We start from the raw sequence: 72,089 nt of genomic DNA on the forward strand, positions 1-72,089 counted from the left end.
CCATTCATCCTGACAGCCAGTTTCTTTTCGGATTTTGTTTAAATGGAAGGAGCTATATGTTTACACGCGCTCCTCAAGGTTTCACAGAAAGTCCTAGTATTTACAGTCAAGCACTCAAGAGACAACTAGACAACATTCACATGCCAACTGACACTGCCCTGCTCCAATATGTCGATGATCTACTGATCACGGCCCGTTCTGAACGTGCTTGCGAGCGAGCATCCCTTACAGTCTTGTATTTCCTAGCCGAGATGGGGCACAAGGTGTCCCCTTCTAAGCTTCAATTCTGTGTCCAGCAAGTGGTCTACTTAGGACACTTACTGTCCAAGAGGGGTAGGCAGTTGACACCAGACCGTATTCAGTTAATAGCGAGTCTTCCTCAGCCCAAGACCCAGAAGGAGGTACGTGCTTTTATCGGCCTTACTTCTTATTGCAGACAATGGATTCCTCAGTATGCATTTCTAGCTAAGCCACTGATACAGTTAACGACACAGGAGGCAGCCGTATCGACTGTTCTCCCTTGGACATCTGAGCATACACTTAGTTTCAATGAGTTAAAGAAAGCTTTATGCCAAGCTCCAGTTCTAGCTACACCGAACTACAGTAAGCCTTTTACACTTTTCGTCACTGAACGTGAAGGTACAGCATTATCCGTCCTCACACAAGATCAAGCAGGACAATACAAGCCTTGTGCTTATTTCTCGAGCACATTAGATCCTGTAGCCCAGGCTCTGCCTGCGTGCCTCAAGTCAGTTGCAGCCACAGCACTAGCTATCAGACAAAGTGATTCCATAGTATTAGGACACTCCCTGACAGTACAAGTTCCACACTCCGTGGAAGTTCTTTTAAACCGAACACAAACTCAGCACTTGACAATTGCACGTTTAACAGGTTATGAATTGACACTATTCCAGCCACACATAGAAATCAGACGCTGCAACGTCCTTAATCCTGCTACACTGTTACCATCAGTTAATTCAAATCCTGCCACACATGACTGCGTGGAAGTAGTCAACATTACGACAAAGCCAAGACAAGATCTGACAGATATTCCATTACCAGATCCCGACCTGACACTTTATGTGGATGGTTCATGCATGAGAACTAGTACAGGAGAACTAGTCGCCGCGTATGCAGTGACTACTGACACCGAAGTTATAGAGACACACCGCATTGACACTCTGTCCGCTCAAGCAGTAGAGCTAGTTGCTCTGACACAAGCCTGCATACACGCCAAGAACTTGAAAGTTAATGTTTACACAGATTCACGCTACGCATTTGGAGTCGTACACGACTTTGGAGTGCTCTGGCAGGAGAGAGGTTTCATGACTTCTCATGGAACCAAGATTCAGCATGGTCTCCTTATTCAAGCTCTGTTAGACGCAATACATTTACCGATATCCATCGCTATCATGAAATGCAAAGCACATACGAAAGTTACTGACACTATTTCTCAAGGTAACGATCTAGCAGATCGCACAGCCAAGCTTACAGCACAGACTCCAGACATTCCAGTTAATCCGACACAGACACATACTCCAGATCCGACTACATGTATGACAGTTAAGGACCCTACACAAGATGTCATAGACATACAGTTACATGCTACTGCTGAAGAAATCAAGAAATGGTCCGAACAAGGAGGGGTCCAGACAGATCAGGGATGGTTAACGAAAGGTAGAGCCACATGGTTTCTCCCCGACTCTATGGTTCAAGTCATTATTAATACCGCACATAGTCCAGCACATTTAGGGGAAAAAGCTATGTTAGACAGTATCCAGAACATTTGGTTCAACAAGCATTTACGAGCTGCAGCCAAGCAGAAAGTCCGTACCTGTATGATATGTTGCCAGTTTAATCCAGGTAAAAGTGTCCCGGTGGAACAAGGTGGATTCCAGCCCCCTGACCACCCTTTTGAAGTCCTCCAAATGGATTATATTCAGATGGAGCGATGTCGAGGTTTTAAGTATGTCCTTGTAGTTGTATGCGCTTTGTCCAGGTGGACAGAAGCATATCCAGTTCCAGATTACACAGCCGCGACCACTGCCAAGCAGTTGGTTCGTGAGTTCTTCCCCCGTTATGGACTCCCTAGAGTCGTATATTCTGACAACGGCCAGCCATTCTCATCTGAACTCATGAAGCATGTTTCCCTATTGTTAGGATACCAGTGGAAGTTCCATTGTGTACGCCATCCTGAAGCAGCCGGTCTCGTAGAGAGACATAATCAGACCCTGAAAATTCGAATCGCAAAAGTTTGTCAAGAGAAAGGTGTAGACTGGCTAGTAGCTCTGCCAGTTGCTTTGTTTTACATGCGTATGGTCGCACATTCCAGATCAGGTCTGTCCCCGTATGAGGTCGTATTCGGCCGCCCCCCTAACATGTGGGGTACTCCTAGACCCCGAAGTATTACTGATGTTTCAAGTAATATGCTGACAGATTACCTAGCTTCCTTGATGTCTGCCCTCAACTCTTGTCGTTCACAGGTTGCCGCCGCATTTCCAGACAATACCGAGGTGGCACCGCATGAAATCGTTCCCGGATCCATGGTCTTAGTGAGAAATTTCGACCGATCAAGTCCGCTGGAGCCTCGCTGGAAGGAGCCCCGACAGGTCCTCCTCGCCACCCGTACAGCCGTGAAGTTGGAAGGTCGCAAAGGCTGGGTGCACCTTTCGCATATAAAGAAGTTTTATGGACTGAAACCGGTCTCAAAGAACATTTCCCAGGATTTGAAGGATTGCCAAAGTACTGTTCTTAAGGACTGTCCCGCAAAGAACAATGTTACTGAACCCCCCCTGTTAGAGAAAACTCCGCAACAGGAGTATAAGTTAAAACTCCGGTCTAGTAAAATAAGTCAGCCAGTTTGATTGTCTAAGTCCTCCCCTAGGTGAAACGGTTAGACTGTTTCTGACATGTATAAAATAGACCCCCATAGTGAGAGAGTTAGTCAAAACTCAATCCGATGTATCGTTTTCCTAAGTTTCATTTTATTTCTCAGCATTATGATTTCCTGCACCAGTTATGCATTCTATCTGTATCTTCCAGTTTCCCATGAAAATAAGTCTTCTAATGTTACAGTAGAGCACACGTTTAGTGATCTGCCTCCCCATGAACTCTCTTACCGCCTCGCTATGCGAAATAATTCTTTCATCCGCATGTTACATTACTCACACCAGACCAGCAATGCCACTAATTGTTGGGTGTGTGGTCGACTCCCCCCTTTCCAGACACCGAAGGGAGTTCTGCCACTCTTTCCTTATCCTTTTTCACATAATGGTTCGTGTGGAGCATGGTCCACGTTAACGTCATCCTCAACAGATATGTCTTTTCTTAACAGTACATGTTTTTCAGACAAGCAAGGTCTCCCCCACAGAACAGGGTTAGATCTAGAAAATGAAGTGTATAATTTAGGTAACTATTCTTCGAATTTCATGGTCCTGAATGTTCAGTCTGATACCACTCCAGACTTACCTGCTATTTCAGTACTACCAGTCAAAGGCGAATTATGTGTCCGAAATAATGGTTCCGTACATGTAGGACATAGTGATTGTACTACTATTGTCAAGTATAGTGACAGTGGGAAATCTATTTTCAAAGCTTCACGTCATTCTTATTTTATTTGTGGTCAAACTGCATATGTTCGTCTGCCCCTCGATTGGGAGGGAACTTGTTACATTGCCTTCCTACTGCCACCAGTTTTCCTAGCCCCATCTGATTATCACAGAAACACACATCTAGTACACATTAGACATAGAAGGGAGATCGAGTCCCCAATTGTCGATTATACTGAAACTGCTCTAGAACAGTATACAGATTTCAATAGAGGTTTCTTCTTCTTTATAGGACCTATCCAGAATAGTAAGCTAATCCGTAGGTTAACAAGAACCCTTGAAGCTGTAGTGAATGAGACTGCCTCTGCTCTAGGTAACTTAACCGAAGAGCAATCTGCTATGAGATTTGTAGTTTTGCAAAATCGTCTCGTCCTTGACGTCATACTGGCCGATAGGGGCGGGGCCTGTAGAGTCATCGGATCTAGTTGCTGCATTTTCATTCCAAATAACGCGCCGTCTGTTTATTCAGCTATAACCAGACTCCATAAAATTGCCCATCTGTTACACCAAGATCCAGGCACCTGGACATGGTCCGGTTGGTTCTGGAATATAATTTCCGCCTGGGGATGGAAAGTATTGTCCTTTCTAGGTATTGCAGTAGCGATCATATTCAGCTGCTGCCTCTGTATACAATGTGGCCCTGCGATTTGCGGCATTTGTGCTACCTCTTGTATTCCTAGTCCCAAGCCCCGTTCTAAATCCCGTTCCAAGACAATTCGAGACGAGCAAATGATACTGTATGAAATGATAGATGGTATCATGAATATTGATGTTTCCTGATGGAAACGTAGTGACAAGGAGGGAATGTGGAAAAGTAAATTCTGCCATGTTCTGTGTCCCTACGCGTCCTCCATCATATGTTATGTGTGCATGATTAATATGCATATGTATTCCCCATGTCTGATTAAAGACGCAATTATAGTTGTGTCCATCTCTAGTATGCCAGTTCCCAGTCCTCGTGAATACTACGAGTATTAGGCCTATGTAAAGCTACGTTGCCACGTTTCTCAGTGTGCACGTTATTTCATTGTAAAGTCCCCGTTTCTAGGCCTTAAAAAGGGCCCGGACACCAGATTCAGCTCCTGTCTCCTGAGCTCTCGCTGAGGAGCGATACAGCCCCCACCTGTATCCTCGACCTTTCACTTACTTCCTGCCTTGCAGTGCCCGGTTCAGCCCGGCTCTGCCTCTGAGTCTGCCAAGAGTATGTTATAGTTCCAGTTATCAGTTCAGTCCTCCTTCTCTGCATTCCTGAGCTACTGAACCGCATCAATAGTTTCCGTCATTGTCTAGCCTTCACGTCTCCATGTAAGAGAAATACTGCATTTAATGGTCATTTAATATTCTTCATCACGCACTACATGTAGAATAATGTATGCTCCAGTCTTAGTGTCTGTTAGCCTTTCCCCTCCTGATTTCTAGTTTATATCAACATGTTCTCTAAACATCAGATACTAGATACTGCTTAGGTACATGTCGCTCTGACTCTCCAGACTTCAGTCTCTGCTCCTAGCACAGAGTTCATAGCCCCCAGCTTCTCCTAGTAACACGTCATTGCTAGTTTGCGCGCACCATCAGGTTAGAGGTCCCGGCTCCTTAGGTAGCCCCCTCCATGGGTCCCACCCCATTCATGACATATTCTGTTACGTTTGCATCACATGTCTATGTATACGCCCTGTTACACCCATTTTCACCCTTATCTTTCGCGACTGCTACGCGTCATGCCCTTTGCTCCACCCACTGCTGCGCCTATTGCAATGTAATGCTATGTGTTTGCGTTATGTATATATGCTTGTGTACTGTTATTAAAAGCTAGCCTTCCTTCCTTAGCACGCCGATCCTGATTCTGCCCCCGGCAGCGCTGCCATCCTATTCCTGTGCAGGTTGTCCTGTTCCTGTCCTTTATGCTGTATTAAAACCTGCAAAACTCCTACTACCTCGAATCTTGACTCTTATTTATTGAGCTATCTGTTATTCATTTATGCATTCAAAAATAGGGTATTATTTATTTATGTACCACACTGACGCGCTGAGAACGAGACGCTGCTTTCTCCTGCCGAGAAATCCAGCTCCGGCGCTTCCGGGTAGCCCTCGCAGGCAGCCTGGAATATCGAGACCAGAGACGAGAGATACCATCCCTCATTCATCCTAGATTCCAGGTACAGAACTGAATAACCCCTTGCAGAGAATTCTTTAGTCAGTCACTTGGCAAAACAAACTTAACTTAAACTGCTACTTTCTATTCCCGCCCACGTATTAGGCTTAGGTCAGGTACATCTGGGGTAGGCGTAGTTAGAAACACCAGTTGAGTACGATTAGTCAAATGTATATGTGTATGTATCTATTTTATCCATTTTAAACCATCATATGGCTTAGAAACCATATCAATGTTTTTACAGTATTATTTTATACTTCTGCTTTTAATGTATGCACTTTACTTAACCATAAGTATTGCAATAATATCGATCCATTTCTCTTGTATGAGAAAAGAGACTGATCAATAAATAACATCTTTTATTGAACACGCCCGTCTCTTCATTTTCTCTACAATCTGGTGAGACTAAGAATGCACGTACTGACTGAGTAAAATAAGTCGTCTTTTGTTTTCACACTACTCTAGAGATACACTCTTGATTAGGGGAGAGCAAAGTTGTCATGTTCTATGGTTGTCAGAAACTAAATCCCTTCTTGTCTATCCAGGGAGGTTCAACTCCTCCTTGCCTATTTGAGAAAGTTTCTAGTGAACTCTGAGCTAGCTGGCAAACACAAAACTTTAAGTCTAATATCGACAGTAGTAGACCTAGTTAACGTCTGGTCTAGGCCTATACTATTGAAGGTATTATTCCAATGCGCAGAGCCTATTGGGATAATAGGAACTACACTACAGTGCCACCAGTACGTCACCTTTTGTGTCGTATTGGTGGTGCATTGTATTGCTCCGTATCTACAGGGACAGGAAAAGCCACACTGCGTGACTTTTCCTGTCCTTGTAAATATGGCCCCTTTACAAGTAAAACTTTGCGTGAAAGGGGCATTCCATGGGTGTTGCTGTGGGTGTTCTCACGGAACACCCATGGAACGAAACACATTTCCAGATTTACGAGAAATCGTACATCTGGAAATGCGTGTGCATGCTACGCCTCCCAAGAAGAGGCGTAGGGAGGCACAACGAGGAGAAATGTATTAATTTCTCCTCATTTCATCCTCTTTTAATGTGTGCTACATTCTACAGCACAGATTGAAAGAGGAAATGCCTGTAGTGATTTTTTTTGTACAGGAAGGTGTCCCTTAATGCACAAAAACAATCTCCTCGTGACACAGGCATCCTTGCACCATGGTGCAAGGCTGCCTGCACCGGTGTATGGCTGCAGCTTGTGTGCCCGCGCAGGTGGAAGCACAGAGATGTGTCATATTCTTGTAAATATGTTGCATCCCTGTGCTTTGAGAGTGACTCAGTGTGGTGCTGCCAAATGGCTTGCGGAATGCATTGAGTCATTTTCATTGTAAATCTGCCCCTATGCCTAGAAACACTTCACAGCTTTTCCTACTTTGAATGTGTGCTGCACAGTGTAGTATACATGCAAAGTCGGAAAATAAAATAGAAATGAAAGCATTTCTCCTTTTTACGCCTGCTTTCCAGCTGCGTTATTTTTGGCGCAAAACACGGTTTACTAATGCTAGTAGATAGGGTTTAGCATCAAAAAGCATGGGTGGTAGCATGGAAATGCCCATGTGACACCCATGTAACGCAACCCCTTGACGCAATTTAATCTAAAGCAGCGATTCGTGCTGCTGTGCATTACTGAACTAAACAAACCAACAAGACTACCAATTAGAGTTGTTGTATTGTTCATTCCCAAATATACAAAAGTAAGGCTAACCCGACACTGAAACTTTGTGAATCTGGCCCTAAATCTCACCCTCACCAAAATCTGTTTTATATTATGTTTTATTTCTGAAACAGTAGGAAACGCAATTATGGTTTGTAACTCTTTCCCGACACGCGGTAAGGGACTTGTCGAGTTCCCTTAGAAAGTATCCTGAGTTACACTAGCCTTTTCAGGTTCTTAGTCCTAACGCAAGCTGGACGGATTCTTTTTGTCTGAAATAGTTCACAGTACAGGATTCGCGCTGCTGTTGTTTCTCTCGGGCTATGCACTGCCCTGCCAATAAAAAGCGGTAAAACTTTGCTAATGAGCAAGCTCGCGTCAGCGAGAAGAAGCAGGAAATGTCATACTTTGCACACGCAGTTGCTCTTTTCATACTTTCCGCATTCTGACAAATTAGCAGCCAACAAAAGCAACACAAGACGCCCCTTCCAGGCTGCCGCATCGCTCAAGGTTGCCTAATTGACCTTTGCGAAGAAAGATCAGCGCAGACAGGTTGGTTGCAGAATCTGCCGTGTGCGGTCCGGCTTCCCTTCTGGGACTTCAGAGCTGCCTAATTACCATAGCTCCGGGGGTCAAGTTGTGGTTAATGAATCTTTAGTACGGCTAATGAGCCCTAATAGAGCATCTACGTGTCCCGTGCAACATAAAACGGCGCCCCGTTCCGCTGCATCTGCCAAATTGGGTCCTGGTTCGGGGTCCGATTACTGCCGGCTCAGCCAGAAGCCGTATATTTGTGGTAGCAGGGCTGCGAGGCGGGAATATCGGGTGCTGTAATATGGACATTCCTCGCGGGTGCGCCCTGCAATAGTCTCTGATTGCTTATTCCATTTATCCGAGAGATGGGCAGACTGCCAACCGCTCCATACCCTGGGCTGCGGCGCTAGGCGACCAGCCCCACACGGGCTTGGAAGACGGGATCACTTTTCCAGGGGCTGACCTGTGAGCAGTTGTTTTGGGGGTTGAGTGGGGCGGCTGAAGGGTTCCACATGAACTTTTACTAGAATATACGGTCCAGGCTCGCATCTCCAAGTACATACCACACACCATGCAACACTGAGGCCTCGATTATATGTAAGGAGGAGAGTCACTAGCGCATATTTTAATGTGTTTACTTTGCCCCACCTGATCATGAGTTCTGAGGTTTTGACATGCCCGGGGTTTCCGACTGGTAATTCAAGCTGGAAATATCGCATGAGACTTTGACGGCGGCAAAAGCTTAACATCTTCCGTGTTTACAATGAAAAAAAAATGTGCCCTTCTGGCTAGGGTGACCTGGCGTCCCCGTTTTGCCAGGACGTCCCAGTTTTTAACCAGTTGTTCCAGCAAATTTCAAGAAATGTAGCTCATGTCCCGTTTTTTTTATTTTTTTATTAAAGAGGGTCGGCTGAAAACGGTGGGAGGTGTTTTTTATGTTTTACAAAGCAGGGATAGTTAGCAGTTGTTTCAAGAAAGCAATTTAATTAACAGGAAAGCTACTAGGTTTAAAAAGTGCATTTTATGTATGTTCTTACTGCCTGTTCTGTAATTCTCTGCTGAGGAGTGCTATCATTTCTTGAAGTAAAAGTGTAGTCCTTCTTCTATTTTTATGAAATGTCCCGGTTTTTGGATTTAAAATTCTGGTCTCCCTACTTCTGGCCCTTGCTCCGACCACCACCTCCAACACTCTTCACTCTATCTGCACACACAGACCGACACATACATTTACCTGCCACCTGCTGAGCAGGTGATACAAAGGTGTGCAATATAAGGCCATGGAATGGCACATTCAGTGTGATTATCACTCGAAAAATCGGCCCCAGGAGTACTGGGGCCTCTTTACCAGGCACTAACAGTAAAATCTCATGCAATTTATCGTGGCCCCATTAATGTGCAACTCATTACGAGGGTCTAAGACCCAAATTGAGTTCAGCAGAGCAGAAGTCCCTTGTAGTTTTCTCCTCAGCTAAATCATGAGTGGACAGTTGTTCCAACATTTGTAAATCTGGTTTTATGAGCCTAACATCAATCCTTTACAATCAGCTCGGTAAATGGCTAAATTGCAGCTTGGACCTGTTCCCTGACTTCCCCGAACTTCAGACAAGGCACCAGGGTGGGCATTTCATGGTCTCCTGTAAGAAAAAAAAACATTCTCCTATCCCTTCCACACCCTCCAAAAGCCCCGTCTTACACATGCCCCATTTGCACACGTTTACCACCTGACCAGAGCAGGTCATACATGTGTGTGTTAGACCCTGCAGATAAAGGAATAGTGTTGAATATTGCCTGGTAAATCTGCTTCCACATAGCTATTCTCCATAGCATGGAGTTTAACTTGTGATTGCATAGTACAGTAGAGTGTTTCTGCACTGCACTGATAATTATGGGCGTGGCGTCTGCTGCACCACCCCCACTAGTACTGTGCAACTTGTAATCGGCCTAGTTGTTCACATGTATATCTAAACAGCTGTGGTTCAGTAGAACTGTGCAAGTATGTATCTTCAGCCTGTAGGATGGACAGCAGCAAATACCTCCCCATAAATCTTCCTCGCCACGAGATTAACAAAGTGAGCTTCAGCTCCACACCAGAACCCTCCAAAGCAAAAGTTAGCCTCCCATTTCTTCCCAACATGGCCGCCCCATATCACCCCTGACCTCTATAAGAGGGTCAGCCCAACCCCAGCCTGTTTTTTTGGTTCTGCGCTGACTCTCCAGATGCGCTGTCATGTAAGTGGTTCCTGCTGTAGCTGGAACATGAGTCCCTAGTTGGTGACCCTGCTCCAGCGGGCACTTGGGCTTTAGGACCCTTCCCCTTCCTTCCCCCATTGTCCTCTCCGTAGGGGCGGTTAGGTGTAGTATTGTGTTACTTATAGAATGTTTATTACTTGAGAATTCCCTGTGGAATGCTCCTTGTTCATTCTATGTAGATTGTTCCTTGTACTGTGTTCTCTGCATGACTTGTATTTCTTTGAATGTGTTTGTTTTCTTACATATTGAAGATCAGCCAGTTGTGAGTTACATTGCTGATGTTCAGAAAGGTGGATGCTCTATTAAACACCTCTTAACTCAATCCTGGATCTTCTGGATTTTATTCTTTATTGATGCATTACTACATATTGGCGATGTTTTGGGATTTTTTCCTTTTGATTTGAGCATCCACAGATCGATTTTTGGGAAATGTATTGAATTTTTGTCTTCATCTAAGGAACATTTGGCAAGAAAGATTGGATTTATTTCTTTGATTTTATTTTTGTGAGTAATGAATTTCCCTGCGATGTACTCTGTATTTGGCACAATTTTACGGAATTGCTTTGTGAAGAATTTGGAGACAATTACATTATTTTAGTCTCTTCGTTAGAAAGATTGACATTTCCACGTGAGAGATATTTTTCCAGCTTCAGTTTCTTTTGCCGGCTGTCTAAATTTTCAAGCGCAGATCGACTATGGAAAATTTCTTCGGTGTTGCTGTTTCATTGCTGGCGAACTGACCTTGCAGTGAGTGTGAAGCTGTTTTTCATTGCTAATAAACTAACTTTGCGGTGAGTGGTGCAACACTACAGTGACTCTAACTTTATTATTATCAGCGAGCTTGACAACTGTTACTTGTTGGAAACCGCATGTCATTACAAAGAGGCAGCCATCGTTATATCTGCAAAGTGAGGTTGTACCTGTTTATTTTCGAACGAGGATCTTACCTTTCATCCTCGAATCCTGCCGCATAAGGACATTTCTTCGTATCAACAGTTCCACGTTGATGTTTCAGCGCGTTCGGTGACGCGCACACCTTCAATACTTCGTGACGCGCAACGCGTACTGCATCATCACGTTGTTAGCATCATTATGTTTTGTCACGTATTTGCGGTCATTTTGTGCAGCTTTTAGTTACCTTGGTAACTCTTTCACGAACTTTGATTTCTCTCTTCGCAGACAATTTAAAGGTATATTGCTTCAATTTTGGTAACTATTTTGTTTGTTATTTTTACACGGTTAAACATTGAGAGTAATTAATCGCTTTGGGGTAACTGCTCATTATTACTATTAGTGAGTATTTTCATACTTATGTAATTTGTGTTTTATTTTTTATTTTAACACCATGAGTACTGTTTGTGGCACACCACCACCTCCTTTTTATTCAGGACCTAATCAGCCCAGTATGAAATGGGAGAAATGGTATAGGTTATTTGACCATTATCTTTTAGCTATTGATGGGGGCAGTTTTAGTGCTTCAAGAAAACTGGCTATTTTATTAAACACTTTAGGTGGTCTTGCTGAGGATGTGTTAATAGATTTACCACCATCTCCTACTCCTTCTGGAATGGACCATGGTGATTATGATTGTTTCTCTGAAGCCATTGATAGGTTAAAAAAGAGATTCACCGAGCAACCTCATATAGTTATGGAAAGGTATAATTTTTACACTAGACATCAATTACTTAATGAACCTGTTGATACATATGTTGAATGTCTTAGAGTTTTGGCTGCTGCATGTGAGTTTGGGGACCAAGTTGATAAATATATTCGTGATCAATTGATTATTCGTTATTCCAATAAAAAGATTCAAGAGCAGTTACTGAGACAACGTAATCCATCTCTAGAAGAGACTGTACGAATTGCCAAAAGTGTTGAACGATCTATTACATCTTTCAATACTATTAATGTTGACAAAATTACCACTGGTGTTGCTGCTGTCAATGTGAAGGATTCCAATTCAAAATCTCAATTTGTTCCTAAGAGTAAAAATGTTTTTAAGGTACCTACTACTCAAGGTTATGTAAGACCACAAACTAATTTTAGGAAGCTATTTTGCAATCGTTGTGGTTCAAGATCACATTCTTTTCAATTCAAACAGCGCCCAGCTAGAGGTAAGGAATGCTTTAAGTGTAAAAAGATAGGTCATTTTGGAACCTATTGTCTATCCAATAGGAGGGTAGAAGTCCTTTCTGATTTGGAGGCTCAAGAAGAAGCACCTACATAACTTTCTTTTGAGAATGAAATTCTTGCTGTTACAGAAGTTCACAGATTAGGTCAAGTTGTTAATAATGATGATGATATTGACTCTGAACCATATATTCCCCCTATGTGTACCATTTCAGTAGAAGGTAAGGATATTGAAGTTATGGCTGACTCCTGGTCTCCTTATACAATTATTTCTGACTCTTTCGTTTTTAAGTCTTGGGATAACAAACCGTTGAATCCCAATGATATTCGCGTTTTTGAATTTGGTGGTAAAGAAATTCAAATGTTGGGTTATTTTATTTCTGACATTTCTTTCAAGCAAAAGACCATTCACGGCAAGGTTTATGTTGCTGTCGATAGTTTACAAGTACTAGGTTGGAAACACCAAGGAAAGTTTGATATTACATTACACCCCAATGCAAAAATACAAGTATGGGTTGTTGAAGATTTGCATGTCAGTAGTGTTGAACACAAAGAAAAGGATAGCCTTGTTTCAGACATTATTAACAAACATAATAATGTGTTTAAGAAAGAGCTTGGAAAGGTTAAAGGATTTTCACACAAGATTGTGTTAAAAAAAATGCAGTACCTTCCAAACATAAGTTAAGAAATGTTTCATTGTCTGTTAGGGGTGAGTTATCGGAAATGATAAAAAAATTATGTAAGGAAGGTGTTATTGAACCTGTAAATGCATCTGAATGGGTTTCTCCCATAGTTTTAGTTAAAAAAAATGGCGAGCTTAGGATGTGCACAGATTTAAGGTCTGTAAAAAAACAAATTGTCATGGAGTGTCATCCTCTATCTAAAATACAAGATTTATTGGCTGAGTTAGATGGGGCAAACATTTTCAGTACTATAGATCTTAAGTCTGCATACCATCAAGTAGAACTGACTGAAGATTCTAGAGACATCACTACTGATGATACGTTCAGATATATTAGGATGCCCTTTGGACTATCATCTGCAGCCTCAGTGTTTCAAAAGCTGATGAATTCATTATTTAAAAACCCTGAAAAGGTAATTGCATTTCAGGATGACATTTTGGTGTTCTCGGATTCTGTGGAAAAACACTGAGAAACTCTTGACAAAGTATTATCTATTTTAGATGGTAGAGGTATGACCATTCGACTTGATAAATGCAAGTTCTTTGCTTCTGAAGTTGAGTATCTAGGACACATGATCAATTCACAAGGTATTTTTCCGAAGAAAGATCTTCTTTCTTCCATCAAACATATGAATGAGCTTAAAGACAAAGATCAACTTAAATCCTTTTTAGGTTTGTGCGAATATTATTCTAGGTTTGTTCAAACATTTTCTGATATTGTTTCACCTTTAAGATTGCTTCTTCAAAAGGGATGTAAGTTTGTCTGGACCAATGAACATTCTAGATCTGTGTCTGCTATGAAATCTGCCATAGTTGATTGTAAACCTCTTTCTCCTTTTTCGCCTACTGCATCAAATGTGATTACTGTAGATGCAAGTGCTACTGGACTTGGTGCAGTTTTAAGTCAAGTTAAGGGTAGTAAAGAAGTAACTATTGCTTTTGCGTCAAAGCCATTGTCAACAGCTGAATCTAAATATTCCACGATTGAAAGGGAGGCGTTAGGTTGTTCCTGGGCAGTGAACATTTTAAGACCTATTTATGGGGAAAATCTTTTAAAATAAAGACGGATCATAAGCCTTTAATTTCTTTGTTGTCCAACAATGGTGTTGGAAAAGCATCTGCGAGGTTGGTGCTCATTCTCGCCAAGCTTTATGAATATAATTTTGAGATTATTTACATTCCTGGTTCACAAAATACAAGAGCTGAAATTTTTGTCCAGAATATTGCCTGATGTGAATTTTGTTAATTGATGAATGTGTGGTAACATCGGTGGATGATGTTGTTCTTTCTATGTCGGATTTAATTACAAAAGATGAGTGGTCCAAAGCTATGAATTCAGATGAAGATCTTATTTTGGTGCGTAAATACATGTGGAGGGTTGGCCAGTTGAGAAAAACCTTTCACAAGAACTTGCTGTCTTTTGGAAAGTAAGGGATGATTTGGTTTGTAATGATAGTTTAGTTTTAAAAGGTGATTGTTTTGTTCCTCCGATTTCTATTAGACAAAATATTATTTCTATTGCTCATTTAGGTCATTTAGGTCAATCCAGCACTATTAAAAAAGTAAGGGACATATTTTGGTGGCCTTATATGGATGATCACATCATTCATTTTGTAAAGAAGTGTTCTCTGTGTGCTAATTCGGATAAAGTTTTGAAACCCCTACACTCGGATTTAGTGATATTTTGGGTCCTTATGAAGGTATTCAGTCACACAAAGTATATATTATTGTTGCTATTAATTATTTTTCTAAATGGGTAGAGTATAAATGGTTATCACAAATTGATTATATTGCTGTAATTGAATTTCTTAAAGAAATATTTAGAAGAGAAGGTTTGCCTTCAACTAATGTGTCTGATAATGGAACACAATTCTCTTCACATTTGTTTGATATTTTTATTAAAAAAACGAACATTAAGCATATTAAAACTGCTTTATATTCTCCCAATATGAATGGTCTTGTAGAAAGGTTTAATAAGATTTTAGTTGAGGGTATACAATTAGCTTTGTAATCTCACATTGATGTTAAAGCTCATGTAGCGAATTTAGTTTGGTCTTATTTGTGTACACCTCATTCTTCTACAAAATTTTCGCCTTTTTTGTTGCTTAAAGGCAGAAATCCTCAGCAAGAAATGTTTCTTTCTTGGGCAGAAAAAGTTACCTCAAAGACTGACATGAGTACCATTTATATAAGGGCTAAACAAAATGCTTGTTCTTCAAATAATGTTGTTTCTTCAACAATTAAGCCACAATTACATGTAGGTGATAAGGTTAAAATTAAATTACCTATTTTTGTTAAGAAAGGTCAGTCCAAATTTTCAGATATTTTTGTTATATGTAAGATTGGTAAAACGTCTGTTCTTTTGGATAACGGATCCTGGTGGAATATTTCAAAAATTGCTAAAGTTGATCCTTCTCTTTTTAAACATCACACGTTTTCAGATCCTGATTTTTCAAGTGATACTGTTGTTTCAGAAAAAGGAACACGTTCTGAGATAAGTGATCTTAAAGTTACTGATTCTATTGTTGCTTCTTCTTCATTTTCACAACAATGTTTTGATTCTGGTGATGTTCGATTTTTTTCTAAAAGACAGAAACGCATACCTAAGAAATTTGATGATTTTGTGTTGTATAGTTAAGTTTTATTTACTTATTTTCTTTTATTTTATTTTATAAAGGGAGGGGATGTGTAGTATTGTGTTATTCATAACATGTTTATTACTTGAGAATTCCCTGTGGAATTCTCCTTGTTGATTCTATGTAGAATGTTCCTTGTACTGTGTTCTCTGCATGACTTGTATTTCTTTAAATGTGTTTATTTTCTTACATATTGAAGATCAGCCAGTTGTCAGTTACATTGCTGATCTTCAGAAAGGTGGATGCTCTATTAAACACCTCTTAACTCAATCCTGGATCTTCTGGATTGTATTCTTTATTGATGCATTACTATATTAGGCTCTGCCTTAGCCAGCCAAGGGTTAACAGGGGGGCGGCCAAGGAGGTCTGGGGCGCTGCCTATCAGCCCCTTCTGACCCCTCGTCCGCGTAGGCAGTTTTTTTTTGCAGGGTGATGGCTTGCCCGGGGTCCCCCAGTCTGTTGCGCCTTGATTTGGGCTGCCATTGGCTGCTTCCCGGCTCCCAGATTCTCCCGGTCCGAGTGGGACTGCATTCACCGAGTCCCTGCTGGATGTGGCTTGGGCTAGTGTGGTGGGCGGGACGTTCTCCGGCCCCGGGCATGCATCCGCGACTTGGTCTTCAGCTGCGGGGCCCATGGGGACCTCGCTGCAGCCTGCGCGATGTCAGTCCCGGGTGGCTGGCGGTCAGCGCGATTTATGGCGGGCCCGCTTGTCTTTTTTGAGCTCCTCGAAGCTCAGGGGCTTACCTGCTTTGGCATCCGGGACAGGCACAGTTTCCAGCACCAGCTTCGTTCCTGCCAGCCTCTTCCGCCCGCGCTCGTGGCTCTGCACGGGCGGTTTTTGCGGTCCTCTGCGAGTCAGCCTACGGGGGGCACATTCTTCCGCATTTGTGATGACCGGTGTTCGGCTTCCCGTCTAGCTGGTTACTGTGCTACAGGTGCAACTGATCTTGCTACTCACTGGATGGTTCGTAGCAGCGTTTTTTTGGCTATTTGAAAGTCAGGTTCCTGTTGCTCATTCTGTCGGTGGCTGTGCACCTGGCAACTGACGTCTTTTCTCCCCTGTTTGGGTTTCCTGAGATTTTCGCTCATGGAGCAGGGGGCAGATTCTTCTGTGGTGGCTGGCTCGAGCTCCCAGGTCCCGGCTGAGGCCATGACTTTACAGTCCATCCAGGCTATGATCCAGGCTGCGGTGACGGCAGCCTTTGATGAGCACAAAGGGGGGCAAGGTCCATCCTCCCCCAAATGTCCATGCCTGGACCCCCCTCCGATATCAGATGTCGATGGGGAGGACTAGGTCCTATGGTTCGGTATGTCCAGGGATAGGAACTGCGGGATGTACTCCAGCACATCAAGGACAACATGGCATTTCCTTCTCCTTCGGTTGATGAGCTTTCGGAGGATTTCTTCTTTCAGTACCAATGCAAGGAGCCTGAATCCCTTCCTCTCCATTCCTCCATCAAGAAGGTGATTGAAAATGAGTGGTTAGAGGTCGATAAACAAGCCTTCCCTAGGTACCTGGCCAAGTGATACGCCATTCAGGACTTGGCCAAGGAGTTCCCTCCCTCCGTGAAGGTGGACTCTCTCGTGGCTGGGCTGGCCACTCCAGGATCCATCATTTCCGAGGACGCCTCTGCTTCGGACCTGGTTGACAAGCGGATTAAGGCCGTGGCCAAACGGGCCTTTGCAGCGGCTAACTTTTCCATCCGCGCTTATACTAACTTGTCTTACACGGTCCAGACCTTGTTGAAGGACTTCCAGGCTTTAATGGAGCTGCTGGACCAGGGGGCTGATGTGGGTCCTACCTTGGCACTGACGGAGCAACAAACTCGCCTCCTCTCTGACATCTCGTTTGATACATTGGGGGCCACGGCTGGTGGCGTTGATATTCAAACTCAGCGTCAGGTCTGGCTTCGCCACTGGAAGACAGATGCAACCCAGAAGACAATCCTGATGAAGATACCCTTTTCGAGGTCTAAACTATTTGGGGCATAGTTGGAGGACATGGTGAAGAAATCGCCGGAGGCCATGAAGCTGTTGGCTCAAATCAGATCTTCCAGGGGCCATTTCTTTGGGCCCAAGAGGGCGTTTTCTTCCACGTCCGTGGCCAGGTGCAGTGTACTCTTTTGAGGACGGGGTCACGGCCGGGGCACCCGAATCTTTAACAAATCCCAGTCTCAGCCTGCTGGCCCCTTCCTCCGCCCCTAAGTCCTTACAATCATCTGGTCCAGCCAGGGAATTTTCTGGTGGGTGGGCACCTACGCATTTTTGTCTCAGCTTGGGAGTCCTCCGTCATGGATCTCTGGACTCTCCGCATTGTCCGGGATGGTTTTTCCAGTGTGTTCAGCTCCTCTCCTCAGGACGCTTTCCACGCCCCCCTGCTGCATTCCTCTTCATTGAAGCGGGTGGCCCTGCTGTCCGGCATTCAGGATCTTCTGAGCAAGGGGGCTATTCGACCTGTTCCACAGTCTCAGGGGGAATGCAGTGTCTATTCCATCCTGTTGTTGGTGAGGAAGGGGTCTGTGAACTTTCGTCCAGTCCTGGACTTAAAGCGGGTTAATTCTTTCATTCCCCATATTAAGTTCAAAATGCTCTCTCTGCAGGAGATTCTGCCACTGCTGGTTCAGGGGGAGGTGATCGCATCTCTGGATCTTCTTGCTGCCTACCTTCATGTGCCTGTCCTTCCAGCCGCTCAGCGTTTCCTCTGGTTCTGCATAGGGGGCCGTCACTACCAGTTCCAGGTACTTCCTTTTGGTTTGTCATCTGCCCTGAGGGTATTCGCTAAGGTTCTGACCCCTTTGATGGGTATCCTCCACCGGGAGGGGATCTGGGTTTTTCCGTACCTGGATGACTGGCTGATTTCTGCCTCTTCTTTTTCCAAGGGGACGCTTCACTTCAAGAGGGCCTGCGAGGTGCTGTCTTCCCATGGCTTCCTGATCAACCTCAAGAAATCTCACCTATCACCAACCCAGGACTTGGTTTTCATTGGGGGTTGGCTGTACATGATCCGGGGGATAGTGTTCTTGCCCCTGGAATGATGGAAAACCTTGTGACGGGATCCGGGTTCTCTCCTGGGTCTGGATTCCACTCCGGTTTATCAATGGTTGGGGGCTCAGGGGTGATACCTCTATGTCCCTGCTGGATGTTCGGCGGGCGGTCATGGTTTATCTGGACCGCACGGCAACATTCTGTTGTTGTGACAGTTTGTTTGTGACTTTTGGTCCGGTCCGGTCCGGTCACAAACCTTCCATCTCCACTTTGAGTTGGTGGCTTAAGCAGGCTATCTTGCTGGCCTACGGGTCCCAGGGGTTTGAGCTCCCGGCCGGGATTCAGGGTCGTTCCCCTGGGGCCTCTCTGTGTCCTGGGCCTCTTTTAAGGGGGTTTCTATGTAAGATATTTCAGGGCTGCGACCTGGGCCTCACCGCACATGTTCATGGAGCACTGCCGGGTGTTTTTGGGTGGTTCTCCTCCTGGGAATTATGCGGAGACAGTTCTAAGTGCTAAGTCCTCCATCCCTTGATTTGACCTTCTGTTTTTGTCCTGTGTGGTTTATGCTGTATATTTTGTATGCTGGATTAAATCCTGGTTTTTTGATATTTTGTACTCCTTGTGGGTGATTTCTTGTTCACTATGAAGCCTCTTGGCTTGGGTATGTGCTCACTTGGTTAATCATGTGGCGAGGAAGACTTACAAGGAGGTAATGCCTCGGTTACTTACCAGTAATCTTCATTACTGCGAGCATTGTCTTCCTCACCACATGAGTTTATTTATTTATTTATTTATTGTAAAGTTTTGTATAGCACGAACAAGACCCGTGGGTATCAGAGCGCTTTACATCAGAATAGTTAACCAACACCAGTGTTGACATTACAAGAAACAAAACGGATATGAGATATAAAATAAAATGAATATGATTATAAAACAATATATGTGCAAACAAAAAAACACCTGTGCAAATCGCATCAATATGTGGGTAAGGCTAGGCTTATATCATATGTCCATATTCCCCGCAAAGGTGAGGTAGGCGATGGTACGCGTTTGGCATAGCAAAGTGTTAACTTTCCTATGGACAAAGCCGTTATGAGGTAGATAATAGTAAGGCTATGATTGTGTGAAACAATATATATGAGAAACAGATACCATGCAATTCGTGTTCAGATGTGGGGTAAGGCTAAATTTATCTCCTATGCCCTATACCCAGTCAAGAGTGAGGTAGGAGAGGGGAAGGTATAGGTTGTGCGAAAAAGATATATTAATACATTGTCCTTCAGTACATTAGGTAAGAGTACTTCTGAGTCTCTATCAATCGCCAGTCTTGCGACAATAATTAGTTTCCATATTATTCGGGTGGAGTTTCTCCTTCTGAGAGCCGTATTAGATCAGGGCGGCGTATCTATGCAAGGTATTTGCTCATCATGAGACTCATCCCTCCCTCCATGTGGTGCTATGGACTTCATTTGTTGGCTTAGTAGTTCTTCAGGCGGGGGGTTGGGCCGACACTCCTCTTATAGAGGTCAGGGATGATATGGGTCAGCCATGTTGGAAAGGGATGGGAGGCATGGGAGACTAACTTTTGCTTTGGAGGGTTCTGGTATGGAGCTGAAGCTCACTTAATTAATCATGTGGCAAAGAAGATAATACCCAGAGTATTGAAGATTATGGTAAGTGACCGGGGCATTCACTTGTAACCTTGTACTATGGGCCGCAGCCATTATTACAGTCTCTTTCCGAGACCTGCACAAGATCATGGAGTGATACCCAGGCACAGATATACCATCACCACACAGTATTTTAGCATGATTTAGCATTGAGAGGTGCAGTGCTATTTTTAGCACACATTTTAATACATGTAAAGGGTCATAGAATTTCCTTCATCTCATGTATCTTGATAAGCTGAATGCCACACAGTTCTGCCATTGCTGCAGTGTTCTAAATAAGCACATTTTAGTGCATTAAGTAGCTTCAGGAGAAATCTGGTGAATATAAAAACACTTTTTAGGTATTCTCAATTCTTTATAGTACAATATTTTGTGAAAGAACGGAGCAGGCACAGAGGTAGACACATTTGAAACACATGTTGACTAAGCTAGTAGGTCTAGCGTTGGCTGCCAGCCTTTTGGCTTTGTCAATAGTTGTATTTTTTTCACAGCTTTTGTAAAACTTTATTTTTGAGGGAGCTGCCAGAACTTTGCCAACATTAAAAAACCCAGAAAAATAGATAAAAGCAAAAATCTATATTTTAATCCCAAAAAACAAACATTTCCACAGTAATCCTTGGCAGTGAAGGGAACTATTTTAAGCAGGGATGTGCTCCTTGTCAAAAAGAAGAATGCCATCATTCATTGTGAAGATAACTGTTAGAAATGGGTGTCTCTAGTTGGCAGAGGTAGGTACCTCTGTCCAAATAGGGACTGTTAGACCTAGCATCATTGGCGTGAGTCTCCCTTCCATTTTTTACGGATTGCCTCCTCTGTTTTGATCTGTTTTTGCTGGTTTTATGCTTTGGGCACTGTGCCACTGCTAATCAGTGCCACAGTGCAAGTGCTCCCTATGTTAAATTGTTGTATTGATTAGTGACTCCATGATTGGGTTATTTGATTTACCTGTCAGCCCCTAGTACAGTGCACCATGTGTACCCAGGGCATGTAAATCAAATGCTGCTGGTGGGCTTGCAGCACTGGTTGTACCACCCACAGAAGCAGCTTGTAAAGTGTGTCTCAGGCCTGCCATTGCAAGGCCTATGTGCAGTCTAGCACTGCCATGTCGACTTGGCCAAGTACACCCACTTGCCAGTCCCTAAACCTTCCCTTTGCTTCATATTAGACACCCCTATGGTAGGTCCAAGGGCAGGGTGCATTGTAAGTAAAAGGTAGGACATACTCTGGTGTGTGTAGCATGTCCTAGTAGTGAATTACAGCTATTTTCATTTTTCACCATTGAAGGCTACCTGTTTTCCATAGGCTAGAATGGGCAGTTAGATTATTACATTCTTAGAATCTTAACTGACTCAGGGAACATGGTAGAAATTCGAATTTAATATGCCTGAACTCAGAATGATAAAATACATCTTTTAGTAAAGTTGGTTTTAATATTCTGTGTTCGAAAATACCACTTTTAGAAAGTAGGTATTTTCTTGCCTAACTGTCCAGGCCTGCCTCTGCTAGGTTGTGTATTCCTTGTCTGGGTTTGTGAGTGACAGGGCTGGGGGATTCCAGGAGACAGGCTGGGGCAGCCCAGTGGTGAATAGAGAGATCTGCATCTAGATGGGAGGGAGGAGTTGCACCTGGCACCTGAATAGGGCTGGGCCTTCCCTCTACAATGCTGGCTCCACCGCAACGGGCCCGCAGGCCGAGAATCTACGCATCACCTCCGCTCCGGTAAGGGTCACGACGCATCCCCTACTCTGAGCAAGCATTGAGGCACGACGCATCATCTCTCCCGGATCACCGAACCAACGCATCTCCCCTTTTGCGAGCCTTTTGTTTACTTTGCGTTACGCATCCAGGTACTTTCTTGAGAACTTTGTCGCATTTATCATCAACTTGAACTAAGACACTTTTTATCCTCTTTAAGCAATCTTAAGTGTAGTGTTGTGGATTTTTGTCGTTTGTGGTCTTGTGTTAAGTCTATATAAAGAATACTTATTTTTATAAAACCTGTGTTGTGTCCATCTGTAGTGTTTTCACTGTATTACCGTGTATATTCACAAATGCTTAACACACTGCCTCTGAGATAAGCCTATCTGCTCCTGCCAAGCTACCAAGGGGGTGAGCAGGGGTTATTAAGGAGTGTAATCCCCTTATCCTGACTTAGAAGTAAGGGTCTCTATTTGGACAAAGGTGAATACCATTGCCAACTAGAGACCCCCAGATCTAACAGGGACCCAAACTTCTAGTCAGGGTATGGGGGATACACTTCTAAAATAACCTGTGCTCACTCCCTTGGTAGATTGGCACGAGCAGACAGGCTTATCTCAGAGGCAGTGTGTAAACCATTTGTGAGCACATTCAGTAATACAGTGAAAACACTACAAATGGACACCACACCAGTTTAGAAAAATAGTAAATCTTCATCTAAACCAACAAGACCAAATATGATAAAAATCCAACACACAATACTCTTAAAAATAGTAATTGTGCAAAATAACCTTTAAATAGCAGAAAAATCAATAAACACAGTTCTTATGACTCCTCTCCTTCTCTCGCGAGACATGCGCATGCGCGGCCGCCCGCGCATGCGCATTGGTTAGCAGACGGCGGCCTGAACGAGCAGAGGGAGCCCCGGGACGCCGCGGACAATGCAAGTGTCTTTATTTATTTTTATGTGCCCATTTCTTAAAAATTAGGTATGTTCGGGAGGGCGGGAGGGAGGCGGGTGGCGGGCAACTTCGCTACTCCCAAGGAGTGGGCGTAGTGTTGCCTGCTTCGCCTACTTTGCAAAGGGCGAAGTAGGCAACACTACGCCCACTTCGTGGGCGTAGCGAAGTCCTTCGCCCAGGGTTAGTTCTTTACCCTTCCCTTCTGCAAGACGATCAGAGACGGTGCCCACAGACATGGTGAGGTCTTTGCTGTTCCTGAGACCTCTAGAACAGGGGGCAAGCTCAATTCAAGCCCTTGGAGTTCTTCTCTTCAAGCAGGGGGACAAAGCAAGCAGCAAACTCTTTTCTCCTTTCCTTGGCAGGAAGTAGCCACGGCAGGCCAACCCCAGACAGCAACCAGTACAGGGGTAGTGTTCCTCCTAAGCTTCTTCTGCTCTTCTCCTTGGCAAAGGTTCCTCTTGATTTCCCAGAAGTAATCTAAAAGTTTGGGGTCTGGGCCCCTATTTTATACACAAAATTCCTTTGTTCACTGAAAGCAGAGAGTGTCTGTCCCCAACCAAAACCAGTTCTGTCCTCACTGGTGCAGTTTCCTGGCAGGAGGCAGAGACAGCATTGTTGAAGGCAGACCAGACCCATTCAGGTGAAAGGAAATCTCCTCCCGTACTCTAAATGCAGCCCAGGTCTATTCAGCCCAGCCCCGACTCATAAGACTCTGGAGCCACTGCCCCTCTCCAGCCCCTGTCATCCAAAAGCCAGACATACAATACAAAAACCTAGCAGAGGTACACTGGGTGGTTAGGCAAGAAAATAACTACTTTGTAAAAGTGGTATTTTCAAACACAGAATGTAAAAATCACCCTCACTAAAAGATGCCTTTTAACATTCTGATTTCAGGCATACGAAACTTTAGTTTCCTACCTTGTTCCCAGGGCCAGTTATGTTTATAAGAGGGTAGAAACAAACTCCCCAATCTGTCCTATGGGAACAGGTAGCCTTTCAATAGTGAAAAACAAAATTGTTGTTAATGCACTATCAGCACATGCTACACACACCAGGGCATGTCCTACCTTTCACATGCACTGCAACCTGCCGACAGGGGTACCATGGGCCTACCATAGGGTGACTAGTATGTAGAAAATGGAAGGTTTAGGGACTGGCTAGTGTGTGCACTTGCCAAGTAGACATGGCGGTCCCAGACTGCACACAGGTTCTGCAATGGCAGGCCTGAGTTACAATTTGCAGGCTGCTTCCGTGGGTGGCTCAATCGGTGCTGCAGCCCACTAGCAGCATTTGATTTACAGGCACTGGACACACGTGGTGCACTGTACAAGGGTATGACTAGTAAATCAAATATGCCAATCATGGAATCACTAATCCATCACAATAATTTACAAAGGGGGCACTTTAATTTTGGCACTGAACCGCAGTGGCAAAGTGGCCAAAGCATCTAGACCGGCAGCTTTTCAATAGAGGAGTCATCACTAATGCAAACGTGTTGAATAATTCAAGAAGCACACTGCTGAGAGGATAGAGAGGTTTCGGTACCTTGTGTGCTAATAGGACTACCTCTAAGTGTATCACTCAGAGAGTACAGGTGAACACGAGTATTGCAAATTTCTTGTTAGGGTACTGGAGAAACTGTGATTTGTATATATATATACATATGTGGATGTTTGATGTTGGTTATTGTATACATTGTTGCATATATCGTCGTATGTTATTTGATCAATTTATTTGTGAATTAATTTGTGGGTCAGAGACTGGTCCAATGGTATGTGTGTGAAATTAAATCATCTTCAACGTGTGTATAAAACTAAATAATAACGTTAGGGTAGTTAATTGTAACCTAACTGAGAATAAATTTGAGATTTATCCCTCCGCACTTTTCTGTTCCTTCATCTATTCAAAGCATCTAGACCAACAAAAGGAAGTCCAACACACAGCAAAAACACAGGAGGCAAAGGCAAAAACAATGCAGGGGAGACTCACGTCAATGGTGCCAGGTCTAACAATAACCAATTGGTAAATTGGACTGACCTATAGCCTGTATGCTGTAGACGGTGGGACAATATTGTGAATAACACTACAACAAATCAATAGATGAAGAAGGCTTGCTAAAAGCATGTGATATATCTATTTATAATTTTAGTAAAATCGAAAGGTATTAGCAAACGCCATACAAGTAAAAGAAGAAATGTGACAAATTATGTAACAGGCCTATCCATGGCATTCGGAACATCATGATTAATGAGATCATTTTTGCATATCCTTAACCCTTTGCCAGTGACTCAATGATTTCCCGTAGTAAACAGGTTACAATTTTATGAATCATTAACAGTCCTATTTGCAGGATCATAAAAAATGTGATGTATCAACCAACATATTTATCTGGTACACAAAACATTTTCGTTGTGTTCCTATGACGCTCTCAACTTTGTGTTTGAGTCCCTTCATAAAGCAAATGAAGTAATTCTGGTTTGTTTAAAACCCAAGTGTTTCTTTTTAATTTACACATTTTGTATAAGTTAGAGTGGATGGGTGAAGGGTTGAATGGGAGATATGTCAATGGGTGTCTGAATGTATGGATGTGTGCATCCATGAGTGGATAAATGACTGAGTGACTAGGTGGATTTATGGATGAATGTCTGACTGGGTGCACCAACATTTTAATGAAAGAGCAGTGGCAGGAAGTGAGAGTAGTTTCATACCACAAATAGGATTGCACTGACCCCAGCATCCTGCTTTCAGCCATCTGTACACCAAATCATGATGAAACTCATACCACCTTCTATCTAGTACTTAGCCATTCATCCATTGACTCACTCACCTTATGTACACATCTGTCCATGCATTCACCGACCTACTCATCCATCCATGCACTCACTTATCCCTTTCGTCCATGTGCTTAGCCACTCATTCATAGACTTAACTATTTACCCAAACATTATGCCACTCATCCTTGTAGAGACTTTCTTACTCCATTTATATATGCTGTTTCTCATTCTTCGATTCATCACTGTGAGAAATGCTGATTTTCCACAGTTTTAATGGGAAGAAATCATGATTTTATTAAAAACACAGAAGCTAATATTATGCTTAATCGTTTATTGCCTTATACACAGCAGCAACAAGAACTTAGAATTAGAATACTCTTAATACACTAGAATATTAGAACATGCACATCTTCTTTTTTTTTTTGCTGCAAATTCAACTCAAAGTCCAACTTCATGTACTCTGACATGTAACTTGAAGATAACTTGTCCTAAATCCTGGTATTCCCTGATGAGACACTTCTTAACTTTGAACTGAATTAAAAACACAAATTTCAAAACATCAGACGTGCTTGGCATAGTTTGGGAGGGATAATATTAGCCTCCGTGCCTTTAATAAAATCATGACTTTCTTCCCATTAAAAGTGTGGAAAATCAGCATTTTATGGCAAGGCCTCGAGGCCAATATTATGCATGTTCAAAGCTCTTCAATAACTCTCTGTATCACACTTTCCACAGGTTTTAAGTAAAACCTTTTAAAACTGTATCGTTAGACCAATCCGCTGTTTTCATAATTTCACTCAAACTAGATCCCAACAAAAAAGCCTTACTAGCCATTGCTCCTCTTGCGGAATGTGCGCCAAACACATTAATATCAATACCTGCCATTTTCATCCTCTCCTTAACCCACTTAGCTAAAGCCAGTGCTGAAACAGTTCTAAAGTGTTCTAAAAGAAACCAGATGCTGCGAACATCCACTCTTCATCAAAGTTTCGGTTCTCCTCTCATACTCCTTCAAACATCGCATCACACATAAGTTATTATTATGACCTTCCATGCTAGGATTAAAAAAGGTCCTGGACATACTCCTTAACTCAAAACACACTCCTTCTGGTTGGTAACTCCTAGAAGTGACCTCCAATGCTCTAATATCTGAAACACTCCTAAACGAAACCAAACACAGTAGAATCGCCATCTTCCAAGGTAACAACTTCAGACGCAAACTATAAATTGCTCCCCAACTTTCTATCTCCCTGAGAACTACTGATACATCCCTAAGATAAACATACTTTGCTTTAGGAGGTAACTCCATACCTACACTCTTAATAGGTCTTTTCACCAAAGCATGCCAACCAACTGGTACCCTCTCAACCAAATAATGTCCTGCTGAGATGGCAGACCTACTTAAATTCACTGAATTATAAGCAAGACCTTTTTTGAACAAAATCCTCAAATGATTCGCTACCTCCACTATAGAAGCTGATAAGAGATCCACGTCCCTCTCAGCACATCCACTACACCATCCTTTCCATGCCTTAGTTGTACCTGGTGCCCAAGATTCCTTGATGAGCTCTGAAGCCTCCTCTGATAATCCAGACACCTGCCACACTCTCCCGAAATCAGCCAACTTATCAGTCTCAATTGACCTGTCATTGCCATCTCGTGACACATTCCTTGTACATCTATCAGAATCTGAGGAAAATGTGGTAGTAAAATTGGATCGCCCACCAATAAATTCATCACATCTGGACACCACACCTGAGCCTGCCAAAATGGAGCTATCAACACCAACTCCACTCTCACCGTTCTTACTTTCATTAAAAGTCTCTGAATCATCATTGAATCATCAAAAAAGGAGGGAAAGCATACAATCTTCCTTCCCTCCAGTGCTGTAGAAGAGCATCTATCCCAATCACTTCCAGATTTGGCTTCCAACTGTAAAACATCTGTAGCTGTGCATTCAACCTGTTCCTAAACAAATCCACCTCTAGCGGACCCCATTTCTCCTGTAACCTCAAGAATACCTCCCTGTCCAACCTCCAGTTGGTTGCATCCCTCAGAAGCCTTGAATTCCAGTCCTCTTTTAAATTGCTCTCTCCTGGAATATGTTGAGCCTGTACTATTATTTCCCTTTCCAAGCAAAACATTCAAAATTCCTTCGCCATCTCTGCAAAGCCTCTTGAACGAGAACCCCCCAGCTTGTTGACATAACGTAATGCTGACACGTTGTCCATTTTCAACAGAAAACACCATCTAGCTTGACCTTTCAAGAAACTCCTGATCGCAAAAGACCCCGCTAGGTGCTCCAAGCAACTGATATGCATTCTCTTCTCCTCTTCTGACCTCTGCCCCCAGTTGTCAAAGTTCCACACCTTGGTCCCCAACTATAAAGACTCAATTCTGAATCGATTACCACTTCCAGAACCTCCCCAAATATAGCTCGCCCATTCCATGATTCCAAATTCATCAACAACCACTCCAACTCCACGGTTTCTTGATTCATTCTCACTTTCAGCGAATACTTCGCTCCCATTTTTAAATGAGAAGCTTTCAACCTATGAAGAGCCCTGTAGTGAAGAGGCCCAGAAAAATTGCCTAAATTGATGCCGAAAGCAATCCTAGTAATTTTGCCAACTGATGCAATGTTATCCAATCTGCATTCCTTACTCTCATTAATGCCCTGTGAATCCTCTTCACTTTCTCCACTGGTAACTTCAACACACAATGTCTGTATCTGGAAACCTAAAAACTGTATCTCTTGGGCTGGTTTCAAACAATACTTTTATCTGTTCACAACAAACCCCAAATCCTCCAGAATCTTTACACTCAACTCTGTCTGTTCTAACACAATAATTTCCTCCTCTGCCATTATTAGAATGTCATCCAGAGACACTATTAACCAAAACCCCTGGATCGCAACCACACTACTATTGGCCTCATCACTTTCGTAAAGCACCATGGATCCGAACAGAAGACTCTTCAACATCCAAAGACTGCCATTCCATCTGAACTGGAGGTAATCCCTGTGCTCCACACACGCAGGAACTGTCAATTCAGTGACCTTCAAGTATAACCACGCCATCCAGTCCCTTTTCCTTAGCAAATCCCTTAACATATGAATTCCTTTCATCTTGAAATGGTTGTAACACACCCAATCATTCTATTCTTTCAGATTTATTACCGGTCTCATACCTTTCCCTTTTTACTCTACCAAGAAGATGTTGCTTACGAAACTTCCTTCTACCTCTTCCGCCAATTCTTTTCCCTTTTTTCCACAAACGATTTCACTTCCAAAGTCACCAAATCCTCCTGTTCTTTCGCAAACCTCAACAACCTCAGACATTCTCTTGCTTCGGAATTCCTAAAAATCTATATGTTAACCCTGTACTGTTTTGAAAACCTATGGATCCTGAGTGATTTATCCCCACCTTGTAACAAACTGGACTAGTCTCCCGCCGAATTTTACATAGATAGAAGTTGGGTCTTTGTTTAATCCCACCTGAAGATCCTCTTCATCTTCTCTCATTACGAGCTCCATGTGATTTCGCCCTCTGTCTCTGTGGATAAAATCCACTCTGCTCCACTTTGTATCCAAAACGATTCTCATATCCATAGGGCCTGAACCCTGAGAAAAAGATCCTTGAGTGATTCCCTGTCCTCTGCTGGGAAATCGACCCAGCATTCTCCTGGGCGTACCAAAAACCTTTCTCATATCTTTCTGCGCTTAGTGTAAAGAGTGGAAGGTACCCACATGCCTTGACATGTCTTTCATGAACTCCTCGTCAAACAACATTCCTTCACTCTGCTCCCCAAACTCTTTGCTGGCCAACTCCTCCAATTTCGGATCAATTTTAATTAAAATACTTTTCCACCTTTCTATACATAATGTGGCGTTTGAATTTCCTAACAATCATATCGCTCTTTGCACCCATTGTCTCCACTCGACCACATCCACTCCTGTATTGCTTGCATGTGCCCGCCTAACACATGTCAAAAACCTCCTGATGAAAGCACTAGAATGCCCAACAATCTACCCTGACATTCTTTTAGGCCCTTATCTAACCCTTTCCTTGGGGTTCGACCTGATTTGTTAAAAAAAATCATCATCTTTGGGTCCAATTCTGGAGTATAAGCAACCTTAGATTTTAGGGTTGGCCTTGGATGTTATGGGTGTAACTATCTTCACTCATGCACGTTCTTCACATTCTTCTCAGCAGCCAACATGAGGGATATCATAAAACTATAGTATTCAAAATGCTTATAAACTGCACAAACTAATATCGTAATTGAGGAGCACTAAATATGGGTAAAACTATAGTATATAAAATATTCATATTTTATTACTTCATTTTTTGTTTATATATTTTTTTATTTGTGTCAAGTTGGACATAGTTTATTGGTGTGTTTAAAGAGTCAAACAACTTGTGAAAAGACTCAGGTATATGTTAATTAATTGGTCGTACACTTAGAATTGACCTACTCTGAATTATTTAAAGTATAGATAATAACATATTTTTGTGGACATTGGTTTATTATAGAATCAAAGCGCAACAGATACAAACAAGAAGTCTGTGAATTAATCAACAACCCTTTTAAAGATCATTTTTTGCTAGCACATTAAAGGTAGGGCACTTAATGGTTAGACAATTCAACTTTGTACACTTAGTAGTTATCTTGTGGATGGTAACTTATTTATCCCTCTTTAACAGCACGATAAAGATTAAGAGTATCGAGGCCTGATCCAAAATAGAGACTGCTAGAGACGCTGTCCCTGAAGTAAAAGAAGACCTAGGCATCTTCGCCTGTCCAGTTTTTCTCTCTATATCATCCCATCCCCATTCCCCCCCGGATCTTCCAGATAGGCAGAGATTATTATATTGCTGCCTTTCTGTCAGTTCTCAGAGGGATTGGGGAACAGTTGTCCCCAGGCAGAGCAAAAGGAATACAGGTGAGTGGCTGAATCTAACATTGGACACTCCGACCTAAGTCGAGTTTGCACTTCTTTTGAGATCTCCATACGGATCCAATAACTAACATATCTTGCCACGTGCTCAGCTGGCACCCACTGTGACAACAACGGATGTTGGATCAACAGAGGATCGAACATCTCTTCTCAAAGTGGATCCACAAAATCCTCCATCTCAAGTTTAACTTTTTTCTCATCCAACCTCCGCTTCTTAAGTTCTCCCTCCTCAACATAAGTGGCCTCAAAACGTGATGAGCATGTAAGCTCCACATCCCCAATCATAGACAAATTATCAAATGCCACTACACTGTGGCTTCTCTTCTTTGCCTTTATGACATCCCTCTTAGCATTTATAGCATGTCCTTCTTCCTGAAACTTACATCCAGACCCCTTATTATCTCTCTGCCTATGCTTCTTTTACTGTGTCTTCTTCAAACCATCTGGCTGTGATCCACTGACCTCGCTCTACCTCCTCTGTAGTCCAGAACCTCTCCTATTTTCCTGTTCCTTTAAACTTTTGTCTACGCTACTTTTTATCTTTTTTGACATAGACAAAGCCAACTTACCAAACATCTTTTCCATACATTGTTTCCTTCTATCCTTAAAACCTCAAACCTTTCCCTTCATTCTGCTCCATGTTATCAATCTTACTATTTAGAAATACACCTTTTACTCTGAATGTTTAAAAAAAAAACACTGTCTTTTGTTACAGGGATTCTGCGTAAACACAGAACTGTGAACAGAGACTTAGGAACTCAGTGAATTAGGGTGTGACAAAACTCACCTTAGTACCCAAAATCCCCTACCAGACTAGCAATCAGTGTCACATTAGCTCCTCGTCCTATAGCAAAGAACCAATGATTAGACAACCTAGAACATGCAACTTAGGACCATCTCAGGAATGGTGGGAAGTGAGAACACTCTTTGGTTATTCTCTCATAACAGTCCACAACAGGAGAAAAATAGAGACACGGTAAGGTTAAAATGTTTATTTTAACGACGTGATCTCAAGCGCAGTATTTTAATCAAATCAAATCAAACTCCTTTATTTGTTTTTTAAGAATGAAAAAACCATAAAAGTTAATTTAAAAGAGACAGTTAAAAGACATGGTTATAATTTCATTTTCAGAATATGATAAAATAAGTTAAAACAAAATTAATATTTTGCCTATGGCAATACATACCAGCCAAGATTACAAAAATATGAACTCAGGACAGGAAAGATGTTGGTGAATCATTAATGTCTAAAAGAATAGCAGACAATAAAATGAATTGCACATTAATTGGCTTAGCAGTCCTGTTCTAAATTTGGCCTATGCTTTATACAGAATTTCAAAAATCTGGCTGTTCTTTGCAAAACATTCTTCTTCCAAATATTGAATCACAAGGAAAGCTGGGCGACATTGCCGCAGACCCAGAATTTTTAATAGTGGTTTCACCCACTGTTTTTTAGGTTCATGATAAAATTTGCAAAACAGGACCACATGAATCGTAGACTGTGTGGACATTTCATCACAAGGGCAAAGTGATAACAAATGTGACCAGTCATTAACTTTAGGAAAAGTAATCAAACGATGGAATGTGTTCATTCTAAGTCGAGTGAGCACGAACCTGTCGTAACCGGTCAAATTAAAAGTCAAGTAGGGCTGAATGGTCAGGGTAGTTTGTACTAGGAGAATATGTAGGACTGAACTTTTAGATGACTCAGTGGTCAGTCACAATTCTTCCAAATGTGCCAAACATCATTTCTTAAGGTTTTTTCTAGAAATCTCTTGAATCAGTAGGGGCTTAAGGTAATACCTTGCCAAACCCAAATCAAACAGAAAGTTTTGACATATAAGAGCCAACCTATCCTATCTGAATTTTCGAGGGACAGGCAATCGTTCAGCAGTTCTTTGTTAAAAACGAAGTTAGGGGAAGACCAAATTCGATGCCACAAAAGGATCAGTTGAAGTTTCACCAAATCGGTGACGTATGGCAGACCCAATTCCAGGTGGCAACTAAAGATAGAAGTGCCACTCGGTACCGCAAGGAGAAACCTCCAAAAACTATTCTCTACCTTTTGAAGGGCATCCACTTTTCCATAACCTCACACCCCAGCTCCATTCATCACCGCGCTTACACATTTGGCTCGGTAGATTTGAATCATCTCTGCAGGTGGCCTTTTACCCAGCCTGTGTGCAAAATTAACTAACGCGGTGGTGGCCCTCATGAACAACAATTTTCTAGCCTCTATTGCCTGCCTCCAGGAGCCCTTGTCATCAATTAAGATTCCAAGATATGGGTATGTGGTAGTGTTTTCCAGCTTGTTTTTTTCTATAAAAATGCTCTTCATTTTCTTGTGGCTTGACCCAGAAGACATAATGAAGGTTTTTTTTTAATATTAATCTAAATTGGCCATATAGCCATGATACTTGCTAAGAGCACGTTGGAGTTCGAGAGGGGTACGTGCTATGATTACGCCGTTGTCCGCATAGAGTAGAGCGGGAATTGGACGGTTTTTCACACAGGGTAGGTCCTGGCACCCTTCCAACATAGCCTGTTCTAGGCCATTGGTGCAAAGTGAAAAAAGGAAGGGAGGCCGTGAGTTCCCCTCCTAGTCCAAATCGAACCCTTGCCGTAGCGTTTGTGTACAATTCTCACAAAAAATGTAACACGGGAAGCTCTATTCCCAGCTCACTTAAGATAATCCATAGTTTGGCATGGTTTACGCAGTCAAAGGATGCTGTTAAATCTACATAAGCCATGTATAAGTTACCCCCCTTCGCATTCATATATTTGCCCATCAAAAGAGTCAAATTAAGGGCTTGTTCTGTGGTGCCCATACCCTCCCTGAACCCGAATTGGAGAACGGACAGAATGTTGTTGTCCTCTGACCATTGATGTAAGCGATCAAGGATGATGCATCCCGCTATCTTCCCTAGAGAGTCTAACAAGGATATGGGTCAATAGCAGGATGGACTCTGGCGGTCTCCTTTTTTGAATATTGGGACCAGGATTGATTCAGGCCATGAATCGATGAGGCCCACTGCACAAGAGGCTGCCAGAACCCTTGTCAGAATTGGAGTCCAAAGGTCCATACTAAATTTGAATAAATCCACCGGGACCCCATCGCGGCCAGGCGCCTTCCCCCTTTGCTGGCCGTTAAGTCACGCTCAACTTCCAGCAAAGAAATATTGAGGACAATGGGGAAAACTGTGGGGTAGGCATGGGGACTTAACCTCTCTCCTAGATTTAGAGGTCTTGCTTCCTTGGCACATTTTACCAAATATCTGTGAGAAATGTTCTATCCATACCGATTCATCTATGGCTATTTCTTTTGTAGGTTCATCCCTGGCTTCGGATAAAAATGGGGATTTGACAATTTTACAAAAAGCCGCACTGTCCTTCTCGGTGCTGCTTTTGTTGAACTGTTCCCAGGCCTCATTTTTTAGTTCAGCGTTCCTTGTTTTTATAGCCTTATTGTATTCCTTTCTAAGGAAAGATATTTCTTTTTTATCCCTAGCTGCTTTATGCAGGGAGGATTTTAAATTAGAGTATGCTTTAGTACATGCTCTATTAAACCATCCTTTAGGTTTTTCCTTCTTTTTCGTTGGGCGCTCAGGGCGACTTTTACTGCTCTTGTTATAGCCTCAAAATTATTTAAGATTTCTTGATTAGAAGAAGTATCATCTAGGCATACCTCTATTGATTTACGAGAGTTTTTTATCACCTCCATTGTAATCTGAAGTGGGTGGACCCTATCCCACTTTGGCGAGTACCCTTTCAGCCTATCTAAGGTCAGACTCTTTTGTACGAGTATTCCAGCTGGGTCGCTCCTACTTAATTTATTAGGATATAGTAGTTTTACACTATTTGGGAAGTGATCCTTGGTAGCATTGTCGTGTGTTTTAAAATTTAAAATGTGAGACGCAGCATTTCTAGATATAAATATAAAATCAATGATAGTACTAGCTCCTCTGCCGTTAAAGGTCTGGGTCAGCGGAACCGGAGGTACCACTAGTTCGTTAGCCCAACCAAGTTCCAAGATGAATAATGTATCGTTTAGACTGTTCCCACTTACTGAATACGGGAAGTGTGTTAAGTTATTCTGATCCTCATCTGTCAAACCACAGGTTAAATTGTTATTATATCTGCACAGTGTTAAATTAAAATCTCCGCCCCAAATTATGGAGACATTTTTGGTGTTCTTGTATTTAAGATCCATTAAGATAGAGCGGATCTCTTTTAGAACAGTAATTAACTGGGCCCTTAGGACGTTATTGTAAAAATTGAACACCACATAGATGTCATATTTACTCAGGCCAAGGGTGATTATTTGAAAATTTGGTTCCAGTTTAAGAGGAACTATTTCTTTAAAGTCTAGAAGTTTGGAGATGAACATTATCAAACCACCCTTGGTTCTCCCTGAAGTTGATGGAATCGCGGGAGAAAAGTAAGTCTTGTAGCCCTCCCGGTGTATGGCGGAAGTAGCCTAAGTCTCCTGTAGGCAGAGAACTTTGAACTTGCCGGTGAATCTGAGCCATTCATCGTTGACTAATTTAGAGTGCAAACCTGCTACGTTCCAGTAAACGATGTCTAGCCCAGACTCACCGGAGGTTCCTTTCTGGGCTGGAACATGTTTGGTAGAGCCCCCTTTAATGTCGTACTCAATCACCTTCCCCAAACTTTCATAGTCTTGGGGAATATTACTATGCAGGACTCAGGACTGGGGCTGTATACTCATCTAAACAGCATTGCTGAAAGGTCTGAGGTTCGAGTTCAGAGTAAGTTGTCACAATCGAGGGTCGAGGTTTAGAGTTTGTGAGGGGTTCCGCGGAAGAGAAACCGAGTTCCTTCAATTCTTTCTGCCTCCCATGTTGTATACATTTTGGTTTGGCCGGTCAATCTGTTTCTTCCATGCCTGATAACACATTGTATCTATTAAAAGTTTGGGACGTTATACCATTGTCCTTGAATGGGTTCAGCCATATTAGTGTTCTAATCGTTCACAACGCTAATACGAGGCGGATAAAAAAAAACAAGCATTAATACATTAATCCCACCCGATACTAGTGGACTGTTGCTTTCCGCCCACAGTATGTTCTTCACAAGTACTGGAGTTTTAAATGTTAGAACGATACAGTCTCCTGGGAGTACTTTCCCTCGAATACCAACCCACTGTACCCTTATTGCCATCTTGAACTCAGTGAATAGCTGTTGAGTTAAGACAGTCCTCCTGCCTAGCCAATGAAGTGATTTATTTCTCAGTGTATCCCATGTTTCTTTTTCTAATGGGCGCTTTTAGGGCACATTTGCCAAAATGACTACATAAGGGGTTGCATCAGGTGGTAAGTCTAGGTGTTAATCTATTGGATATTTATGCAGAGATTGACCTGGAAAAGGGGGTCCGGAGGCTTGGTGGATCTGTGGCACCTGGGAGGGGGAATTGAACCTATTAGCATTTCCTTTGACCATGGACTCCCTATGCCCATTCCCCAACTCTATGGTGGTGAATGAGTTGCGCATCCTGATCTGTGGGTGAGGGTCAGTGCCAATATTGTTTAAACTTTCCGGGGAATTGGCCAGCTTTGGGGCGTTTGTTTTCCTAGAGCTTGTATCAAGTACACAAGGTTTCCTGGTTTGCATGTTGTTACCCATATTCACAGGGCATGTCTCTGCAAATAATGAATCCCTGCCATTATCTTGAATGATTTTACTAGACGTGGACTTTTCAATGAGGGTTAGTCTAGCGCCCAATTGATCTAATGTGACTCTCACGTAAAGGTCCAGCCTCTCAACCAGGGTCATTAAAATCTTCAGGTCAGCGCTATAGATATCACTTCTTTTATTGCTATCTTCCTCCCCCTTGTGCGAGCCGGTTCTAGTCCCCGCTCTTTTCTTCCCTTTTTGACCCTGTCTCATTGTGATGAGCGAGATAGGCTTAGATTGTTTTTTACCGCGATCGACCATCGGTTGTTCACCAGTTTTCTTCTCCCCTGTGGCCAGGTTCTTTTGTTTTTTCTGAGGAAGTTGTAATGAGGATTCAGAGTCACTCGATAAAATCTCCTCAGGAAAGACTACATTTGGCTTTAAACTACAGCTCGGAAGGTCCAAGGCCTTGGGTTGTTTGAGTTCAGGTGCTGGGCATGGTGTACCTGCCTCCAACGATTCTACTACTGAGGATATCTGCTTGTCCAGCACCCCCATTGCCCCTGTAAGGTAGCTTAATAGGTTTTGTTGTGTATCACATGGTGCTCGTGTTGTTCCTCCGGGCTTGGGACTTATAATCTTTCTTTTACCCATAGTTAATTTGTGTGGCAAAAGACTACTCAAAAGCTCGGAGTGATAGACAAAATGTCCAGAGTATTCCACGTGGTGCTTCTGCTTCTTACACCCGTTCAGCAGTCACCTGTTAAGCAAACTTACAATACATTCAATGAAGCAATACGAATAACGATAACAAAGTAAGTGCAGGAATTAAACTACAGACTCAACACCGCCCCAATATAATTCGAAGAAGAGAAGCAAATGCAATGCATCCGAACTTGTTTGTATAAAAGGTTAGTTTCTTACTGTCATTTGAGCCAGATATTCCCATGCAAAGCCAAGAAGAAGGGCCCAGCCCAGGCTCATCCAGGCACAGACGGGCAAGGACGGGCCCGCCCTTGGCCTGGGCTTTGCCACGGGAGCGCAGGTGAAAATTTAAAGGGCTGCCAAGTTCCCGCGAGAGCGCACTGCCTCCTGGGGATTGTAGTCCCGGGCAGTCCTGCACTCCGCGGTCGGTGGCGGCAAGCGTGTCGGTGTAGCCAGCAATGATGGTCCTTGGGCCTGGTTCAGGCCCCGGGCAGCGTGGTTGCAGTGAAGCAAAAGTTACCATTAGGTCAGGAGTTGAAAGCGTCCTGCGCCGCGGGAGCCCCGGTGAAAATTCAAAGGGTTGCCAAGTTCCCGCGAGAGCGCACTGCCTCCTGGGGATTGTAGTCCCGGGCAGTGATGCACTCCACGGTCGGTGGCGGCAAGCGGGTCGGTGTAGCCAGCAATAATGGTTCTTGGGCTTGGTTCAGGCTCCGGGCAGCGTGGTCGTAGCGAAGCAAAAGTTACCAGCAGGTCAGGAGTTGAAAGCCTATTTTAATCAACATAAGCATACATATGATTAAGAATAATACGGTCAGCATGGTTACAATTCCACCATAAAATACAAAAGGAGGAATCATATTACAATGATAGTGCAAACAGGTGATAAAAGCGCCTATTTAAAGTACCCACCCTATCTAGGAACTATGTATTATAAAACTATAGAAGGTCTCTGGGGAATTCTTTAGGGGGACCCCATGTACCTGTCGGCTCAGTAAGTGTAAATTACATCAGGATGGTTCAGGCCCCGGGCAGCATGGTTGCAGCGAAGCCAAAGTTACCAGCAGGTCAGGAGTTGAAAGCGCCCCGCACCGCGGGAGCCCCGGTGAAAATTTAAAGGGCTGCCAAGTTCCCGCGAGAGCGCACTGCCTCCTGGAGTTTGTAGTCCCGGGCAGTCCTGCGCTCCGCGGTCGGTAGCGGCAAGCGCATCGGTGTAGCCAGCAATGATGGTCCTTGGGCTTGGTTCAGGCCCCGGGCAGCGTGGTTGCAGCGAAGCAAAAGTTACCAGCAGGTCAGGAGTTGAAAGCGTCCTGCGCCGCGGGAGCCCCGGTGAAATTCAAAGGGTTACCAAGTTCCCGCGAGAGCGCACTGCCTCCTGGGGATTGTAGTCCCGGGCAGTGATGCACTCCATGGTCGGTGGCGGCAAGCGGGTCGGTGTAGCCAGCAATGATGGTTCTTGGGCTTGGTTCAGGCTCCGGGCAGCGTGGTTGCAGCGAAGCAAAAGTTACCAGCAGGTCAGGAGTTGAAAGCGTCCTGCGCCGCGGGAGCCCCGGTGAAAATTCAAAGGGTTGCCAAGTTCCCGCGAGAGCGCACGGCCTCCTGGGGATTGTAGTCCCTGGCAGTGATGCACTCCACGGTCGGTGGCGGCAAGCGGGTCGGTGTAGCCAGCAATGATGGTTCTTGGGCTTGGTTCAGGCTCCGGGCAGCGTGGTCGCAGCGAAGCAAAAGTTACCAGCAGGTCAGGAGTTGAAAGCCTATTTTAATCAACATAAGCATACATATGATTAAGAATAATACGGTCAGCATAGTTACAATTCCACCATAAAATACAAAAGGAGGAATCATATTACAATGATAGTGCAAACAGGTGATAAAAGCGCCTATTTAAAGTACCCACCCTATCTAGGAACTATGTATTATAAAACTATAGAAGGTCTCTGGGGAATTCTTTAGGGGGACCCCATGTACCTGTCGGCTCAGTAAGTATAAATTACATCAGGATGGTTCAGGCCCCGGGCAGCATGGTTGCAGCGAAGCCAAAGTTACCAGCAGGTCAGGAGTTGAAAGCGCCCCGCACCGCGGGAGCCCCGGTGAAAATTTAAAGGGCTGCCAAGTTCCCGCGAGCGCGCACTGCCTCCTGGGGTTTGTAGTCCCGGGCAGTCCTGCGCTCCGCGGTCGGTGGCGGCAAGCGCATCGGTATAGCCAGCAATGATGGTCCTTGGGCTTGGTTCAGGCCCCGGGCAGCGTGGTTGCAGCGAAGCAAAAGTTACCAGCAGGTCAGGAGTTGAAAGCGTCCTGCGCCGCGGGATCCCGGTGAAATTCAAAGGGTTACCAAGTTCCTGCGAGAGCGCACTGCCTCCTGGGGATTGTAGTCCCGGGCAGTGATGCACTCCATGGTCGGTGGCGGCAAGCGGGTCGGTGTAGCCAGCAATGATGGTTCTTGGGCTTGGTTCAGGCTCCGGGCAGCGTGGTTGTGTGGTAAATAAATAAATTACCGGTACTATTTTTCTATGCATTAACTGAAAAAGGATAGCTCAATAAATAAGAGGCAGAGTCCGTGGTATCTGAGTCATACGGGCTTTAATTAAGTGGCTCGAGCCAATGGATATCGGGTTCCATCACCTACTAAGGTTCAGGAAGGGACATTCTCAACATTTCATTAACATCATACAATATATATAGTAGAACTGTACAGTTGCATGGAATACATTAGGCGTAACAAGTGACAAACGAAAGATAAGAACATATGGGCGTAAAAGAAGGCGTGCACAGGGCGTGCACGGAGGTGTGTGATGTAGACGTCACAGAAGTGTCATAAGTGGGTGGACACATGGAGGGGGTTTCATGGGCAGCTGGAACCTTTAACCTACTGGTGCGCGCAAAACGAGTCATGACGTGTAACTGGGGAGAGCTGGGGGGCGCTGACTCCTAGCACTAGTAGAGGAGACTAAAGTCTGGGATGTCAGAACGACCTGTACCTATAGCGTATCTGATATCTTGTGTTTGGAGTACATGTTGCTTGATTCTAAAAGTCATCAGGGCAAAGGCTACTTGTCACTAAAAGCTAGTGTGTGCATATATTTCTTCATGTATTGCGTGAGCTATGGATCTTCTATGGATACTAATTCAGTAAATTACTTGCATGGAGACGGGAAGACTAGACTGTAGATGGATATGTTTATGCTGTTCGTTAGCTAGGAATGTGAAGCCAGGGAGCTGAACAGATAACTGTAGGCATTACATATTCTTGGCAGGCAGGCCAGGCCGAGCCGGGCACCGCGTTGCTTGGCAGGAAGTAAGTGAAGGGTAAGGGATGCGGGCGGGGCTGCATCTCTCGGAGCATTTCAGGAGACTTGAGGCCTGAATCTGGTGTCCGGATCCTGTGGGGCCTAGAAAAGGGTGCATCTCGATGATTTAACGTGCACCATGTAAAGACGTTGGCAACATAGGCCTAAAAGCCTAATTCACGTTGCTTTCACGGAGAACTGGATAACTGACATATTAACGTTGGACGCAACTGCAAATGCGTCTAGATTATCGGCCATGGAGGGAAAATGCATAGCGATCATGCATATATATTACAAGTTGGGGAACACGTAGGGACACATAACAGGGCAAAATTAAATTTTCCTCATTCCCTCCTTGTTCCCTACGTTCCCTTCAGGAAACATCAATATTCATGAGACCATCTATCTGTTCATACAGCATCATTTGCTCGTCTTTTCTCATTTGGGAATGGGATCGTGGACGTGGAATACAAGATGTAGCACACAAGCCGCAAATCGCTGGGCCACATTGTAAACAGAGACAACAACTGAATATGATCATTACTACTAATCCCAGGAATGACAGTACTTTCCATCCCCATGCAGATATTACACTCCAGAGCCAGCCGGACCAAGTCCAGGTGCCTGGATTCTGGTGTAGCTGATGAGCTATTTTATGAAGTCTAGTTATTGCTGAATACACAGACGGTGCGTTATTAGGAATGAAAACGCAACAACTAGATCCGATGACTCTACAAGCTCCGCCCCTATCGGCCAGGATGACGTCAAGGACAAGGCGGTTCTGAAGAACAACAAATCTCATAGCAGACTGCTTTTCTGTTAGTTACCTAGGGCGGAAGTAGTCTCATTCACTACTGCTTCAAGGGTTCTGGTTAACCTGCGTATTAATTTACTATTCTGGACAGGACCTATGAAGAAAAAGAAACCTTTATTGAAATCCGTATACTGTTCCAATGCAGTTTCAGTCTGATCGACAATTGGGGACTCGATCTCCCTTCTATGTCTGACGTGTACTAGATGGGTATTTCGGTAATAATCAGATGGGGCTAGGAAAACTGGTGGCAGTAGGAATGCAATGTAACAGGTTCCATCCCAATCTAGGGGCAAACGTACATAAGCGGTCTGACCACATATAAAATAGGAATGACGTGAAGCTTTGAAAGTAGACTTCCCTTGGTCACTGTATTCGACCACAGTAGTACAATCACTGTGTCCTAGATGTACTGAACCATTCTTTCTAACACATAATTCGCCTTTCACTGGTAGAACTGTTATAGAAGGCAAGTCTGAATTAGTCTCGGACTGAACATTCAAAACCATGAGGTTGGAAGAAAAATCACCTAGATCATATACTTCATTTTCTAGATCTATCCCTGTCCTATGGGAAAGACCTTCCTTGTCTGGGAAACAGGTTTCATTCATAACTGTATTCAGAAGGGACTTATCGTCTAAAGATGACGCCAATGTAAACCATGCTCCACACGAACCATTGTGTGAAAACGGATAGGGAAAGAGTGGCAGAACTCCCTTCACTGTCTGAAAAGGGGGGAGTCGACCACATACCCAGCAATTTGTGGCATTGCTGGTCTGGTGCGAATAGTGTAACATACGAATAAAAGTATTGTTGCGCATTGCAAGTCGATAGGACAACTCGTGAGGGGGTAGTTCACTAAATGTGTGCTCTACAGTATCATTAGAGGAAAAGTGTGAATGCGAACCAAGAGGAGGAAAAAATATGTGTAGCATATAACTTGTACATGTGATCGTAAGACTCAGAATAAACATAAACAATAAAGTAACAATACATCTGCTTCGGAGACTTTTACAATATTTCGTTTTCTTGACGTTTCGTCTATCTCTCTCACTATGTGGGTCTATCTCATACATGTCAAAAACCTGTCTAACCGCTTCACCCGAGGGGGACTTAAACAATTAAACGGTGTCTGACTTACTAGACCTTAGTTTCAGTTTATACTCCTGCTGGGGAGTTTTCTCTAACAGGGGAAGTTTAGAGTCAGTATCGGGGCAGTCCTTGAAAAAAGTCTTTGGACACAGTCCATGGAAACGCTTGATGTGGCTGGAATGGAGCCAGTCTTTTCTTCCTTCTAGCTTTACGGCGGTCCTTGTGGTCATCAGAACGAGTTTTGGCTCCTTCCAGCGGGGCTCCAGAGGACTTGAACGATCAAAATTCCGAACCAGAACTAGATCTCCTGGAACGACCTCGTGCGGTTTCACCTGGGTGTTGTCTGGAAAGGCAGCCGCGACCTGTGAACGACAAGAGAGTAGTGCAGACATCAAGGAAGCTAGGTAATCTGTCAGCATGTTACTGTCAACATCGGTGATTTTACGAGGCATAGGTGTACCCCACATGTTTGGGGGACGACCGAAAACTACTTCATAGGGTGACAATCCAGATCTGGAGTGAGCGACCATTCGCATATAGAAGAGGGCAACCGGCAGGGCTACCATCCAATCTACACCTTTTTCTGCACAGACCTTCGCTATTCGTATTTTCAGAGTTTGATTGTGGCGCTCGACAAGGCCAGCTGCCTCGGGGTGTCGTACACAGTGGAATTTCCACTGGTACCCTAACAGAAGTGATACCTGTTTCATGAGTTCGGACGAGAATGGCTGTCCATTATCCGAATATACGACACGGGGTAAACCGTATCGAGGGAAAAACTCACATACCAGCTGTTTGGCAGTGGTCACGGCAGTATAATCTGAGACTGGATATGCTTCTGTCCATCTGGACAGAGCGCATACAACTACGAGGACATACTTGAATCCTCGACATCGATCCATCTGGATATAATCCATCTGGAGGACTTCAAAAGGATGGTCAGGAGGATGGAATCCACCTTGTTCCACGAGAACACCTTTACCTGGATTGAACTGACAACAGATCATGCAGGTACGCACTTTCTGCTTCGCTGCTGCTCGTAAATGCTTGTTAAACCAGAGGTTCTGGATGCTGTCTAACATGGCCTTTTCTCCTAAGTGTGCTGGACTATGTGCTGTATTAATAATGACTTGAACCATAGAGTCGGGGAGAAACCATGTGGCTTTTCCCTTCGTCAACCATCCCTGATCTGTCTGGACCCCTCCTTGTTCAGACCATTTCTTGATTTCGTCTGGAGTAGCATGTGTCTGTATGTCTAGTACATCTTGTGTAGGATCCTTGACTGTCATGCAAGTCGTCAGGACTGAAACGTCTGTCTTTGTCGTGTCAGCTGGAATGTCTGGAGTCTGAGCTGTAAGCTTGGCTGTTCGATCTGCCAGGTCGTTACCCTGGGAAATGGTGTCAGTGACTCTCGTATGTGCTTTGCACTTCATAATGGCAATAGCTGTAGGTAAATGTATTGCTTCTAACAGAGCTTGAATGAGGGGGTCATGCTGGATCTTGGCTCCATGAGAGGTCATAAACCCTCTTTCTTGCCAGAGGACTCCAAAGTCGTGAACGACTCCGAATGCATAACGTGAATCTGTATATATATTTACTTTCAGGTTCTTGGCTCGTATGCAGGCTTGGGTCAGGGCGATGAGCTCTGCTGCTTGAGCAGACAAGATGTCAATACGATGTGTTTCTATAACTTCAGTTTCAGTAGTCACTGCATATGCTGCTACTAACTCTCCTGTACTTGTTCTCATACATGAACCGTCCACATAAAGTGTCAGGTCTGGGTCAGGTAATGCAATGTCCGTCAAGTCTTGTCTTGGCTTCGTCATGGTGTTAATAACTTCCACACAGTCATGTGTTGTAGGGTTTGAGGTAATCGAGGGTAACAGTGTAGCAGGATTTAATATGTTACAACGTCTGATCTCTATGTGTGACTGAAACAGTGTCAGTTCATATCCTGTCAATCGTGCTATAGTAAAATGCTGAGTCTGTGTTCGGTTTAAAAGAACTTCCACGGAGTGTGGAACCTGTACTGTCAGGGAGTGTCCTAACACTATGGAATCACTTTGTCTGATAGCTAAAGCTGTGGCGGCAACTGATCTGAGGCACGCAGGCAAAGCCTGGGCTACTGGATCTAATGTGCTAGAAAAATAAGCACAAGGCTTGTGTTGTCCTGCTTGGTCTTGTGTGAGAACAGATAATGCTGTACCATCGCGTTCGGTGACAAAAAGTGTAAAAGGTTTGCTGTAGTTTGGTGTCGCTAAAACAGGTGCTTGACATAAAGCTTTCTTTAATTCATCGAAAACAAGTGTGTGTTCCTGGGTCCAAGGGAGGACAGTCGATGTCGCTGCCTCCTGTGTTGTCAACTGTATCAGTGGCTTGGCTAGATATGCGTACTGAGGGATCCATTGTCTGCAGTAAGAAGTGAGGCCGATAAAAGCTCGTACCTCCTTCTGTGTCTTGGGCTGTGGAAGATGTGCAATTAACTGGATACGGGCAGGTGTCAACTGTCTACCCCTCTTGGACAGCAAGTGTCCAAGGTATACCACTTGCTGGACACAGAATTGCAGTTTCGAAGGGGACACCTTGTGCCCCATTTCAGCCAGAAAATACAAGACTGTCAGTGACGCACATTCGCAGTCACGTTCTGTACGGGCAGTGATCAATAGATCATCGACATACTGGAGCAGGGCAGTGTCAGTTGGCATGTGAATACTATCTAGTTGTCGTTTCAGTGCTTGACTGTAAATACTGGGACTTTCTGTGAACCCTTGAGGTGCACGTGTAAATTTGTAGCTTCTTCCATTTAAACAGAATCCGAAAAGGAACTGGCTGTCTGGATGGATGGGTACACTAAAGAAGGCGTTCTTAAGATCGATAACAGTAAAGAACGCTGCTTCGGAATCAATGGCAGTCAATAGGGAAGAGATATCTGGAACCACTGGGTACTGGGGTATGATACATTTATTAAGTTCTCGAAGGTCAATCACTAGTCGATAAACTGGAGGTGCATTAGGGTCAGTACGTTTAAGAATCGGAATGATAGGAGAATTACATACATTGGAGTCAGTTTCTACAACCACTCCTTGAGCAATGAGCTCATCAATGATTTTTGATAAGGCTGCTACAGCCTCAGGTGGCAACTTGTATTGTCGGATTCGCGGTAGTACAATTCCTTGTTTCAGAGTGACACGATATGGTGTAATGTGCATACAACCTACATCAGTTGGACCTTGCGCTCATAAATGCTGTGGTACATTCAATAATCTTGGATCAAAATCTCTTAACACATAATGTCCTTTAAAATCACGTAAAAACAATCTCACTCCTTCCGGAGAACAACAAATCACTGCACCCAATTCTTTCAATGTTCTAATACCAAGTAAGTTTTCTGGACATGATTTCGTAAGTAACAAGTCTGTAGTTCGGGACAATGGACCAACTTCTAGGGAAACTGGTTTCGATATTTCATTAACAATAGGCTTTCCTGAAAATCCCAGGGAAACATTTCTTGAGCCTGAGAGAGGGGCCCCTGGAACGTCGTCATGACTGATGGTAGTCCTACTTGCCCCTGTATCAATCAGAAATTTTCTGTCTTTCCCTAATACCTGGCTGTGTACATAGGGACCTTCTTGATCTACAGGAACCTCGATGAGAGGCAAGCCAACCTCCCTCTCTAGGCTGTTTCATGAATACTGCTGATATTCTGGATAATCTGACGGTGCGTACTGGTACATCTGCTGTGTAACGTGTTGTGTGGCAGCTATAGGCTGCGGTACTGTTACTGTCTGTTGTGCGTTCTGCGGTGGTTGCGTGTTTTGTGGAACATGTTCCTGTCTAGGAGGACGCGGTCTCTCTTTCGTCTTACCAGTAGCTATGTTGTGTTTCAGAACTGCACATTCGTTTATATAGTGACCTGGCTGTTTACAGTAATTGCATGTCCCTTTAACGGGAGCTGCAGAATGACTGGTCTGAGTCGTACCCCTCTTCTGACTATCTGCTGGAACAGACTGTGCAACTAGTACTTTCATTTTCGTGTCTTTCATACGTCTCCTTTCGTGTTCTTGCTCTTCTCTGATTCGGTTCTGATGGTACTGTAACATCTGTAACATTTGGGACGGGGTATTAGCTTGCCAGGTACTCTCAACTTTCAGTACTCGATTTTTAACTTGTGGTAAAGAATTCTCTACTAATTTGGTAACAAAAAGATGTGGATACGACTCACTACTTGTTTTCAAGCCGCTATTAATAATGAAACATTTCTCAAATCTGGAATAAAAATCACTAGTGTCTTCGTCTTGTTTCTGTTTACAGGCTGAGATGGCATCCCAGTCTTCCTTTTTCGTAGTTAATAACCTTGGCAAGACTTGTATTAACAACTCGGGCAATGCTTTGGCTTTTTCCCCGAGACCGGTACCAGGAACTCGTGTATTATCTTCGTTCTCTAATTCTGCCCAGTCAATCTTTTTCTCTCCCACCTCCCATTCTTTTTCTTTAAGTTTTTCATATATGCCCGCAGGCAGCAGGACCTTTAACATTTTAATGATATCGGGATACGTGTATTCTCCCATGCGGAGCATGTCTTTTAATTCACGGTGGAACCCTGCTGGATCTTTATCGTGACAGGGCACTAACTTTTTCATTTCCAGTAGTTCTATTTTCGTTAGAGGGGTGTAAACAAATACTCGTTCGAGCGTACCTCCCGTTCCCTTAACAGGATGGACTTCTCGCAAGGGATTCTGTCTGTCTATGTATAATGTCTTCCTTACTGGGGGTGGAACAGGAACAAAATGTGGAGTCAGGAACGTTCTGTATTTGTGGCGTTGTTCTAAAATGACGTTAATCAAATCGGTACCTAGGCCTTTCCATCTGTTTAGGAGTAACTCGTCCAATACATTATATAGGGGACCTGGATCAGAATGCTGACTTTCGTACAGTGTAATGAGGTGCTGGATCATGTACATACCCATCAGTCGCTGTTCGTCTGGGGAAAGTTTCAGAAACGTTTGGGCCACTACTTCGTCTGAAAATGTACTAGGATCACTAGTCCATTGAACTGCTGATCGGGCTAGTTCCTGTTCATGCATGGTACTAAGCTCACTGTAACCTATTCGTAGTTTCAGAACTCTGTCGGTAGTTTGGAATAAATGCTCAAGAGAACACTGTTCTGGTACGGGAGGAAGAAAAGTTTTCTTACATTCTAGGCGTGTGTGTCTGTCAAAAGGTCTCGTCCTACCGACATACGCTATTCTGTCTGGGTTCTCTATGTCTACATCTTCGTCTGAAGTGTCATTCTCTTTCTCGGTTCCTCTTGTTGCTTTCTCCCTTTCGTGTATGCCTAGAATTTCTTTACGAATCTTTCTATACATGGTTTCTATACTACCTTGTTTACTGTGTTTTCCGTCTGCTATGTTGTCACTCCATTTTGTCAGGACTTTCATCTCGTCTTTATTTTTACCAGGCTGGTCTTGTTCTCTTATTAAACAGTTTATCAAGAACTGCAGGATCATATTTTGAGTCTCGACTTTCCTGTGTGCCATAGCCTCGTGAATACTTTCTGGTCCTTGTCCTGTTCTGATGAAATGATATATTCTGTCTAAATGTTCCCTCATTTCTGGCATGATAGCCAAATAACTTGCAACTCGTCGTAGACGTACGGAATATAATATCATCTGATCTTCGCCTGGCACTGGATCATATCTACAATCAGTAAGGTATTGTTTGAGGGCTGCGTATGTAGCTACTTTTGGCGTGCGCTGTAATGCTGCGTCTCTCAGCGTCATTCGTTTTACTTGAGGCGGGGTGATAGGGATACCCCCCCCTGCTCCTCCTGAAATAGAATCGTCAACTAATACTGGATGTGCCGTCGCTGGTAATGTGACTGGTAAGGTAGGCGGGCGTAATGTGGGTTGGTCCTGGGTTACTGGCGGATTAAAAGGATTCCCGAGACCAGTGGCTGGAGGAACAGTAATCACGTTATTAACAGGGTTGTGAGGTTGAGCAGGCGGAGGAGGGTTCGGATTTGTATATTCTGGGACAGTGTCGTCTAAATAGGAAGAAAGGAAAATTTCAGCTGCAGTCGGTTTATGACGTAGCTTAGTCGGAACCAATGTTGGCGGTAAATTACAGGGTATTTCCGGGGTCGCCTTAGGCAGGCCCTCGGCGAGAAGGGGATACATGCCTTTAATAAGGGCATTTCTTTGTCTGTCGGACTGTTCTGCTCTAACTCGTTCACCTTCTTCTAGTAATTCCCTTTCTTGGGCTTTTTCTGATGATTCCCTACTTCGTTCTGCTTTCCTGAATTCTTTTTCTGTTCTTTTATGCGATTCTTTACGCCACAACTCTATGGCATCTTTCTGGGACTGTCTGGCTCTCTTTTTCCATAATGCTTCCTCTACTCTCATGATGCACTCGGAATCCCAAGTTCCTGAAACAGGCCATCTATATTTCTCTTCCAGATGTTTGGTATAATCTACCCATAAGTCTAAGTACAGTATGGCATCTAAGCCATGTTTATGATACATGAAATGTCCGGGACTGTCCCTAGGTGGGACAGGAACTGATTCTTCGAGTATCCCTTTTCTGGTTCTTATCTGACGTAGCTTTGAAAACAGAGGCATATTTGAACGTACTTGGACTTGAACACAATAAACACAGTAATGAATAGCAAAACAAATCATTCATACCACGACATCAAAAACTCATTAAAAATAGTTCGAACAGATACTACCTAGTACATCGAAAACATAATACATCGAAAACATAATACTGGAAATCTCGAGAGACTATACAAAAAAACAGAATTACTGGATGCACTGCTAAAACAGTACAGAACATACCGGTCTCATAAAGAGACACGTCATACCGTATCCACCTAGGTGAACACGTCGGACCGGATCTGTGTACCCAAACCCGTCTGGACCGGGCACAAATTAATGAACCCGTCTAGATGCGTCCCCAGCAACGGTACTCACCGGGAAGCAAAACTGAAGGCCTCGGACTGGACTGGACCAGACTGCTACGACGTCTGGTTACTGCTACGCACTACGCATGTGCTTCGGGCTTCGGAAACAGGTGGGCCTCAGGATACCTCGGACCTCGCTCTCTCGGCTTGGGCTCTGGTCGGGACTCGCCGCATTCCTCACCGCCTCGTCGGGATGCCGGACCGCAGTCTCCATCTCCTCCGTGGGCCTGAGGGAGTTTAAGCAGGAAAACCTGCAGGCGCGCTGAAGGGGTCCGTCACGGCTGTAGAAGGGTCAGGGGGCCTGCGTTACATCGCCGGCGCGTGGGGAAGGGGCTTGTACCTGTTCGGGCGCCATTATGTGGTAAATAAATAAATTACCGGTACTATTTTTCTATGCATTAACTGAAAAAGGATAGCTCAATAAATAAGAGGCAGAGTCCGTGGTATCTGAGTCATACGGGCTTTAATTAAGTGGCTCGAGCCAATGGATATCGGGTTCCATCACCTACTAAGGTTCAGGAAGGGACATTCTCAACATTTCATTAACATCATACAATATATATAGTAGAACTGTACAGTTGCATGGAATACAGTAGGCGTAACAAGTGACAAACGAAAGATAAGAACATATGGGCGTAAAAGAAGGCGTGCACAGGGCGTGCACGGAGGTGTGTGATGTAGACGTCACAGAAGTGTCATAAGTGGGTGGACACATGGAGGGGGTTTCATGGGCAGCTGGAACCTTTAACCTACTGGTGCGCGCAAAACGAGTCATGCCGTGTAACTGGGGAGAGCTGGGGGGCGCTGACTCCTAGCACTAGTAGAGGAGACTAAAGTCTGGGATGTCAGAACGACCTGTACCTATAGCGTATCTGATATCTTGTGTTTGGAGTACATGTTGCTTGATTCTAAAAGTCATCAGGGCAAAGGCTACTTGTCACTAAAAGCTAGTGTGTGCATATATTTCTTCATGTATTGCGTGAGCTATGGATCTTCTATGGATACTAATTCAGTAAATTACTTGCATGGAGACGGGAAGACTAGACTGTAGATGGATATGTTTATGCTGTTCGTTAGCTAGGAATGTGAAGCCGGGGAGCTGAACAGATAACTGTAGGCATAACATATTCTTGGCAGGCAGGCCAGGCCGAGCCGGGCACCGCGTTGCTTGGCAGGAAGTAAGTGAAGGGTAAGGGATGCGGGCGGGGCTGCATCTCTCGGAGCATTTCAGGAGACTTGAGGCCTGAATCTGGTGTCCGGATCCTGTGGGGCCTAGAAAAGGGTGCATCTCGATGATTTAACGTGCACCATGTAAAGACGTTGGCAACATAGGCCTAAAAGCCTAATTCACGTTGCTTTCACGGAGAACTGGATAACTGACATATTAACGTTGGACGCAACTGCAAATGCGTCTAGATTATCGGCCATGGAGGGAAAATGCATAGCGATCATGCATATATATTACAAGTTGGGGAACACGTAGGGACACATAACAGGGCAAAATTCAATTTTCCTCAGTTGCAGCGAAGCAAAAGTTACCAGCAGGTCAGGAGTTGAAAGCGTCCTGCGCCGCGGGAGCCCCGGTGAAAATTCAAAGGGTTGCCAAGTTCCCGCGAGAGCGCACTGCCTCCTGGGGATTGTAGTCCCTGGCAGTGATGCACTCCACGGTCGGTGGCGGCAAGCGGGTCGGTGTAGCCAGCAATGATGGTTCTTGGGCTTGGTTCAGGCTCCGGGCAGCGTGGTCGCAGCGAAGCAAAAGTTACCAGCAGGTCAGGAGTTGAAAGCCTATTTTAATCAACATAAGCATACATATGATTAAGAATAATACGGTCAGCATGGTTACAATTCCACCATAAAATACAAAAGGAGGAATCATATTACAATGATAGTGCAAACAGGTGATAAAAGCGCCTATTTAAAGTACCCACCCTATCTAGGAACTATGTATTATAAAACTATAGAAGGTCTCTGGGGAATTCTTTAGGGGGACCCCATGTACCTGTCCGCTCACTAAGTGTAAATTACATCAGGATGGTTCAGGCCCCGGGCAGCATGGTTGCAGCAAAGCAAAAGTTACCTGCTGGTCAGGAGATGAAAGCGCCCCGCACCGCGGGAGCCCCAGTGAAAATTTAAAGGGCTTCCAAGTTCCCGCGAGAGCGCACTGCCTCCTGGGGTTTGTAGTCCCGGGCTGTCCTGCGCTCCGCGGTCGGTGGCGGCAAGCGCGTCGGTGTAGCCAGCAATGATGGTCCTTGGGCTTGGTTCAGGCCCCGGGCAGCGTGGTTGCAGCGAAGCAAAAGTTACCAGCAGGTCAGGAGTTGAAAGTGTATTTTAATCAACATAAGCATACATATGATTAAGAATAATACGGTCAGCATGGTTACAATTCCACCATAAAATACAAAAGGAGGAATCATATTACAATGATAGTGCAAACAGGTGATAAAAGCGCCTATTTAAAGTACCCACCCTATCTAGGAACTATGTATTATAAAACTATAGAAGGTCTCTGGGGAATTCTTTAGGGGGACCCCATGTACCTGTCCGCTCAGTAAGTGTAAATTACATCAGGATGGTTCAGGCCCCGGGCAGCATGGTTGCAGCGAAGCAAAAGTTACCTGCTGGTCAGGAGTTGAAAGCGCCCCGCACCGCGGGAGCCCCAGTGAAAATTTAAAGGGCTGCCAAGTTCCCGCGAGAGCGCACTGCCTCCTGGGGTTTGTAGTCCCGGGCAGTCCTGCGCTCCGCGGTCGGTGGCGGCAAGCGCGTCGGTGTAGCCAGCAATGATGGTCTTTGGGCTTGGTTCAGGCCCCGGGCAGCGTGGTTGCAGCGAAGCAAAAGTTACCAGCAGGTCAGGAGTTGAAAGCGTCCTGCGCCGCGGGAGGCCGGTGAAAATTCAAAGGGTTGCCAAGTTCCGACGAGAGTGCACTGCCTCCTGGGGATTGTAGTCCCGGGCAGTGATGCACTCCATGGTCGGTGGCGGCAAGCGGGTCGGTGTAGCCAGCAATGATGGTTCTTGGGCTTGGTTCAGGCTCCGGGCAGCGTGGTTGCAGCGAAGCAAAAGTTACCAGCAGGTCAGGAGTTGAAAGCGTATTTTAATCAACATAAGCATACATATGATTAAGAATAATACGGTCAGCATGGTTACAATTCCACCATAAAATACAAAAGGAGGAATCATATTACAATGATAGTGCAAACAGGTGATAAAAGCGCCTATTTAAAGTACCCACCCTATCTAGGAACTATGTATTATAAAACTATAGAAGGTCTCTGGGGAATTCTTTAGGGGGACCCCATGTACCTGTCCGCTCAGTAAGTGTAAATTACATCAGGATGGGTTAGTCTCTCTGCATGCCTGGAATCTTCCAAGTGTGTTCAATTCTGGCAAGTATGCTATGATAAAGGCGTCAGAATCCTACTCTGCTTGCAGCTGCCAAAATGTTGTGTCGAGTAAGTGTTACATGGACACGCCGATAAACAGGCTCGCACGTTATGATAACCTTGGCGGCTCAGCACTCACTGTACAGACTGGGGGCATGATGTATGTCTAGAGATGTCGAAAACAAACCCTTTCCCATGTATAGTCCTTCGTGAAAGCTAATTCTGCAAAAACAGCTAAGCAATGTTGTGTGCAAAAAGCAGCAAAAGGTAAAATGGCTTTTAAACTCCTAATAAGCCATGCTAACTTAACATGCACACAAAAAGAGGCCCATAAACCACACTACACTTTCTTTAAAATTTCCCTCAACAACTTCCTTCACAATTGCTTTACAGCTGACTGACATTGTTAATGCAGACAGCTAAAATTTCCTTCAGACGCGTTCCCGGTCTAACCCAAAATATGGCCGCCCCAATCTCCTTAATTACAAATACTCTCAGCCCCATCATCCAAAATGCAATTTCCTCCCGGTTCCAAACTCCAGCAGACAATCCTGCAGCACGAGCGCAGCTCGTTCCACGATGGCTGCAGCTCTGCGCCTCACACCAAAGACATGCGCCACGATAATCAACACACATGCTCAGAAACCAGTAAACACCTCATTTACAATGTCTATCAACTGCCGATCAACTCAGACAACTCCTTGCACTCCCCAATGCCCAATGAACACATTAAACAGCCATAAAACCTAAAGTTCAGCATATAGCTAAAATTACAATAAACAATCCTATTCCTTCCAAATTAAAAATAAATTAACTAATTATTCAAATTGACCTAAATACTTAATCCTCTGTCACAGGCTTCAGCCCACATACAAACTGAACCCTATTAGCTTGAAAAACTCGTTTTCTCACAAATAAAACTTCCACTCTCTCATATACCATTAAGGACAGAAGAATGTAAATGCACTTAACTGTGTATGAGCACCAACAAATGAAGAAAGATGGCTGCGTGTTCTGAGTATATATGCATGTTCTAATATTCTAGAGTATTGAAAACATTCTAATTCTAAGTTCTTGTTACTGCTGTGTATGAGGCAATAAATGATTAGGGCATAATATCGACCTCCGGGCCTTGCCATAAAATTGGATTATTGGTATAAGGGGGTGTGAGCCCTTCTCAAGAAATAGCCACAAAAAGTAAGCAAATTAACCTGTGCATAACTCTCTGGTAGCTTAGCACAGAAGCAGTTAGGCTTAACTTAAAGGCAACGTGTAAAGTATTTATGCAGCAAATAAACAGCAATAAAGTGAAAACACAACACAAAAAAACTCCAAACAAGTTAGAAAAAAATAGTGTACATTTGTATGAATTATTTGACAACAATATGACCAAGATCCAATCAGTAGAACCGGAGATATGAACTTAAAATAATATAAGGTAAGTATAGAGCCTAAAAGGACCAGGTTATTCCATCTGAAAAAGTTACCTTCCAAAGTCCAGCATGAACAATTTTGTTTGTGGTGAAGTCCACAAGCAGCAGGGAGAGCACTGCTGATCATCATCGCTGTTTTGAGAAGAGCAGGCCAGGCGCTTCTGACAGTCGTTGCTGGAGCTTTTCATTGCTGGTCACCTCGGGCTATCGATTTTGAAGCATGAAGTGTATATCTTGCATTGCCGGTTGTTGCTGGTGGTGACTGTAGCGCAAAGAATTCGGTTCACCAAACTTCGGGTTTGCAGTTGGTGCGGGCGGTAATATCTTGGCAAGAACAGGCCAGTTCTAGGTCACAAAGAACCAAAAACTTCAGGATTTCTCCTTTTATTCAAGGGGGAGCTCAACTGATGCCACACCAAGAGTCCAGGACCTGGGAGGCAGCTCCTTGGAAGCAGGCACTCGTTTCAGCAGAGGCCAGCAGGGCTCGGGCAGGTCCAGTTGGAGGTCCAGCAAGGTTCAATGCAGCAGACACCTTGTGAGTCATCCCTTTATAAGCGCGTGCTCATCTTTAAGGGGTCATCCCCATGATCTGGATTTTGTTCATCTTTGATGTCATGGCTGTTGGCTGTGTACAGTAAAAAGAAGTAATGCATAAAGTTAGCATCTGTGACTTGAAGTAACATTTTAAAATGGCACCTTTAGTGTTTTTCTATTTTGATTTATGTTGATGGGGAGAGGATGTAGCCTTATGGCTAGAGCTGTCGACGCTCAACATGCTGTGATTCTGGGCAAATCTCTTAATCTCCCTGTGTCTACCAAAAATGAATGTGTCCTTCAGTAACAAATCTGGTGCTCATGTAAAGCGCTCTGATACCTGATGTCTCAGGGCTAGTTCCTTCGATATAAAACTTTACTTAAAAAAGTGTCTTTGAAGTGCAAGTGTGACAGTTGACAGTCCTGCCCCCATCCAGCCTTGGATGGCCCATCTTCCCATCACTCAGTCCCTCTATTGTATGGGGGTATGGGAGGAATACACAAAAGCCAACTGCCAGCTACACCTAGTCATGTTACCCAGGGAACAGGCTGAAGGCACCAAATGGTTAGGACAAGATAATTTAAACTTTGTAAAAGTGGCATTTTCACAATTGTGACTGAAAAACTGACTTTACCATTAAAGAGGTGGCTAAATAATTCACCATGCACCAAGCATTACATTCCTACCTGTTCCCAAAACAAAAGCTATCACTTATTAAATGTAATAAGATTACCCAATGTTATACAGTGGGAGAGGTAGGCCTTCCAATAGTGGAAAATGGCACTTGTGCAGACCTTTCTGTAATACAGTGTCAAGACTTCACTTGATAGCAAGATTTCCACAGGAGCAGATGCTTAACCCCCAAATCGCCCAAGTGATTGTTGACACTGATCCAAGTGATTTCCTTCAAACCCGTGTCTAACATCCACAAGGGGGAAAGGGGAATGGGAAGAAAGAGAGACTGCCTCCAGTCCGAATATTCTGCCTGAACTTTTCCCTCGACCGACTTGCGATCTCTTTTTTCTGTTCAACTGGAATAACTACAGAGGGATCTTCTAGGCTATCTGTAGTGGGAAGACATGAACAATATTTTTGATTAATGCCTCCCTATCTAACTCTAACAGTCTCCAACTTGTTAGTCAAACACATTCACACAACTAACTACCTGGACGCTGGCTTGCCTCTCTCTTGCATTGTTTTTTAGAAGATTTTCTTTATAAGTCTTTTGTTTTCAACCCTTCTGCTTTTACAAGTAAATCACTTAGTGTTATGTGCTGGCATCTTAAAGCTTTTCAACAAATAGTCTCTGATCAATTGTAATTGTTACTCTTACTGTCCTTTGAGAACCAATGTTGTCAAGCCTGTAGCTTCTCTGGAATCTGTGATTTTCTCTGAACTCTGAATCGCCTCTGGACAGCTCCCAGGATTGTGATTTATTAATGAACTCAAAACTTTAGGGAAAAACTTCCCTGGTTTGCTCACAGTTCCGCTATGAGCGTGGCCCTTTTTTTAATTCAACCTGACTTGGAACCCTCTGAGCAGGCGTGATGCTGTGGACACAAGTAATCACCTCCAAAACTGGGCAGGAGCCAAGTAGCAAGTCAAGAGGATTCGCCCACACGGCGCTGATGTGAAGCAGGAAACATGTCTCTAACGCGCCTTGGTTATTTTGAGCAGGCGCGGTATCAATGTTTCTACATTTCACTGAGCAGCTGAAAAACACTGCTTTCTCATGGATAATATCAGTTGAAGTGCGCAGCTTTAAAAGCCTTGTACACTGTTGTGAAGTCCAAAAAACGGCGCAAGGTAAAGACTAGAACGCTAGCCTCAAACAACATGGCGGCCACCATGTTGAGTGTATGCACTCCTAACCATATCCACATAGCGTAAGAAGCACTTCAATAACCTTCAATGGTGAGGACGCCTCTTAAACCAACGCGGGTAAAATGCCTGATGATGCTTTTTTCCCACAAGTAGAAGCAAGCTATTGACTTCCTGACAGTACTGCTCTACCACCGAAGGCTTGTTAGGAAAGGTGAGATGAAATTATTTAACTAACCTAGGAGCAGGGACATTAACTGAAGGTTCCCAAGATCTTTCTTCAGGACCAAAACCCTTCCACTCAATTAGATAAAATATTCTTCCTCTCCTAATCTTTGAATCCAGGATCCTGCTAACTTCATACTCTAACTGTGATTCAATTTCAACAGGGCTTGGAGGGGTAGTCAACCGTACATTAGGAGGGCTTCTCTTTAGGAGAGACACATGAAAAATTGGATGAACCTTAATCTGAGAGGGCAAGGATAGTTTGACTGTTACTGGATTTACTATTTTACTCACTCTAAACAGTCCCAAAAACATAGGTTGGAATTTCTTATTTCCCTTTAAGTGCAAATGTCGAGTTGACAACCAAACCTTATCACCCGTTGAATACCCAGGATTTCTTTTCCTTTTTCTTTCAGCAAATCTTTTATATGAGGCTTTAGCATTGATCAGGTGTTTCCTGGCAGTTTATAAGCTTCTTGAAGTCTCTTACTTAAATTGTTAACAGCTGGCACAGGAGAATTAGATTTTCCCATGATCACATTTGAATGCTTGCCAGAATTCAGAAAGAATGGGGAGAAATCAGTAGAAGCACGAATCACATTTTTATATGCAAATTCAGCTGTCCAAATTAAATCAGGCCATTCCCCTTCTTGATTCAGAAGAGATAAACGCAGGTACTGTTCAACTTCCTGATTAACTCTCGGAGTTTGACCATCTGTTTCCGGATGATAACTAGTGGATTACCGAGAGTCAACACCTAACAGTTGCATAAAGGCTCTCCAAAATTGAAAAATAAATTGAGACCCACAATCAGAGATTACAACTACAGGAAATGCCATGCACCCTAACTATGTGTTGTGAAAATAACTGGGCAAGCAGAGAATCCTTTGGAAGCCTTTTTAATGGAACAAAATGACCCATCTTAGAGAATGTATCAACAAATACCAGAATTGTATTAAACCCCTGACTTGAAGGCAGGTCCACATTTAAACCCATGGTTATGGTATGCCAAGGATAAGGAGCTGTGGGTAGAGTTAAAAGCTCTCCCTCAGGACTTTGACAACTCGCTTTCCCTTGGATAAATTTTTCAAAAATTTTAACGCATTGTCTTATTTGAGAGGTCATGGCTGGCTGCCAAAAATTGATTTTAATGAAATCAGTGGTTTTTGAAATTCCTTTATGACCGGCTGAATGATCATCATGACCTGTTTTTTAAACTGCCTCCTGCAATTTGTCTGCAGGAAATATGAGACCAGATGGATGTAGGGTAAGCTCTCAAAAACTCTTCTATCTTTATCCTCCTTAACCCTATCTAGGATTTCCATGTATTCCTGAATTGTATATTTTATTTCAGAAAATTGAAGTACACAAGCAAACTTTCTGCTGGAATAATTGGAGTCTCAATAGCCTTTGGTGCATCAGGTCCAAGATCCATTCTAGATAAGGCATTCGCCTTACCATTAATAGCTCCAGGTCGGTATGTGATGGTAAAATCAAAGTCAGCGAAATACAAAGACCAGTTTAGTTGTCTCGGAGTTAAAGTCTTGACTGACTTCAAGAATCGCAGATTTTTATGATCTGTGAACACTGTGATTACATGACGTGCCCCAGGCAAATAATGTCTCCATTTCTGATATGCGTTATTAACAGCTAGTAACTTCTTTTCTGCAATTGTGTAGTTAATTTCATGTGGGGTTAATTTTCTTGATCTGTAAGCAACTGAAAGAAGTTGTCCAGTATCTTTATGCCTTTGCGAAAAGATACCACCAGTAGCTTGATCTAAGGTGTCAGCCTCCACAAAGAATGGTTCGTTTGGATCAGGGGTGAAGAAGAATTGGTGCAGTAGTAAAAGACTTTTTGAGAAAGATGAGCTCCTCTTCCACATCAGCTGTCCAATGAAAAGGCATTCCTTTTTTCAAAAGCCTGGAAACAGGAACCACCTTTTTTAGAGAATTCTTTAATAAAGCAACAATAAAAGATGGTGAATCCAATGAAGATTTGCGCAATCTTCAAATTTTTAGGTGAGGGCCAGTTTAGAATTGCTTGAATTTTGACAGTATCCATGGAAATTCCATTATCAGACAGCACAAACCCCAAAAACTCAACCTCTCTTACGTGAAATACACACTTTTCCAATTTTTACAAACAAGTTGTTTTCCAAAAATCTTTTAAGAATTGCCCGAAACTTGTTCCACATGCTCTTGCAGATTATTCGAAAAGAATAGGATGTCGTTGGTGTAAACCACAGCTATTCGATCTGCAAATTCGCTCAAAACATCATTCACAAAGTGTTGAAAGACATCGACTTCAGCCACGCCACAGAGCTTCAATGGACGGACCACAGCTGCGTCCACTTCACCTTCAAGAGAACGACGACCCACCAACACCAGCAACAGACCGCCCGCAGAAGCTGGAACAAGATCACAGCAGACCAGCTCGCCACCTCCCTGAGCCAACACCCTCCTGCCGGCTCAGCGAACCCCAGCAAGGCCGCCGACAACCTCACAAAGTGGATCAGCAACTGCGCGGACGAACTCGCTCCGCTGAGGACCCCGCCTAGCAGACCCGGCAGCAAGAAGGCCCCATGGTTCACCGACGAACTCAAGAGCTCCAAGAAGAACTGCCGAGCCCTCGAGAAAGTCTGGAAAAGGGAACCGACACCGGACAACAGGACCTCCTACAAACTTGCCACCCGGAAACACCACCAGCTGATCCGCGCCGCCAAGAAAACAGCTTTCAAGGACCGGTTGGACAACAACGCACACAACTGCAAGGAACTCTTCAACATCGTGAAAGAGCTTTCCAACCCCAGCGCAGGAAACAACGACATCACCCCATCGCAAGACCTCTGCAACTCCCTCGCCTCATACTTCCACAACAAGATCACGGACATACACAGCAGCTTCAACAACCAACCAACGCACACCACGACCTACCAGCCACCCCCCCCCACCACCACCCTCCACGCCTGGACCCCGATCAGCACCGAAGACACCATCCGCACGATGAACTCCATCCACGCCGGATCACCGACCGACCCCTGCCCTCACCACGTCTTCAACAAGGCCGACGCTGTCATCGCACCCCACCTGCGAGACATCATCAACACCTCCTTCGACACCGCCATCTTCCCTGAAAGCTGGAAACACGCCGAACTCAGCGCTCTACTCAAGAAACCAACAGCGGACCCCACCGACCTCAAGAATTACCGCCCCATCTCGCTTCTCCCGTTTCCAGCCAAAGTCATCGAGAAGACCGTCAACAAGCAGATGGCCGCCTTCCTCGAGACGAATGGGTCCCTCGACCCCTCACAGTCCGGCTTCCGAGCCAATCACAGCACCGAGACCGCCCTCATCGCCGCCACCGATGACATCCGAGCCCTGATGGACAACGGAGAAACAGCGGCCCTCATCCTCCTAGACCTCTCCGCGGCATTCGACACTGTCTGCCACCGCACCCTAGTACAGCGCCTCAGCAACGTCGGAATCCAGGACAAGGCGCTGGAATGGATCATCTCCTTCCTCGACGGAAGAACACAGAGAGTCCGCCTACCACCGTACAAGTCAGAGGCATCCGAAGTCATCTGCGGCGTCCCCCAAGGATCATCCCTGAGCCCCACCCTCTTCAACGTCTACATGAGCCCCCTCGCGGCCATCGTACGCAAACACCACCTCAGCATAATCTCCTACGCCGACGACACCCAGCTGATCCTCTCCCTGACCAACGACCCCGCCGCCGCCAGAGCCAACCTGCACGAAGGGATGAAAGAGGTAGCCGAGTGGATGACGACCAGCCGCCTGAAACTGAACTCGGACAAGACGGAGGTCCTCATCCTGGGCTCCTCACCCTCCGCCTGGGACGACTCCTGGTGGCCTCCCGCCCTGGGCACCGCACCCAAACCGACAGACCATGCACGAAACCTGGGCTTCATCCTGGACTCCTCCCTCTCCATGACCAGGCAAGTCAACAGCGTCTCCTCGGCGTGCTTCAACATCCTACGCATGCTACGGAAGATCTTCTGGTGGATCCCCACAGAGACCAGGAAGACCGTCACCCAGGCCCTCGTCACCAGCCGACTGGACTACGGCAACGCCCTCTACGCCGGGACCACCGCCAAGCTCCAGAAGAGACTCCAGCGGATCCAAAACGCCTCAGCCAGACTCATCCTCGACATCCCACGATCCAGCCACATCTCCGGACATCTGAGAGACCTTCACTGGCTCCCCGTCAACAAGAGAATCACCTTCCGCCTCCTCACCCACGCACACAAAGCCCTACACGACCAAGGCCCGAGCTACCTCAACAGCCGAGTCAACTTCTACGCTCCCAAACGCCACCTCCGATCAGCCAACCACGCCCTCGCCGCCGTCCCCCGCATCCGAAGAGCGACCACAGGAGGAAGGTCCTTCTCCTACCTGGCCGCCAAGACCTGGAACTCCCTCCCGTCCGACCTGCGCCTGACCCAAGACCACCTCTCCTTCAGGAAGAAGCTGAAGACCTGGCTGTTCGAGCAGTAGCGGCACCCCCCCCCCAGCGCCTTGAGACCCTACGGGTATGTAGCGCGCTTTATAAGTGTCACTGATTGATTGATTGATTGATTGAAAGGTGGCAGGAGCATTACACAGGCCAAAGGGCATGATCTGATACTCAAGCGAGCCGAACCTGTTACAAAACGCCGACTTCCATTCATCTCCTTCGGTCACTCGAATCAGATGGTAAGCTCCGTGAAGATCTAGTTTCATGTAGACCTTTGTTTCCTTAACCTGGTCTAATAAAACGGAAATCAAAGGCAAAGGGTAGCGATTCTTGACCTGATTTAAAGCGCAATAATCGATGCAAGCTTTCAACTCTTTGTTCTTCTTTGGGACAAAGAAAAGAGAGATGAGACTGGAGACTGAGAAAGCCGTATGAAACCATTAGCCAGGTACTGATTCAAGTATTCTTTTAGATGTTCATTTTCTTACTCCGTAAATGCATACATTCTGCTACAAAGTAAATTTGCACCATGATTCAAGTCTACCTTGCAGTCTTATAGCCTATGAGGGGGCAACTTTTCTGCTTCTGTCTTATCAAAGATTGCTGCCAGATCTTGATATTCTGGAGGAATTTTCACCTTCTCCAACGCGCAGATCATCTTCGAGCCAGTTGCTAAATCCTTGGCTGAAGAACAAGTAGAATTTTCTTCAGAGAAACCATAACAACTCTTCCTGCAGTAACTGGAATTTAATTGGACAGTCCTTTTTTCCCTGTTTACCTCTGGATTATGCTCAGTCAATCAAGCTAACCATAAAATTAACTAGAATTGAGGAGCATCAATAAGATTAGATAAAAAATGTTCCCGATGTCCATGAAGATCCTCAAGTTAAATGGGCTCTGTCTCATCTGTGATTGAACTGGAGAACGGATTGGTTCCATTGACAGCTCGCACTGTCCTCACGATGATTTTCTTAATGAAACCTATCCCAATTCTTTTTGCGTACTGAATATCACAGAAACTCCCTCTAGCCTCCGGAGTCTACCATAACAGAGGTTCCTTCAAGGATTCTTCCTCCAAATTTAGCATTGAAGATTTTGGTTAGATGAGGCAAAGCAGATTGCAAAGTGTTTGCCACTTGCTGACAATCCTGGGTCGACTTTTGACTAACATCCATCAGGGCAACCCTCTTCACTAATGGGGTTTCTCTTTTCCCAAATAATTACTATTCTTAGTCTTCTTAGGACACTCCTTCACGAAATGTCCAGGCTTCCATAATATAAGCAAAGATTTCCAGATCTTCTCTTTTTTTCTCTTCCTTAGAAAGAGGGCCCCGGACACTGCCAATCTGCACAGGGTCTTCCAAAGAATGACTTTCTGGAACCTTGGAGCCTTAAACTTTTCCTCATGTCAAATCAGGGTGGCAACGGACGAAAATCTCTTTTTCGTTCTGCTGTCCTTTCAAAAAGCCGCTGATCAACCTGTAACACCAGATCTATCAACTTAGAAACTTCTGTGGGACAATCAGGAATCTGAGCCAAAGCATCCTTCAGTTCATCATGTCACCCTGTATAAAAGATCGCTGCTCATTTGCTTTCAGGCCATTCAGGTTCCACAATTAGCTTGTTGAATTGGGCCAAATATGATATTAAATCCTTGTTTCCCTGTCTCAGATCAAGTAATTAATTATCCATAGCCTGAGAAACAGCTCTGCAATAAATATTCAAAGGAATTCTGCTTTAAATTTTTTGAAGTCATATAACAATGGATCATTTTGTGATACCAAAGGCAAGGACCATGAAGCAGCATCACCACTCAGATAAGACAATACATAGGCTGTTTTAGACTGATCATCCGCAAAGATGACCGGTCTGCAAAGGAAGTGCCGAGAATGCTGGGTCAGGAAAATGTGAGCCTCATGAGGATCACTGTTAAAGTGTTCGAGAGGAGCTAAAGGAATAACTGGGGAAATAGAGTGAATCATTTGAGTGGTGACCTCAGAGAAAGGACTAGGAAAGTGTTTGCCTGAAGTACCACTAGGTCTAGGAGAAGCTTCTGTTGTCAATTCATTTAGGGCCAGATGTAGGAAGGCCATTACCGGTCGGTAATAGCTGAAATCGGCCATTACCGACCGGTAATAGGTTTTTCCTATGTAGGTGGCAAATTTACCAATTCGGTAAATATCGAATCGGTATTTGCCGATTCGGTATTTACCGAATCATCATTTACCGATTCGGTATTTACCGAATCGGTAAACGAAATGTAGGAAGCACTTTAAAGAGTGCTCCTGTGCTTTCAGGATTCATTATTTACCACCAACTATTAGTTGGTGGTAAATAACGAATACCTTTGAAAATGCAAATTTGTGCATTTTCAACTGTGCCATGTGACAGACATACATGCCCTTAGGGCATGTATGTGCGCCACATGTGCACACAAGCACTAATCAGGGGTGCAACAGGGTGTCAAAGTGACACCCTGCCACCCTTGACCCTTTCCCTATTTTACCGAATCGGTATTTACCGATTCGGTAATTGCCATTCATTCCTATGGGCCCAGGCCCATAGGAATGAATGGCAATTACCAAATCGGTAAATACCGATTCGGTAAATACCGAATCTTAACGATTCGGTAATTTTGACAGAATTATTACCTACATAGGATTTACCGATTCTAAAACACCGAATGGGTAAAATTCGGTATTTTAGAATCGGTAAATCCTTTTTTGCTACATCTAGCCCTTAGTCTCTGTAAGAGTTGCTGGGACTCAACCTGGGATCTCTTAATTTCTCCCATAAACTTTTTTTTTTTTATAAGTATGGTTAGTTGTTTCTGCATATTATAAATAAGTGTGGCCAAGGGATTAACATCCGAACCTCCGACATTCCGGTCAAGTGGAATTTTTGGCACTTGAATCTGTCAAGACTTCGCTTGATACCAAGATTTCCACAGGAGCGTATGCTTAACCCCCAAACCCCCCCTGTGATTGTTGACAATGATCTGAGTGATTTCCTTAAAACCTGTATCTAACATCCACAAGGGGAAAAGGGAAATGGGAAGAAGGGAGACTGCCTCCAGGTTCTAATATTCTGCCTGAACTTTTCCCTCAACCAACTTGTGATCTGTTCTTTCTGTTCACCTGGAATAACTACTGAGGGATCTTCTAGACTACCTGTGGTGGGAAGACAAGAAGAATATTTTTGATTAAAGCCTCCCTCTCTAACTCTAACAGTGTCCGACTTGTTAGTCAAACACATTCACACAACTAACTACCTGGACGCTGGATTGGCTTGCCTCTCTCTTGCATTATTTTTAGAAGATATTCTTTATTTGTTTTCAACCCTTCTTCTTTTACAAGTAAATCACTTAGGGTGAAGTACTGGCATCTTAAAGCTTTTCAACAAATAGTCTCTGATCAATTGTAATTGTTATTCTTATTGTCCCTTGACAACCGATATTGTCAAGCCTGTAGATCCTCTGGAATCTGTGATTTTCTCTGAACTCTGAATCACCTCTGAACAGCTCCCAGGACTGCGATTTATTAATTAACCCAAAACTTTAGGGAAAAGAATTCCCTGGATTGCACACCGTTCCGCTATGAGCGGAGCCCTTTTTTAATTCAACCTGACTTGGACCCCTCTGAGCAGGCGCGTTGCTGTCGACACAAGTAATCTCCTCCAACACTGGGCAGGCACCAAGTAGCAATTCAGGAGAATTCGCCCACACAGAGCTGATGTGAACCAGGAAACACTTCTCTAATGCGCCTTCGTTATTTCGAGCAGGTGCGGATAAAAATGTTTCTAAATTTCACTGAGCAGCCGAGAAAAGCAGCTTTCTCATGGATATTGTCAGTTGAAGTGCGCAGCTTCAAAAGTCTCTTGCACCGTTGTGAAGCCAAGCAATGGTGTGAGGTAAAGACTAGAATGCTAACCTCAAAAAACAGGGCGGCCGCCATGTTGAGTGTATGCACTCTTAACCGTAGCCAAATAGAGGAAGAAACACTTCAATAACCTAAAAAGATGAGGACGTCTCTTAAACCAACACGGGTAAAATGCCTGATAAAAGGCCTGATGATGCTTTTTATCTGCAGAGTGGCTGGAAGAGCAGAGTCAAGCAATCAACTTCCTGACATACAGATAGCGCTGGTGCACATATAGCGCCAGCTCTATCACCAGGAGGCATACCCTTATTTGAATGGGGAGTGGCCCCATGCAAACAAGAGAATCCCTTTACCTCTGCAGCCAAGCCATATGATAGAAGCAGATGCAGAGGCAAAGAAGTCATCAGGAGGCACACTTGGAGTGTGCCTGATAGTTGCCCTTTGGAGGAGGGTCCTATGGACCCCCTAGACATCCTATGGCAAGCGGGTGTAGTCACTTACTGCACCCGCCTGCACAGGGATCTCTCACCCCTCTCAAAAGTGGAGTTGGAATGCAGCATATGAATTATTCATAATTAATGTAAGTATATATAAATCGAATTAATAATGTCAATGTATTCATTTATTATAACATTTATTACATGTGTGTGTTAAATTGATTGATTACTTTGAGTGTGTGTGTATATATACATATATATATGAAAGACTTTCCCCACAAATCACAGCCTTTTTCCAGCTAAATGACGATGAGCAGACCCTCCTTTCTGGTGCCAATTTAAAGTGCTTTATTGTGCTTTTTGTTGCCCAGCAAAATCCGCCATGACGCGTTTCGCTTCCCACACAAAGCTTGATCACATGACATGTTGCAGACATGGTGGAGAGTTTTTAAAGTGATAGTCACCGGAAGTGGCAGTACAATGTGCAAAAAATGCATGAACACTGAAGACGTACTGTAAAATGTTTCATCACAGCATAATTCAAGACATAGGGGCCGATTAGGATGGCGGACGGATCGCCACCGCCATGCAGGCGGTGGCGATCCATCCGCCATCTGTGCATCTGCCGCTTTTCCGCCCCGGTCGCCTTGCGGCCGGGGTGGAAAAGGGTTCATATGGCTGGCGGTGTCTTCCAGACACCACCAGCCATATTACGATGGCCGGATGCAGATGCCTTTCCGCGGCGGCAATACCGCCACGGAAAGGCATACGGGCTTAGCTTTGGGGGCCCATTGCGGGCCCCCAGGGTGAAGGGGCGGGGGGTGCACATGGGGGGTACCTATGGTACCCCCCTGCGTTTCACAGTACAACATGGCAGGCACCGCGCGGTGCCTGTCATGTTGTGCTGTGAAACGCGCAACATGCATTTTTGACATTGCGGCAGACACTGCTTTCAGCACCGTCGGCCGCAATGTTAAAAATGCGGGATGCACCGCAACTGTGGCGGGTGCATCCTAATTCGGGGCACGGTACCTCCGCCCTTGTGGCGGACGGTCCCTGACCCAGACAGGATGGCGGACGGACAAAGTCCGTCCGCCATCCTAATCGACCCCACAGAGTCTAAAATCAATGGCCATATCATTTATAATCATTCAAATGATTTAAAAAAACCTTCACATTTTTATATATAAAATCTTGAGAATAAATATATAAATATATAAATAAATATATTTCGCCAAATGTGATCTCTCTAAAAATTCATGAAGATTTTTAAATGTAAATCAAGTGTCCAACAGAATTGTGCCCAAGTGGACCAATTTGCACAAATACCACTTTGTTAAATCCCAAATAAAAAAATCCTTCCAACCCTCCTCACTATGTAAAAAATTTAGCTAAAAAAAATATAAAAATAGGTGCATTTTCTAAATCATGTAAAGTGTCATATTTGCACATATTAAAACCGGGAAATAGAGGTCTGTCCTTTTCAAATACAAGATGTTATTCATTGTTCAAAGACATCACTCAAATACACACCACTACGGCTGCCTGTGTTGATATCATTCAGTTATGTGCCCAACTACACTCATGAAACTCAAAACTACAGACAGGTATACATATCTTCAATGGCATTTAACCCAACTGGGTTCTTCCTGTCAAGTTTTAATATGTAGCGAGTTTCAAGAAGGCGTAACTTAGCTTCTCTATCGCCTCCCCGTTTGAGTGGTGGCACTGTATCAATAACAAAGTATTGAAGATATTTCGGGTCCCCTTCATGTCTCAGCTCAAAGTGTCTGACGACTGGATAGGCCTGGTCTTTTCCTGTGATGGCTCTGATGTGCTGGAGTATCCGTTTGTGGGCGGGTAATCTCGTACTGCCTACATACCTCAACCCACACGGACACTCCAGTACATAAACTGCACAGTCAGTTTTACAAGTTAATCTCTTAGTAATCAGGATAGATTTAGTTTTGAAAGGACTGTTGTTCTGGGTGTTATTACACCCATACCGACAAGCTTTGCAGGTTGGGCACTTCCTGAACCCTTTGCTTAACGCCATCCATGTGCTGGGTAAAGATACTTCGGGGTTATTGCTCACCAAAGTACTCCCCAAGGAGGGAGATTTTCTGAATGTCAATGCAGGTTTGCTGGCTGCTAGATTCCCAATAACTGGGTCACCCTTTACCAGATTCCAATTCCTGTAAAAAATCTTCCTGATCTCTGAATGTTGTCTGTTAAACGTTAAGATAACTCTTGATTGTATATTAGGTTCAGTACTAGAAACAACTTCCTGTGTAACTTTGGGAATAAGCGCCTCCTGTCTCGTCATACATTGTGTGCGCTTGATGGCATTGTCTAATACCTCGTGTGAATAGCCCCTGGCCAAAAACCGTAACCTGCTGGCCTCCTGCGCTTTGAAGCACTCTGCATCAGAACTGCAAATCCGCCTGATATGCAGCACCTCCCCTATATAGATACACACACACACACACACACATTGAATTTTCAGTTTTATATAGTGCTAGCTAGACCCAAAGTATAAGAACGCTTTACATGTAATGTGCATAAGTCACTTTGAGCTACACACAAGCTAAATTTCTGTGGATTAAAGCATTCAACAAAAGACTATAGAACAATACAACATTAAGGTAGTCAAAAACAGTCACAAAGGTGTATAACAATACAGCATTAAAGTAACGGTGTCAGTGACAGATTACTGAATGAGCGAGTCAAGGGACCGCATCAAAGGGTCATGTCGATGGGGGATGGATCTTTGGGTAATCTAGTTCAGTTTATGATCTCACGAAACCGATGAATAAAGCTATTCTCTCTGACTGCTATCCCTGCCAATCAGAGGAGACAGTGATTAGGCCCCTGCTAAAAAAACAATTTGGACAGCAAGGATCTTAAAAATTACCATCCAATTTCACAGATCCTACTTCCAGCTAAGAACCTCGAAAAACATCTGAATGGCCATTTGATGGAATTTGCGGAGGAGCATGGATGGCTGGACAACTGTGGACAAGGGGCAAGGTGTAACTTTTTTTAACTTTTAGACCTATCCTTGGCCTTTGATAACATCTCCCCCTCGCTACTGATTGAAAACTTTCAAGATATGGGCATCACACAACAGGCCCTGGTTCATCTGTCCTCTTTCCTCATGAACCGTTCATTCAGGGCTACAGCAGTTCTACTCGGATGTTTTCTCTCTGCCATGTGGAGTGCCACAGGGATCATCACTGGGCCCTACGCTTTTCAACCTGTATGTCTCTCCACTTGATGCCATCATCCAGGCTAATGGGATGTATGAAATTTCCTGTGCTGATGACACACAGATCATTTTGTCGATTTCTAAGAATTCTGCTGCTGATAACTTTTCACAGTGCATATCAGCAGTCGCCGACTGAATGGGAAATCATTTTTGGAAGCTAAATAGTGATAAAACCAAAATCCTACTCTTTGGGACGCAAACTTTGTGCTGGAATAGTGACTGGTGGCTGGGTAACTTAGGCACCTGTCCTGTTCTAGTCGAGAAGGCAAAAAATCCTGTGGTCATGTTAGACACCGAATTGCCACTTAATGACCAGGCTAATTACACTATGAGGACCTGCTTTTGACATATAAGGATGCTTAGGAAAATGTTCCCTTTTATCCCTTTGCTGACGCAAAAGCGGGTCGCATTAGACTTGGTCGTACCCAGATTAGGCTATTGTAATTCCCTCTATCTCGACATCATATCAGCACTCAGCATAAACTGCAGGTGGCACAGAATGCTCTGCTAGAGCGATCCTTGATATTGTGAGGTGCCAATCAGCTGCTGCTGGGCTGCATGAACTGCATTGGCTCCTCATCAGAAAGCTTATTATGTTTAGAACTATATGTGCTGTGCTCAAGGCCCTTTATCTCTCTAGCCCTGCTGGGGTTACCGAGATGCTCCATTGGTACACTCCAGCAAGAAACCTTTGCTCGACACACCATAATTTTGTGTCTGAGCCCAGGACCCAAAAGAAGAATGGGAAGGCAGAGACTTCTCGATCGCCGCTGGCAGACACTGCAACACCCTTCCGCAGTGCCTTACGGTGGATCACAGAGCTGTTGCCTTTTAGAAAGACACTTAAAACCTGGCTCTACACTACATAGGCAGTGTTTTCCCCTACTATTATAGTATGATTGATCTATGGACAGGTCCCCTTTTTAGACATACGGCTACAGCTCCTTGATGCCGTGGGGTAATTATTGCGCTTTATAAAAATTAAATCAAATCAAATCAAAATCATGTTGAAGTAGTTGTTAAGCAGTAGAGATTTTAGGTCTCATTTGAAGCAAGAAAAGGAGGTGTTGCAGCGGAGTTCCTAGGAGAGTTAGTTCCAAATCCTGGGGGCATTTCCTGAAGATGAGCGCGCTTGGGATGATTTCTTCCTCAGCTTCGGAGGTATGAGTAGAAGTGAGCTGGAGCTTCTCAGTGCCAGCTATCTTCCTGCTCTTAATAGATTGGCTTCTAGGTGTTTGGGGTCTTTGTATAGAGGGCTTTGTGAGTGATACAAGCTGACTTGAAGGTTTATCTTCCTTCAATGAGAAGCCAATTGAAACTCTTAAGAGTGGGTGAGATGTGATCAAACAATTTGATTCCTGTGAGGAGCCCAGCAGCCACATTGAGAGTTGCTCTTATGTGTGCAAGGTGATGTTTCGGACTTCCACTGTAGATGGCATTCCCATAGTCAAGTTTCGAGACTAATAGAGATTGCACTACCATCTTAAGATCATTAGGGGGAATAAACGGTTTGATTTTCTTGAGATGTTTCAGTGTGTAAAGCACTCCTTTGGCTGAGTTGATGTGCTCCTTCATTGACATGTTTTTGTCCTAGGTGATACCCAGGGATTTTACGGAGTTGGAAAGGTAGGGAGAACAGTTTAGTGCATTCAAATCCTTGAGCCATTCTTGGATTGGTAAAGGTTTATTTTTTGGGGCGAGGAGTAGTAGTTCAGTCTTGTTGGGATTCAGCTTTAGGTGATTGGTGTTTAAGCAGGTCCGCATCTTCTTTAGTGTGGCATTCAGATTACAGATCTCTCTGGATGATGTTATTTTGAAGTTGAGTTGTGTGTCATCCACATATAGGTGATATTTGACCCCTGCCTAGTTCAGAATTATTGTGAGGGTTTCCATAAAGAGATTAAAAAGTGCCAGAGAAAGGATTTAGCCTTATGGTACACCTTGTGGGACTGGAGTAGGGTTTAGTAGACAACAGTTGATTTTTATTTGATGAAAATAATGTTGTAGATAGGACGTGAACCATTTCAGGACTGTGCCATTGATACTAATACAGTTTGTGAGTGTCTTTAGTAATGCTTTATGATTTACTGTATCAAATGCAGCTGAAAAGTCAAGTAGGATTAGGAGGCATGATATGCCTTCATCTAGGGATCTGTGACTGTCATCGGATATATTGAGCATAGCAATTTCTGTGCTACTGCCTTTTCTGAATCGTGATTGGAATGTGTAGTATGTATGTATGTATCGCATACTTCTATAGCGCAAAAACTGTCACCCAAAGGGTATCCTGGCGCTTTGACTCTACCTGACCAATTACGCAATCACAAGTTTACACTGCCCTGGGGAAAAGATAAGTCTTCAAATCTGTTTTTAAAGGATGAGAGTTCTCCCAGGCTCCTCAGAGACAGAGGGAGTGAGTTCCAAAGTTTAGCGGCCGTGTAGCCAAAGGAACGGCCACCCATCCGTAGCCTCTGGATTCTAGGAACTACCACCAAACATGCCGAGGAAGAACGTAGAGGTCTGGCGGTGGAGTACCATGAAAAAAGCTCTTGCAGCAAAACCGGCCCCTGACCATGAAGGGCCTTGAAAACTAAGCAATATGCTTTAAAACAAATACGCTGCCGGACAGGCAGTCAATGAAGATCTTTGAGCGCCAAAGAGGAGGAAGCAGAGCGCAACCAAGAAAGGGCAAACTTAGCTGCCATATTCTGCATGCGCTGCAGCTTACTGATCAAGGTGCTAGGTGCGCCCAGAAGCAGTGTGTTGCAGTAGTCTAACCTACTGAGAATGATGCCACGCACTATCTCCGGTCTAGCCTGTGCCGGAAGCATGGGAAGGATCTTACGCAGAGTACGGAGCAACAGCATGCAGGTGGCGATTGTCTTATTGACAAAAGCATCCAGTTGTAAATTAGGGCCAAACACGACCCCCAGGTTGCGGGCGGAGTCCGCCGCCGCCACCGTGCCTAAGGAAGATGTTGGCCAGAAATCCGCCGGCAAAGGACACGGGGTACGGTCTATAGAGCAATACAGCACCTCCGTCTTGGATCCATTGAACTGGAGGGAATTATGTCGCAACCAGTCCGCAGTAGCTGTCAGACAACGATGGAAAGTCTCTTTAGACACAGCATCTTTGCCTTCAAAGGAAAAGATGAGCTGCTTATCATCGGCATAATTGATTACCGAGATACCAAAAGATTTAATCAATGTAATCAGAGGCCGGAGATACAGATTGAATAATATAGTGCTGATTGCCGACCCCTGGGGCACTCCTTGCCCTACTCTTTTGATGCCAGATCTGAAAGGCGGCAGAGCCACCACCTGATGTCTGTTATGAAGGTAGGAAACTAGCCAATCCCGCGGCAACCCAGCTACCCCGATCTCTTCCAGTCTGCTGATAAGTATAGCGTGGCTGACCGTGTCGAACGCGGCCGAC

This window comes from Lissotriton helveticus, chromosome 6 (genome assembly GCF_964261635.1).
Source record: "Lissotriton helveticus chromosome 6, aLisHel1.1, whole genome shotgun sequence".
NCBI lineage: Eukaryota > Metazoa > Chordata > Amphibia > Caudata > Salamandridae > Lissotriton > Lissotriton helveticus.